Here is a 69,943-nt window from a genome sequence, read left to right as displayed (position 1 = left end):
CCCTAAAATGGAGGTAGCGATGCCTACCTCTGGGGTGCTTTGGGTAGAATTCTCACGCGTAAAGAGCTTGGCAGGTAGAGGGCGGTCAGTGAATATAAGCGGTGGGTGATGATCCAGGCGATGGCCGTGATCAATAAAACCTCTGTGCGAGGCACCAGGGCGCACTCTGAGATCAGGAGCAGGGGCTGCAGATGGGGTGCTCTGGGGACATGCGTCTCACCCTGCGGATCGCTGGGCGCAGCCACGGGTGGAGCAGAGGAGAGGGGTCTTCCCCTGTGGGATCGGGGGAGCCGTGTCTAGGCTTGCTGGGGAGACCAGCGGTGTGGGCTGATGTCGGACGGGTCGGGTGGGAGCAAACCACGGAAGGCGTCGATCCAGGTGTGCGAATCCAGGCTGTGTGCAACGAGGAGGGATTCTTCTCTTTTTAAAGGTTTTCCTTTATAAGTTTTTTAAAGGCTTCAGAATGACAGGGAAGGGCGTTCTGGGGTCAGTGTAGTAGAATTCCGGGCAGGTGTGTTGAGGAGGAAGGGTTGGGGCTAAGACAAGCGAGGTTTGCTTCCTGTGGGTTAATGTGTGCTGTGCGTGTGTGTGATATCCATGCGCACATGTGCATGTGTGAAGCCTGCCCACATGGCCCCTCGCTGGGGCCTGTCATTCCCCTCTCGGCCCAGCTAGGGACTTGCCAGAAAAAGTGGGTCCTCCATGTTCCCAGGGACGGCAGGAAGCCTTGGAAAACGTCCCACTGCGGTGTGGCTGGTTGTCCACAGCCCAGGCGAGCTCCCTGGCTGGGTTTTCTCACCGTTTCCTTCTTCACGCCGTCATACCTGCATTAATATCCGCCCAGGAAGTAAACAAGGGTGTGTTGGGCCACACCTGGCCTGAAGGTGGAGGCACCTGCAGTTCTAAACTGGGTGCTGTTTAGGCTTCTAAGACCTGGGCTATAAACACACACACAGACATACAGAACTGCGCTCTTAAAATGCCAGCTCTTTCTCCTCTTCCTCTGCCTTCTGTCTGAGCTGTGACTGGTGGAACTGTCCCTGCGGACCCCTGAAACCCCAGCCACTGCTCTTCACTCGCACTGCCCATTTGTCTGGGACACGTTTGCTGAGCCCTGCTCTGAGCTACCTCCCGAAGTGGCATCACCGAGTCCCGACTTCCTGTGGAAGCACCGGGCAGCTCCGGGCCCACCCATTCCCCAGCACTGCGTGAGGGGCTAGACATTCCAGACGCACCGCCACAAACTTTCAGAGAGCAACCTCCGAAACTCACCAGGCAGATGTTGCCGGGGAGGCAGATGCCACATGAAAATGCATGAGTTGTGTTCAGCAAATTCTAGCCAAATAAGCACAATCGGACTCCTTGTTTTTCTTTTATGCATATGTTGTCAGATTTCTAGGCAGTCTAGCTGGGTCGTGCTGGTGGATCAACTCGTGCTTACCTTGCTTACCCTGAGTGTCGGTCACCAGGCTCCTGAAGTGGGGGCCGCTGTTGGGCAGAGCTCTTCCTCCACCCTCCTTCCTGCTTCCTTCAGGTGTTGGTGGGGACAGAGCAGCAAGCCCTGAGCCACGGAGGAGCCTGAGACACATGGGGGACTGTCCGAGGCCGTGTGGAGGGCCTGTTTCTATCCCCTTGAGCCACTCGAATGCTCTGTTTGGGGGTGGGTATTGATCATCTCTGCCAGCTAAGCTGGTTTGTGGGCAGCAGGCAGGCATGGGCCATTGGAAGGCTGGAGCAGGAGGAGGGGGAGGGGAGGGGAGGGCAGGCAGCATGGGGTGCCAAGCCAGCAAGCCAGGCCATTTTTCCATTGCACCATGGCACGTGGCGATGAATCATCTGTGGAGAGAAAGGGGAGCTTCTCTCTGAAACCCCTGGGGTGGCTGTCCCTGCAGAGAACTACCTATTCCTAAAGGCCTGCTCCACCTGAATCACACACAAAAGGAAAACGTGGCCTGTGCGGCCCTCTCCCTGGGCCAGGGCGTGCAGACTGAGCGCCTTTATAACCCCCGGCTGTTACTACCCATAGCAGGGAAATCGTGCTTCTAGTGAGGACTCACAGTCTGCGCTTACTTAATGAAATCTACTACCGAGATTGAAACATATTAACTACAAGACAATGCGCAATCACTTTAATACCACTGCTAACAGTATAACTATTTATATCATAGTGCCTAGATTTATAAGAGCCTGTTCTTTGAAGCCAGCCAGACTCAGCTGAGCAAGAACTACATAGTAACTTTTCAGCAGATCACTTAACTTCTCAGTTGCTCCATCTGGAAAATGGGTGAAGAGACGTATGAAAATCGGTAAAGTGGCCCGGCCCGGTGGCTCACGCCTGTAATCCTAGCACTCTGGGAGGCCAAGGTGGGAGGATCACTTGAGCTCAGGAGTTCAAGACCAGCCTGAGCAAGAAGGAGACCCCATCTCTATTAACAATAGAAAAATTAGCCGGGCGTGGTGGTGAGCACCTGTAGTCCCAGCTGCTCAGGAGGCTGAGGCAGGAGGATCGTTTGAGCCCAGGGGTTTGAGGTTGCTGTGAGCTATGATATGATGCCACTGCACTCTTACCTGGGCAGCAGAGACTCTGTCTCAAAAAAAAAAAAATGAAAAGAACAGAAAATGGGTGAAGTGATGTATATAAAGTATTTATTTAGCATAAACCTGTACACAGTAAGTCTTCAGTTATTGGTAACAAGGATAAAGGTTGCATACTTAACCCCTAAAGGTTAAGTATGCTAATATCCCCTCGTTATAAATGAGAAGGGTATGGCTCAGAGAGGTTGAGTGCCTTGCCCAAAGTCACATAGCACATAAGGGACAGAGCCAGATGTCTGTCCCCAAGTCCTCTGTCCTTCCCTCTCCTCCATGTGACCTCTTTATTTGAATTATTACTCCGTACATGCTTCCTGGAGCCATTATTTCTGGTTCAAAGAATGCATTAAAACACTCTGGCTGCTAGAGAGGAAATCATTTCATTTTGTCATAAAGGACATTAAATCACAGGGAGAATGCCAACTTGCCCAGGGTCATTGTTGTCACAGTGAGACCACCACCATCCCAAGCTGTCTTCCAGGGCTCTGTTTCCTCCTGGGTTGTCCTTCCTGAGAGCTGTCGGGCTGACCCAACCCCTTCTGAAATCATTAGACAGCCGTGGTGGTGTCTTCATCTATGGACATCGAGGCAGTGACAGGGGCCACATGTTTCTGCAGACCCTTGGGTTGGAAGTGGGGGCGTGAAGGGGCACACGTGGCAGTGGTCCAACTGGACCCCGCCTGGGTTACGGCGCCCTAGCCTGGGCCTCGCCACTTGCATTTCAAGCATTTGTCTCCTTACAAAGGTGCCAGTCTGTTTCCTCTTCAAGGTCTTGGGGTGTCCTCCAGTTTCCCAGAATGAGGCCAGGGAGACTCAGACTGAGAACACGCCATCCTCCAACCTTAAGATGGACTTAAAGGTTAGAACCCAGAGAGGAGGATGCTGTGTGAGCCTTTCTGTCTTTAATTGCAACCAAAATGGCGCTAGAGGTGGGACTATGGTGAAGACAGTTATTGGGCAAGGCAGGGCTCTAAACCCGACCTCCCTCGACTTCCGGGGGTCCCATGGTTTGGCTTCTGGAGTCTCGAAAGTGTCGTACAAGCCTCCGTCTGTGGCTTTAATCAAAGGAGTCCATGACCCAGAATAGACGAAGCCAACGAAGGAATGGGTTTTTGCCAAGAGCAGTGAGTCCGAGATCAAGGCGCCAGCACATTCCGTGTCTGGTGAGGACCCGCTTCTGGTGCAGAGACGGCGCCTTCCCGCTGTGTCCTCACCCACTAAAAGGAGGTAAACAAGCGCCCTCGGGCCTCCTTTATGAGGGCACCTACTCCCGTTCATGAGCACCCCCTCTTCATGACCTGATCACCCCCAAAGGCCCCAGCCCCAACACCACCATCTCGGGGTTTAGGTTTCAACGTGTGAATGTCGTGGGCACACAGACATTCAGACCATAGCATGGGCCCCGGAGGGGCGAGGCCGGAGGCTGTCACCCAAGCAGGTCACCCCTGCCTCCTGGCCCGCCCGGCGTCCGCCAGCCTTCACTCTCTTTCTTCTGTTTTTTCCATGAGGTCTGAAAACTCCAAATGGCTGTGAGCTGGTGGTGGGGGGAGAGCCCCAGTGTTGGGCAGAAGGACGCTGCCTCCTCTTCGATGACTCCTTCCTGCACACCGCGTTCCACGAAGGTGAGTGGCCGCCTTCCCCACTTCTTTTGTTTTAAAGAAAAAAAATTAATAGACTTTATTTGTTAGAGCAATTTTAGGTTTTTGGAAACATTGAGCAGAAATTACTAAGTAGGCCCCTTCACATCACCCCTCAACACACACACACACACACGGTTTCCCCTCATTGCTTGCAATTGACCAGCTAGTATTGGCACATCGTTATTAGACTCTGTGGTGTACGCTGGGGTCCACACTTGGCGTCATACATTCTGTGGGTTTTGACAAATGTATGAGGACACGTATCCGCCATGACAGCATCACACGGAGTAGTTTCATTGCCCCGAAAACTCCTCTGTGCCCTGCCGAGTCATTCTTCCCTCCACCTCCTTTTATCCACCCCGCTCAGAACCCCACGAAGCCACATTCCTGACCAGAGAGGAAGAGGTCTCCTGCTCCGGGCTGAGGGACAGAATGGGTCCCTGCCCTGAAGCTCTGCCTGGGTCCTGGCTCTAGGGTGGTCTGACCCTCTCCTGTCACCCCCTCCGTCCCCCCAGGCTCAGCAGAGGACGGCCCACGGGTGGTTTTCATGGTGGATTTGTGGCATCCAAACGTCGCGGCGGCCGAACGGCAGGCCCTTGATTTCATCTTCGCCCCAGGACGATGAGAGTGTTTCCCGTGCGGGGGTCGGGAGAGGGGCCGCGGTGAGCTGGACACACTGTGGCCCCATCCAGCCTACGCCTGTGTCACAATTCCACGCTCAGAAACCTGCCTCGATGGAAAGCTCTTATTTGGGTATTTGGGATTTTTATATCCTGTCGGATCCCTCCTTCCTTTGGTTATTGTAAATGGAAACTTTTCAGCTTGTATTTCCTTAGGTTTTTTTTTTTTTTCCTTCCAATCATTTGCTTCTGAGATTTTTTTCTGGCCTATTAGCGCATTCCTTTGACTCTGTGACCAGAGACCCAGTGCCCTTGTAAGTCTGCGTCTCGTTGCTACTTGTGTTTTCGAGTGCTCTGAAATACAGTAACCGAATGGTTATTTGTCTGAATGTAATAACGTAGAACTTCTCGTGGTCATCGTAAGAGAAAAAAAACTAAAAACTGCAAACCAGAGAGCTGCAGAACTTGGCCTCTGATGTTGGCACCCAGGGGACCCTGCAGCCACTCCAGGGCAGGGGGACAGTCTGCAGCCCCCGCACCCGGCGGCTTCAGTAGCAGGTGGAGAAGCTGCCAGACATGGTCAGGGTGGTGCACGGCGTCCAGGCCCAGGGAAACTGTCACCATCGCTTACCTCGCCCCAACCCCTGTCAGGTCCCTGATGGCAACGGCATTCGGCCAGTGGGACTGGAGGCTGTCCTTGCAACCCGGCTTTCCTACAGGGCCGAAGCTGGTGTCCCCAAGAGCCAAGCTGCAGCTCGCACAGAGCAGCCACGAAATGTGTAATCCGCTTACCTCACTGCCTACAGAAGCCCTACTGCCAAACCAGGCCTGGAAAATTCCCAGTTTTCGTTGTTTTGAGTCCATGGCGACGAACATTAAGACCACCAGGTTGGCTGGTAAGAGCCGAGGTGGGATAAGACCTCCCTCATCCAGTGACGTCCTGGGAAAACCTTTCTTTGGCAAAACTGGAATCAAAGATCTGGCCAAAGTGTGTCTGTTTTGCTTTGGAGTTCTGTTGCCTATGGTTTTTTTTTTTTTTTCCCATTTATTTGTACATAAATGTTCAAACACTAGACACAGAGATAGGGGAAGAGTCGTGTGTCTTTGTCATTGCACAAAGGTATGCGTGGAGTGGCAGTGACCCAAGCCAGTGTGCGTTAGTGAGGACACAGGGAAGACCTCCAAACCCAAAGGACCCACGATCGCTGCGCTGGCTTTCCGGTCTCCCGTGAAGAACACGCAGACCTCTTCCCAAAGGAAAAGGCCAGGAAGCCAGTGTCAGGCACTCAGCCTAGAAGCAGCCTCTGCTAACTGACACGTGAAAGCGTAGCCGGCCAGCCGTACTAGAGCTGCCTTTTTTGGAATAATGTATCGTGGGCAGTGTCAGATTTACAAAGCCAGGGAGTGGTCTGCAATATACCTGGTCACAGGTTTAGGTCCAATGTTTATATCAGAATGGAGACCAGCAGCTTCTAGAAGGTACAGCTGTCTGAAGGAAACACAGTCTGAAATGCACTAGGTAGTAACTAGCAAGTGTGCAAAGAGAACATGTCTACGTTCGAGCAAAACGTCTGCACAGATACTTGTCAGTGATGAGAATGCAGGAAAAGGCAGAAATTTCAAATACAGCCGAAGGTCTTTTTACTAATTAATTATCTTGTTAGAGAATCACTGAGGTGCATGATTTCTATACATCCTGACTGCTCTACGTTTACAAAACCAACAGCCCACGCAGGTACCTGGCTACCTGTATTCATGGGACGTGGTTGGGGATCGGAAGATAAATAAAGGATCTTGCTGAAAACCAGAGGGAGGTGGTGACGTCGTCTGTTGGAAAGAAGGCGTGCCTGACTGGGGCACGCGTGTGACTCTGAGGCTCTTGTTTTGAGCTGTGTCTCAGAGACAGGCAGGACCCAAGCTGATCATGGGCAGTGATCGAGGCAACGTGTATTTCTAGAATCATGGGCATGGGCGGGGAGAGAGGAGCAGCTCTGTGGAATGTTAAGGAACTGTCGATGTCGGTCTGAGCAGAGAACAAGGACTTCGGCTTCAGGAGTCTGCTCCCTGTGGCCTCGGAAAGTCCCTCGGCCTCTCGCTGTCTCGGTCTGCCCGTCTGTAGAGACGTTACCTGGCAGATGACAACGCTGGCTCCCTTTCTGCCACAGCAGGGTGGAGGCAGGTAGAGAGGAAGGATGGTGCGAGGGAGAGACGTGGCCAGGGGAGCCAGTGGCTACTGCCAGTTGCTTCTGTCTCATCGCAGAGGAAGAAGAGTATCCCTCCAATAGCTATGTTTGTGCTTTATCCCCTCTCTTATAAGAGGGAGAGGGGACTCTTGTGGCCGGGAGCCCCAGGTGTTTGCGCCCGCAAGCCTGGTTCCAGTGGCCGTCCTGGCTGGGCTGCTGCAGCGCCTGGAAGGGAAGAGCACCACTCGCCGGGGACCACGGTGTTTCTCACCCTGCTAAAGCATGTGTTGCCAAATAGGCAATTGCTAAATTAATTTGCATGTTACAGCTCGGGATGCTCAAGGTGAGAAAGGGGAGCCGCCCGCCCAGCTGCCAACGGGAACCCTGCCTTCCAGCCCGAGGCAGCCTGCGTTCGCTTCCAGCTCCCTCCGAGCCTCCCAGGCACGGCCAGCCCAGGCACTCGACTCGCACGAGGTCACGCGCCCGGTCTGCTGACGCCAAACCCTTCCTCCCAGGCACCCGCTCATCATCCCCCAGAGTTACCTACATTTGGTGACAGTGACCAAACTCGTAACACTGAGTGCCCTACAGTGTATAGCAGGAGAGAGGAAGAGTCATCCTAAGCCGCTGGTTCTTGGCTTTGGCCGCCAATACAGTCACCTGGGGAGCTCTGGTGCCCACACCTCACCCCCAAAGCATCTCGTTTTGTTGTTCTGGGAGTGGGGCTCAGGCATGGGTATTTTCTAAAACCTGTTTCCTGTCGCGATTCTATGTGTAGCTGGGGCCGAGGGTCACTGCTCCGAGTGGCAAGAATGGTAAGGCCTTTGAAACCAGCAGCTGGAGGTTAGGGTCTGGGCTGTGCCCCTGTGTAACGTGAGGCAGGCCACCTAACCTCGGTCTCCAGGGGACAGCCAGTGTTTAACCCTCTCTTGCAAGACCACAGCATCCCCCGTGCTCAGTCCTTGGGTGTCCAGGACCCGACCCAGCTCCTGGGCTGGGGCCGTGATCCAGACCCAACCAATCAGAGCCTTCCAAACTCCTGGCCACTCACATGGGGTCAGGGCTGGGCACATGATACAAGTTCTTTTGCTGGGACCATTGAAAAAGAGAGGCCACTTCTCCTAGGGAGGGGTGAGGGAGGGGGTCTAGTGGAAAGAAAACCTGAGAGTGAAACCCACAGAGGCCCCACCCTGCGGCCATCACGAGTCCTGAATACAGCTCTGCCCGAAACCAGCTCAGCCTCTGCACTTTTCCGTTAAAGGCGCCAACAAACGCCCTTTTGATTCTTAAGCCAAGTTCGAGTTGTGGTTTCTATCCCTTGCCACCAAAAAATCCTAGTCTACTCTGTGACCTTTAAGTTAGGCTTAAATAAGATACTATTATGTCAGGTTCTGGGTAGACAGGAGGTGCCCCATACACATTTATAAAATGTAAGTACGAGCAGGCTTAGTACAAAAGGCTGATCTGAGGACCATCTTGCCTGCCGCCAGCCACCTTCCCTGACGCTCACCTCCCCGGCTGAATCTTGCTAACCAGATGTAAACACAGGGAACAGGACAGAATAAGGCCACATATTTTAGCACTGCTGACAGATGGCAGTGAAAATACTCAAGCAGATTGTAGCATTAGGAGGCAGGAGGCAGCTCACACAGGGACTGGTTCGCTTCCCGCCTCCTTCCCAGGCACGCACGTTGGTTCTGACTGCTGGTTACCTGCCCTTCCCCGAGACTCCGCACGTCCCGTGCGCCAGCCACCCCCGAGTTCAAGGTGAGGGTGCTCGCTGCTTTGAGCACAGAGACGCTGTGCACCCTGCAGGGTTCCTTCCCACACGTTTTCCTAGTCGATACTTGCGGCCACACCGGGGCAGGCACGGTCACACACACTGAACACATGAGAAAACCGAGGCTCCGAGCAGGCAGGTGACATGAACAACGTCACGTGGCTGGTTGGAGGGTGGGCTAGAATTGGAAGCCACGTACCTGGGCTCGCAGCTCAGTGCATCTTCTGAGGTCTGGACACAAGGCAGGACACTGTCCCTGGTGTGTGGAGGGACCCCTTTGGGAGGCTGGTGGCCTCAGGACACACAACACGGAGCTCTATTTTCTGAGGGCCCACGACAGGCCAAGCCCTTACATACGTTACCTTCCCCGCTCCATTTTAAAGAGGACACTAATGTTCAAAGAAATAAAGCGATTTGCTCCAATTTCTATAGCAGTTAAGTTGCAGAGCTGTGACTTGAACCTCTGACGCCAAAGCCCACGTCCTCCTGCCGCTGCCCCAGCAACCAGCTCGGCCGGCCACGGTGCCTTTGCAGCAGCACACACAGGAGACAGCTTGTCTCACGCTCCCACTCGCCGTGGGGCCTTTCTGGGTCCCAAAGCCAGGGCGCCAAGCCCTATCCTTGGTGCCCTTGGCCAGTGGACAGGAAGGCAGGAGAGAGAGGGGAGAAGGGCTGCCCCTGGGCTCGGACCCGAGCAAGCAGGAGCAATCATAAAACGCCTCTTGGCTCTGGACAGTGTTCAAAGTCGCTCCGGGTTTTATTCTCAGAAGTACAGCTGATTTCAGCTTTGGCCATTTAGATCCTGAAGCAGCAGAGGACGTGTCCTTTTTTCACTTGAAGCCCTTAGAACCTTCACCTGAAGCTTCCCAAACTCAACGAGCACGTTGAAAGAAGATCCAGGGTGTTTTATTCACAAGCTAGGACGCTGCGTGTGGGTCTTGCACCCTCCCCTCCCCCGGTCTCCTCGGACGGGGCCCAGTGGCAGCCAGAATCCAGAAGCAAAGCAGGGGACAGGTGGCTTCCCCCTCCTGCTGCCCTTTTCCCAGGAGAAGCAGCAGTTTCGGAGGTGGGGACAGGTGTCTGCGTGTGTGTTCGGAGGGCGGCGAAGGCACGCTAGGATGGCAGACGGCTTTAGAGTCCCTGCCGTGGTTTCCTCTTCACTCCCTCCGTGAGCTCCTTGAGGGATCTCCTTGCTGTCTTCTCCATCTGAAGGTGGTGCGTGTCCAAAAGCAGGCACAGCCCCTCCACCCCCCAGTGCAGTCACTTCCAGCCTCCTAGGGACGCATTCCTCAACTATGCCACTGTCCGGCCACCTCCCGCCTGGACAACCGCGGCCTTCTGATGGTTTCCACTCCACCCCGCTGTCACCCACTCAGAAGCGGAGACCGTTCGAACGAGAACCAGATCGAGTCGCTCCCCTTTGCCCCATGCCTTGGCGACCTTGCAGCGCCCTCTGTGGTCAGGCCGTGCTCTGTGGCACCGCACTGTTGAGAGAGGGAGCTTGGAATCGCAAGGACGTCGAGTTTGCAGGTGGGTGTGTCAGTTTCCTTTGGCTGCTGTAACAAACTACCACAAACTTGGTGGCTTAAAACAACAGAAATTCATTGCCTCACGGTTCTGGAGGCCAGAAGTCCACAACCAGTCTCACCAGACCTCATGTGATGTCACGCGGAGGAGTCACACTCCCCCTGGGAGCTCCAGGGCAGAATCCGCTCCTTGCCTTTTTTGGCCATCGGGTAGCTGCTGCCATTAGTTGACTCATGGCCACATCACTCTGACCTTGGCCTCCATCCTCACACGGCCTTCTCCCCCGTGTGACTGACCCCTCTGCCCGTCGCGTGCAAGCACATTCGTGATGGCACTCAGGGCCCCCTGGATGGTCCAGGACAGTCTCTCCGTCTCAAGATCCTTAACAGAGGTGCATCTGTGGAAACTTCATCATACAAGGTAACATTCACAGGTCCCGGGGATTGGGACCTGCTGTCTTTGGGGGCCACCATTCAGCCCAGAGCGCAGGGCCAGCGGCCTGCTGCCCGGAGGCTCACACGGAGAAGGGCGTGCTGCTACCCAGCTGCTCCTGGCAGGCTGGGGGTTGGGAATGAGGCAACTGGAGGGGATGCGGGGAGCATCTCGGCTCCACTGGAAAGGACCACCGAGGGGCTGAACGTGCCTGGGAGACACCAGAAAGGGCCCAGTCTCCCCTTGCTACCCCTGTCTGTAGCTGTCCCTGTGGAGGTGACAAGAGCCCATAGGCCTAGCTGCTTCCGTTCAGGGGAGGCAGTGTGATTAGGCCCCAGGGAACAGAGGTCCTTCCCCAGTGGGAACCTGACTGCCACCGTTAATCACTCGTGGGAACTTCACCCTTCACAGCTCACAGGTGGCAGATGGCTGCCAGGGACTGACCCAAAACAGCCTTTCACTTCCTCTCTCTGCTCTGCTTTCTGCTGTGACGAGTCAGTAGGGTCTGTGGCCCCGGATCATCGACAGCGGCATTCTGGGTGTCAACTGTGGACCTAGGGCCTGCAAACACCGCCTTCCCTCGGGAAACACGGCCACGGGAGGGCGCGGTGCTCACTGCAGCCGGAAGATGCTGCCCTGGCCACCTTGGCCTGTGCTCTGGGGGTGACTGGTGTGTAGAGGCTAATTTTGAGGGTATGGGCCTGGGGCTGTGGCATGAGCCATGTCCTGAGAGCTCCCCGAACCCCTGAAATACTGGAGCATTAAGACAGGGTGCTGAGCTCCTTTCCAGCAGCCTCTGGGCCACAGTCACCAAGCTTTGGAGGTGACAGCTGCAGCTGCTGGCTTCTTGGAGCTGCAGCAGCACCCGCAGCACAGAATCTGTAACGAATGTTTTCTTGGAGAATTTAGCAGAGGAGTAGGACGATATGCATTCATTCTAGCGGGAGGGAGGCTCCTCCTCCAGCTTTGGCCGGCCAGCCAGTGGCAGGAGGGACCCCAGGGAGAGACGAAGACACAGGCCTGGTATGTTGGACCAGCCACACTGAAGCTGGTGCTCACTGGAGCAGGAGGCTGCGCCCACCACCCTCCCAGGCAGACCATCCTGAAGCGCACAGTCCCTCATCCAGCTACACTGAATCCAGGGAAGGAAAGAGAGAGGTGTCCATGGAAAAAAATAAAAACATACATATACGTATATAAAATATACACACACATGTACACATATATACATATATATAAATAAAGTAGCTTAACCCTTAACTTTGCCACTAGAAATGTTACCATTTAATTACTCAGAACTCAAAAGCATTTTTGGCTATTTTATTTTTAGTCCTTAGAAATTTGTTTCAAGAAAAAGACACCATGCCATAAGCATCACTGACAAGAAATTATTAACACTTCAATTTTCATTGGAATCTCAGGTACTTCCAGTAAACATTCATTTCAGACTTTGATAAACATTTTCATCCTGTGATCTGTAGCATATTATAAAATGTCTGGCCATCACGTAACAGAACTGGGGTTCTAAGTCCCACACCAGTCCGGAAAGGCACAAATGAATGCCGTTCCCTTTCACGCAGCCACCTCTGAGCAGCACAGTTCTGCTTTTACCCAGAAACATCTTGTCGACTCCTATCTGGGGACACACACTCAATAGGAAGCAGCTGCACGGCCCACGTCTAAGCAAAGCAGCACAGCTCGGCTCTGCTGGCACTGAATTCTCGGCCCCAGGGCTTTTATAAAGTGATCCCTGAAGCCCAGACTCCATCCTGCATCGAGACTTGACCCACGTGTGGGTATTCCAACCAGGCCCCCAGATTTGCGTTTAGTCCCAGGAGAATCCAGACGAGGTGGTCTCGGAGTGCCAACGCTTGCCTGTGTTTATGTCCACACCGCCCGGGGAGCCACAGCGGAGAAAACCCACCCGAGAAGCAGCAGTGGGGTCTCCCTGCTGACAGGCCTGGCTCAGCACGTGCAGCCGCACCTCACCCTGCCCACCTGCTCACGGCGTTGAGCGAGCACTCTGGACTAGGGACAGTCAGGTTCCAGAAGAAATGCTACCCTGGAATTTTGTGGCACCAGTTTAGGCTGCGAGGGAACAGCAGTGGGAAATGCCACGTACTTTAGGCTCCATACGACAGGGAAACTGACTGTCCCTGTACCCTCTGGTATTGGGAGCTGACGCCCGTCCTGGCCCCGACACTGCCGATGTAATGAAGTTCTTTACCAAGTGCTCTATGTCTGTGAACTGAAGAACTACACCCCCTACAAATGCATCCCATCTGCAAAAGGAGTAACAAAAACTCCAATCATCATTACGTTCCTAAGAAAGGGAATGTTCCGAGAAAAATAAAACAGAGGAACCTTTTCTGTTACAAAAGGCAGAGCAGCCTTTGCTGGTACTCTTCGTTACAGTCATCTCCTGGGTGGTGAACTCCGCACAGTGGGCGCAGCTCAGAGTAAGTTCACCCCGTGCTTCAGCAGCTTCTGCTTGGCTTTGCTGGACAGGCTGAAGGCGCCGTCCTGGGGACTAGGGAAGCCGGAGCTCCGTGCCGCGGGGGGCAGTTGTTGGAAGTAGGTTTCCTGGGCGGGGTTGCAGCAGGCGTACACGGCCGTGGAGGCGTTTCTGTCGGGGGAAGAAAGAAGACAACAACCTGGTGGTGCTGGGGAAAATCTGAGACCACCCAGAGAGCTCGGTAAGGCTCTGTCACTGTGGCCCCAGAACACCAAATGTTACGCGCGCAGCTGTCAGGGCACGGGATTCTGTCTACTCGCTGGAGTTTCAGGCTTCCATGCCAATAACCATCTTTCCTTCCTTTCAACTCACTAGACGCTGGGACGGTCCGTGGCCAGACTGTCCACGGTAGCTGCGGCCACAGGGCCTGAAGTTACAGTTCTGCGTAAAGGAACTGCTGAGCGCCTGCTCTGTTGACATGACAGCAGCCATGCAACACGCTTTTCCTGCGGTCTCCGCTTTAGTCCGCTCACAAGCCTCTGTAGCGCTGGCGTGGTCCCATGTGACAGACCCGGAGGCTCAGAGAGGGAGGCGACGCTGCCCTGCCTCTGTGACCGTGCCGTGGCTGCGTCCAAGGAGAGAGTCTAATCCGCTGCCCACACTGCGGGTGGCTGGGCGGGCTGAGGGGAGCGGGGTGATCAGAGTAGGGTGTGAAATGCAGCAGTAGAGGGACGAGGGCACTGGGCGAAGGAGATCCAGCTGGGAGGGACTGACTCCAGAGCCAGGTGACCACCTGACTTCTGGATCCTGCCTGTCTCGAACTAGTGGGCCTCAGTTTCCCCAAATCTAGGAAGACAGGATGGAGTCAGGAACCACTAAGGCTCCCCTCCCCGAGATCTCTGTCCATGTAAGGAGAAGAATGTCACCCTCCCCCAGCTTCTAGACCTCAAGGGGCTTGAAGGGACACCTAGCTTAAGTGTCATCTGCCACCCGCTGGGCCAGCAGGACGAGCTCCTCTCATAGCCATGGGGGCAGCACTGCGGCCAGGTGGTTACGAGCACAGACCTGGAGTCTCATACACACCTGAGTTTTAATCCCAGCCCTACTGCTTCCTTGCTGTGTGCCCTGAGCAAAGTTACTCAACCTTGCTGAGTCCCAGCTTTCTCATCTGAACAACGGATATGACGACAGTATGTACCTTCGTTGAGGTGGTTGTTTTTTAAAAAGAGATTAAGTGAGTAGCAAAATACATACACATTAATATATATAAATTGTTTAGGACATGGTGAGTAGTTAAGAACTGGTAGCTGTTGTTCCTATTACTATTATTATATTAAAATAATCTCTCAGCAAATGCCTCGAGCTACGCATCCCAACACTAAAGCCCTCTCAGCTCCAAGGAAGGGGACACACTGTAGGGCCACAAGGTGGCCGGGAGAGCAGATGCCGACACTTCACTTGTTTCCACCTCCCACGAAACAGACACGTGCGCACACACACCCAACATAGCCAGTCCCCAAACCAGTGACTGTGGATATGAATCACATCTAGGTTGCCAGCCTGGGGCAGCTCTGAACTGAAGCCAGAGAAGACACAGTGATCACAGAAAGATATATTGAACTATTGGCTGGAGGTGGCCCCAGGCAGCAGAAAGACCTGTGTGGCAGGTGACAGCGGATTAGAAGCACCATGATCACCCGCCAAGCTCCCACGCGTGTCTGTGCCCCTCCCACCCAGCCACACTGCCCGTTACAGGGAAACGTGTGCGGAAGGACCATGCACTGAAAATTGCAGACAGATCTGGTTCAGATCCTGGCCCTGCCATGCAGTAAGAAGGTGACCCTGGGACAAGCCGCTTATCCTACTTGTGCTTCAATTTCCTCCTCTGTAAAAATGAGGGTAAAAAATACACTTGACCGGACCGTTGCGAGGACTGAATGGACTAAGACACACACAGCAGGCACCCCCTTTTCCGACCCTCCAACTTGCCTTATTTTCTGTCACCAGTTTCGTTAAGACAAGCAGGTAGAGAGAAAAAAAAACCCAGAGTTTGGTTGGTTAAATACTGTAAACTACAATTATTAATATAATTAGTAGATTTACATCTACTGCCATGGAGGTGTTTAACACGTGCAGTGATGTGAAAAAAGCAACTATAAAATAGTACATTAGTAGGATCCCATTTTCCAGAAGAATGTTAAAATAATGAACATAAAAATACCAGTAATCTATATTTTATATGCAAAAAATAAAAACCAAAACCAATAAAACCTGGAGTAATATATATTAAACTGTTACATGTGGTTATTTCTTGGGTCTGTGACGGCCACGGGCAGTTGCGGGGGGGGAAGAAGATGTTTTACTTTATAGATCTCCAAGCAGGCTGAGTGATTTTATAATCAGCGTGTTTTACTTGTTTTAATTAGAGAGACGACAATATTATTTCGACACCGTTTCTGGCAGGGGGAGAGAGCCTCCTTCCTCAGAGATGAAAGTAGCAAGGACTCTGAGGTTTCTTCACTGTTGGACCCCGAGTGTCTAAAGCAGGAAGGGACCCAGGCACCCGTGACCCATGAATGCCTGAGAGTGGACGGTGGCAGCAACAGGAGCAGACAAAGGCGGGCCTTAAACAGAGTAACTAGCACGTTTTCCATCGAGTTAGGAAGGCTGGGCCCCGGGAAGGCGGTTCCTATGAGTGGGACCGTCTGCGCGAGTGACGCGGCAAGGCTCACCTGACGGTCATTTCGTACAGCGAGGGCAGCCGGGCGAACTCCGAGTGCATCAGGCTGACGGCCTGGAGGAAGCGGCGGTCCTGCAGGGTGGCTGCCTGCGGCAGGTTGGCTTCCAGAAGAGGACACAGAAGTTGTGAAGAGCAAACCGCTCCCCTCCCAGCTCCCCAAGCTCAGAACTGAACCCCGGGACTGCGCGCGGCTCGAGGCCACAAGTGTGGGTCCCCAGGGCCGAGCAACCAAGGCTGCTGCCGCCATGCACGAGCAGCACTCGGTTTCTGCACGTGGATCTCAACGTTCTGAGGCAGACCTTATCACAGACAGTTGAACGTGTGTAAGTTTGCTCTCGAAATGTTGAGAAAATGCCAAAAAAAGACAAGTGAGCAAAGAAGCATTTGCCAAGTGAATTCTCCCCTCAGTGGGAGCATTAACCGCAGGTCTGATGACTGCAGAGCCACGTCACCATGGTGCTGGGGCCTCAGGGCCTCGGTGCCCCCTCCACTTGTCTCTAGAACCTTCCCGCCTCTGTGCCCCAGTCTGCTCCTTACCCATCAGCACGCTCTGAATGCGGTCGTAATGCGTGAAGTTGTAGGTGCTGCTCGTGGCGGCAGCCTCATCTCTGGGGAGCGTCTCTTTCAGGTGGACTTCCAGCCCGTTCAGGGACGCCAGGCTGCTGTGGTACTGCAAAGGGGCCAGGAGAGGGTCATGGGCTTGCAGGAACCTCAGCAGGCCTTCTGAGGGCTTTCTGTATGACCGTGCCCTTGGTTAAAATATAATCATCCCAAAATATCTTGGTGCCTACTTGCTTTAGCAAAATAGACTCTGACCAGCCTATTTGCCTGTTTTTAGAGAAGTGCTAACTTCCACCCTTATGCTTTATTGTTTTTTAAATTAAGAATTATATTGTAGGAAAATTTAAAAATAGAGATGAGCAAAAAATAAATTTTTAAAAGAAGAGAAAAGCAAAGGAAAATCACCCGTCTAACCATCCAGTAACAGCCACTGTTACCGCCCTGGCGTATCTCCTAACCACGCTCTCCCACCCAGGCTGCACGTTTTAACAACGGTCTGGGACCACCTGCTAGTGCTTCTCCACCGGGCCTGGGTGGAGAAGTCCCCCATGGATGTAATGGGTTGACTTCTCTCCCGTGCATCTAGAATGGTCTGGCCGTGCACCGTTCTTGGAAGGACGGAGAAGTGTCAGTCAGTTTTCTGTGCTCAGTGGTTCAGAGGAGGAATCTAGGTGAGGAAGCTGCCAGGGATGCAAGGCCCAAGCATCTGTATGTTTAAAAACCTCCCAGAAGAGGAGTAATGCATAAGTATAGTTGAAAACACTGGACTATACTGTTCTGTTGTAATCCTTTTTTTATAAAATAAAAATGAGATCGAACCATAAAAAATGAGTTACAGCTGTTTTTTAATCTAATGATGTAGCATGAACTACTTTTCTTGTCCATAAATATTCTACATCATTCTTTAACAGGGGTGAGCGCTGTTCTCCAAGCTCCACTTAGGGTTAAGTACACCAGTCCCATCCTGACAGGCTCGGTCTGCAACAGGGTCTCCTGGGCCTGCTTCAGCCACAAGAAGGCCACTGCTCTGGAGCATCAGACGGCTCCCAGGTGGCCATCTCCAGGGCTCAGCCTCTTCCTAGCCAAATGACTGGGGACAAGTAACTGAATTTCCTGTGCCTCTTTTTTTCCATCTGCAAATGGGAATACTACAGGACTCTTGAGGAAATTGAAGTGAAATAACATATACAAAAGCTCTTTGTAAACTCTAAATGCCACCCTAAGGCAGGGCATTTTTGTACAGAGTCAAGAAAATGAAAATGATCATTATTAAAGAAGGAGAGATGTTCATAATGTTAGGTTCATAAAATAAAAATTAAGAAAATTTCAAAAAGAAGTGGTGTCTCTTTAATGAGCACAGAAAAGGGTCTGTGGACTATTTTTCAACAGCCATGTAGGAAAGGTAAGTACACATAAAAAGCACAGAAATGCAAACGGTGCTTCAGAAGTGAATGGCATCAGCCTAAGCGTTATCTGTGATAGTAAATTGGGGTTATATTAGCTTTCCTACTTGAATGTCTGGTAACTGTCATTCCTCCCATCTCGAGCTGGTGCCCAGAGGAAGGGACGATGGGAACAGAGGGAGCCATGCTGAAATGTATTTCTCCTGTAGGCACTGAGCTCCACGTCCAACACCTTCTGCCTAACTTGTAGTCAAGATAAAATCACTTAACCACGAACACACAGTTAATCACAAGCTGTTATGTCCCATGACACCCAGGCAAGTTTTTACTGATAACCAAGTGCTTTCATATATACCAGGGGTCAGCAAACTATGGCCCATTGGCTAAATCCAACTTGCTGCCTGTTTTTGTACGGCCTGCGAGCTCAGAATGGTTTTTATGTTTTTACAATGATTGGGGGAAAAAGTCAAAAGAATAATACTGTGACATGTGAAAATTACCTGAAGTTCCGATGTCTACATCTAATAAATAAAGTACTATTGGAATACAACCAAGCCATTTATTGACATATTGTCTATGGCTGTTTTCCTACTACAACAGCAGAGTTGAAGAGTTGTGCAAAGTTGAAAATATTTGCTTCTGGTCCTTTGCATAAAAAAGTTTGCCAACTCCTGATATATACTATTAATACTATATAATGTGATCCTTCAAACAGCCGTAGGAGACACAGAGCAGGGGCTACTGCCTGGATGCTCTGACTGTTAGACCACACTAAGGCAAAGGGCTTGAACGTCAGCACATACGCCAACATGCAGAAGACGCAATGCATGGAACACACATTCAACTTAGAGGCTCCAGTTTCCTAGTTGCGGGGGAGGTGCTTTACGGCAACACGTTCACACTAACTTCAAGCCTCATCTACTGCACACAGACGGCTCAATGCCTTACTGTAGCGAAGAATAATTGATCTCATCACTTGTATTTGAAGGTCAGTGAGATTATCTTGGGTTTTGAGAAGGAAACCATCAGTGGCTCTATGCTGCCCCCTGGTGTACGCCTGCTCTGCTCCCTCTGAACCAATCCGAACCCAGCCCTCCCGGCTGGTCCACTCCACACCCGGCTCCCTGCACCCACCCCACCTCCTGCTCCCTCCTCCGTGGAAGTTGATCCTCTGAAAGACAAGGTGGCAAAATGACACAAGGGTGCCTTGGCAGTATGCAGCATAATCAAGGGGGTGTGCTCATTGTCTAAGCTGCACTGTCGCTGAACGTGGGGCGGTGGCGGGTGGTGGGGGGCTTTTCTAGACAGCAGCAGAGGGGCTGCAGGGAAATCAGGTCAGGTATTTTCCACGCTGGTCCAGGACAAAAAGCTAACAAAAGATCTCTCCCAATTATAAAACATACAGCCTTTGGGTCCACTTAACAAACCCACTCTTAAACCAGATGCGGATCAAAGTCGGTTATCTCCTACTGTCTTCAGAAAAGACTAGCTTTTCTTCTCCCATAAAACTGCATTCTGGCTGGGCACGGTGGCCCAAGCCTGGAACCCCAGCGCTTTTGGAGGCCAAGGTGGGAGGATTACTGGAGACCAGGAGTTCGAGAAGAGCCTGAGCAACATAGCAAGGTCTTGTCTCTACAAAAATAAAAAAAATAAAAATTAGCTGGGTGTGGTGGTGCACACCCATAGTCCCAGCTACCTGGGAGGCCAAGGCAGGAGGATGGCTTGCGATCAGGAGTTCAAGGCTGCAGTGAGCTGTGATCATGCCACTGCACTCCGTCCTGGGTGATGGAGTGAAAAGAAGGGAGGGAGGGAGGAAGGAAGGAAGAAAGGATGGATCCTGGGGCCTAGCCATCACCAAAACCCTACTTTACATTAAGCCCATGGAGGCTGTCGTCATAACAACATGGATGGGCTTTGACAAACCAAGAGCTATGTCCACAGATCAAGAGCCACAGAAGGCAGGACATTTACCTCCTTGCTTCACCTTCTCACCTACCACAGCAAGGACAGAACAGTGGAGGGAGGGACAGAGAGCTGGGGTGGGCGAACAAGAAACAAGCAAGAATTCTGGACCCATCCAGTCGCATAAGGTCTTTTTATCTCAACGAGGCTGTTTTCTTACTGGTAAAATGGGAGTTACAATGCCTACCTCCCAGAACTGTGCTAAGGCTTGGCTAAAATAACAGAAAGTATTTAGCATATAGTTAGTGCAGAACACATCTCCTCAAAGAGCAGCCTGTGCTATTTTTTCCTCTTGGGGGGAAGGTAAAAAGAAAGGTATTAAATCCACTTTACTGCATCTAAACACTGAGCCTTCACAATAACACTTCTAAGGCTTGGCACTGTGCAGACAGACCATGAAAACCAAGGCATCGTCAGGGAGATGAGATGTGCAAAGCTGCAACCACAACTCCCTAGGTTGCTATCAGAAGAAGGTGGATAAAGTCACTCACGGCTACGGTAAAAGGGGACACAGGAAGCAGACAAGCCACAGCTCAGTGACGTGGGGTCTGTGGAAAGGGGACAGACAGCCAGGCAGCTCTGGAGAGGAGCCCCAGTCTCTTGCTAGGGGCTCTGCGCAGAGGAAGCAGCTCGGCAGTCTTCCCTCCTCCTCTGTGTTCCAAGGTGACTTGCTCATTTATGGAGGGTCACGAGCCCTGCATGCTAATGAGATCAGCTTAGAATAATATAGATACAAGAATAAAAACAAGGTAAGCCCCAGGACACCATGTGCCCTGCAGCAATTTCAACCTGCTCTTCTTATGCTACCACTTGCCCTGCCTACTAAGGCAAGGCTGTTGCCGTAGCAACCGAATCTCCAGCGCAGGCCTGGGCCCCGGGAGGGTCAGTTACTGCTCTAAGCAGGGAAGGGGCTGAAATGGTTTAACAGCCTTCCAGAGCCAATTAGGATGTCAGATGGCCCAGACCTTGTAGGAAGGAGCTTGAGATCAGGAACAATGCTGGGGTACAGAGGGAAACCCGGGGTTTCTGGGGAACTCCCGGCCCAGGCTGTGACACGCTGCAGAGTACAGTTTCCAGCCCACGTGGAACCCAGAGCTGCCCAGGCTAGGAAACGAGGCCACTGGCAGGAGCAGCACACAATGGCCACGCGTGCGGGCTTTTTCTGAGTTATCTCACTGCATCTGGAACACGAGGGCCTGGCAGCACCGCTGGACGACTGACGAGGAATCAGAGGCCCAGAGGGACAAGGGCTTGTGGGCAAGACCACACAGCTAGAGAATGACAGCTAGGATTCCAGCTCAGGCCCTCCCTCCCTCCAAGGCCTGCACTTTGAGACACCGACATTTGTTGGGCGCCCGCACACCAGCCACCGTGCTTGCACCCGACTCACTCTCACTCGCCCACACAGAAGCCCATGGGGGTAGGCACAACCATCGCCCCTGCTGTACAAACAAGGAAATTTTGCCCAGGGTCACACAGCTGAAGACAGAGCCTCTGTCCCTGCCCCGTGTGTTGGTGCAGAGCGGTGGGGGAAGCACGGGAGGTCGGGAGAGGCTGCAGAAAAGCACAGAGGGTCTGAGGACACTCACCACCTCCTCTGTGGCTGCGCCGTCTCCCAGCAGTGGCTCCTCAGCCAGCAGGGACAGCACCAGCCCTTTAACACTGTGAGTGTAGAGGTTCATCCGCACGAGTCCACTGCGGGTCCCTGCCGGGGTCATCCTGGAGTCGATTCTGTCTGCAGAGGGGCCTGCACCCGGGCAGTGTGCCAAGCCTGAACTGCTCTCGGGACCAGCGGCTGAGTGGCTCTCACGGGCCCCATCAACACACTGATCCACGCCTTGTTCTCCCACGGGAAGCTCACTCCCTCCCTGCCCCGGATCTAAGTGAGGCAGTGACAAAGGCCTATTGGTCCTTCTGCGGAGGAGGTCTCCTTTGGGAACAGGGGCTTGGCTGCTGTTGCCAGGAAGGTCTTCACACAGCTCTGGGGCTCCGTTCTGGGTTGGCATCTCAGGAACGGAGGGAGAGAGCGGGCTGCTTGCAGCGGTGTCCTCTGGAGGTGAGGGTTCTGGGCTGCTTGTGCCACTGACAGAGTCCCTGTGGCAAGGACCACTGCCATCTGGGACACACGCACATGGGAAAGCAAAATGACCCGAGGATGTCCTCACTTCCTGAGCTTCTGGAATGTGGATTTCAGACAAGTCCAGTTCCGCTTGGGGAAAGCCCAGTTCCTTCACCAGGGAGCAGCTGTTGTACAGTCCTGTGTGCCCAACGCTGTCCAGATCGTGACCAGACAACTGTCCGTTCTCCCTCTTGCCACCTGGCCAAGCTTCATCAGGGGGTGTGGGCTCTGGGGTGGTTGCCGACATCCCGGCCATGGATGCCACATGCCTGGTGGCGTTTTCTTTCAGGGCAACTGTGCTCCCACCCTTTGGAGCGTGCTGGGCTGAGCCGTCCTGGACTCCGGCTGGAGATGCAGGAGAGCTAGTGAACAAGACAGACATGAGGAAGGGGCACAGAGACTGAGCGCAGGGCACGTGCCCTTCCACGCAGCGACGACAGCACGTTCCCTGAGGCCACAGAGGCTGAGATGCCACCTGGGTCAAATCACAGGAGTAGCAATGAGGCAATGTCTGGCCCTTGGAGTTTCACGTGGAGACACCAAGATCACCTACTGAAAATGGCAGAGCCCACTTGGAAGGTCTACTGTGAGTCAGGCCCCATCCCGGATGCTATACATAGACTATTTTCAATGAGTTCCCAATGAACTCATGAGGCAGATATTACCGAGTCCATTTTACAGATAAAAAAAATTGAGGCTCGGGCAGGGAATGGACTTGCCTAAGGCCACATAGCTGATAACTAAGAGATCTAGGATGTGAAACCCACTCTCATCCCACTATGCCACGCTGCCTCTTATCAACGTACTCAAGTTCCAGGTGCTCTCTTACAAGACAGGGCGCGGGGGAGATGGAATTAAGGAAGGATGAGATGTACCCGAGGTTTGTTTCAATGAACCACGTGGGGGAGTCCCTCAGCTGTGGTTTAAGGTTGGCCCCGTGAGTCCCCTTACCTAGTCATCCGTCCCGCTGGAAACTCGCGGAGACTGGTGGACTCCTCTTCGGTCACGAACACAGGGATGATCTGCACGTTCGGGGGCAACGCTGCTCCTGGAATTGCAAAGCAGCATGGATAGGGCTCTCCCCTGGGCCAGGGAAGACACAGGGGCAGTAACTGCTCTTGGGGTGACGTATCCAAGCCCCACACCAGCTCAGCACAAGCCACAAAACTGCGGCTCTAACTCCTGTGACCAGCAAGGAAGGAGCCCCTGCAGGCCACACAGGGAGATGTTTGGGGAAGAAAGTTTAGTGACACTTAAAAAACAAAAAGAAAAAGGTAGGAAAAAGCACTTCCAACTGATAAAGGGATCTGCCCCACTTAGGCTTCAAAATAAAACGAAATAACTCCCCTGGGGACACCGCCGCATCCCGCGACAGGCCCTCCTGGCAGTTGCGACCCTCTCCCGGTCACCACCCCCTGCACGTGTCTGAACAATCTCACAATACGGATCAAGGAGGATCTGAAAGCAGGGATTTGAAAGGTGTGTCTAAAATCACAAGCTTTACAGTTAGGGTTCTGGTGGGTAACTCTGTCCTAGAAGCTCTATTACATCCATTTTCCTAATCCTATGAGCAGAGGAAATAAACAAACGGGATTGCTCGGGCTTCCACGCGACTTGCGCAGGGATAGGTAGCATCAGAGACTGCCATTCTCAAGATGCGACGGCGCACCTCGCCACTCACCATGTTCCCGCGGGGCGTCCCCTCCTGGAGGCAGTCTCTGAAAACAAACACACACAGAAGTTGGCGCTGGGCACCACGTTCTCCTCTTGACCTAACCATCAGGAATTCACTGTGCCATCTGTTCATAAAACTTTGCCAGGTCCAGAAAGCTTGTCCCAACCGCATGCTAAAAGCCAAGCAGATGGAACAGAAGCTCCCCCAAGCTGCTTGTTCCCACCATGGCTGGGACGAGGCAGGGACCTGGGCCCACACGGGCTGCAAAGCAGCAGCTCCACCCAAACCCATGTCATGCTTTCTGTTCGGATTTTCTCAGCCTCTCCCCTCTGGGATTAAAAGCAAGAATCCATGTTCTTTTTTATACATTTGGGGAGCCCACATTCTAGAATACAGCCACATCTGCCACAAGCCCTGATACAGAATTCACATGAATTCCATTATAACAAAACCTGAAAATCCTGCAACCCTCTCTACAAAGGATTTGACCTAAACAGAATGCTACGCCAGATCTTTCTAGTTTATTCTGGTTTACACTCAAGGCCAGAAAGCTGGGGATTTTCTCAACGGCAAAAACAAAATCTTTCATCTCGACCTGAAGGTTCCAAAAGGACCCAGCAAAACAAAGCGAAAACCAAACAAAACCTCTCCGAGCCAAAATGACTTTCACTCTTAAGAAATGATACGGCTTGCTTTCTTTTTTGGTGATTTTTAAAAATCATGTTACAGGTTACTAAGCCATACATAAGCTTACTCGAGACAAAAATTCCTTAAAAAAAATAAATACATATAATCTCCCAAGCCCAGGCTAATACTGTTAGTTCTGGGCATTGTTTTCTTTAAGTCTATGCATTCCTTTATACTTCTGAGACATTATATAGAATTCTGTTTTTATGCTTAAACTAATAACAGGCAAGTCCTGTCAGCAAAACATCTTTGGCTATTTTAAGTGGCGAACTACAATTTTATGAATGTTAAAGTGGTATGGGTAAATGAATCATTCCCCTACCTCAGACCAGTGATTAGCAGACCTTCTCTATCAAGGACAAAATGATAAATATTTTCGGCTTTGTGAGCCATTAGGCCTCTAGCTCCAACTATGCAATTCTGTTGCTGCATTTCGAAAGTAGCCCAATAAAATTTTATTTGTAGCAGATGGCCCAGGGCCACAGTTTGCCAACTCCCACCTTAGACATTTTAGTTTCGCCTGATTTTTCACTTTCATAAAGCCTGTTGTGATAAAGTTTTGAGTATAAACCTTTTTCAGCAATTAAATTATTTCTTTAGTATAGATTCCTGGAAACTGATTTATTACGGAAAAAATAAAGAGCATCCTTAATGCTCTCGTTATCAAATTGTTTACCAGAAAGGCTGTTAGAATTGAGACCTCTACCAACAGTGGGAGCCTGAGCAGAGCCCACCAGCACTGAAAACATCTGCTGATTTAATAAGCATAAAAAAAAGAGCCTTATGACACACTGGAAACCATAGCTTCATACACAAAACAAAAGAAAAAAAGGACTGGCAGGAAATATGACAGATGCTAGCAGTGTTTATCTCTACCCAGTTTTATTCTCAATGAGTATGAATGACTTTTTTCATTAAAAAAGCAATTAAATAAACAAAAATGGAAGTATTTTTTAAAAGTTTCTGTTTTCCTAAGTCTTACTAAAGATACATCTGTCTCTGAAAAATCTAGTATCTCTTTGACACCAAGCTGTCCCTGTAGGAAGGCAAATTCTCGTCGATCCACTTGGTTTGAAGAAAAACCAGCTATCCACGCCTACCAGGCTGCAGCAAACATCTTTTCTGCCTCCCTAGTGGCTTTACTCTCGAGAAAACCACACACTGAAAGACGTGGGGTCCTGACACAAGATGAAGTGGCACAATGGCCCCATGGCTGCCGCTCCCGACCGTTCCCGCCTGGGGGTCAGTCTGGGCTGCAGCGGCAGGAGCTTTGGGGACGCGTCCCAGCCAGGCGAGTGGGCTTTACAATACCTGGGTCCGAGGTGCAGTTCGGTGAAGCAGGACCTTGGCAGTGAGGGAGGGCGGCAGCTGGGTGCTGACAATCCTAGGAGGTCACACACAGGAGCAAGAACACCGTGAGAAGAAATAACACTGAAGGACGCCTGACAGCCCGTGTTAACGGGAATCTCTACAACACGGCTGGTGGGAGTTTCAACTGGTCAAACCCTGACGGAAAGCACTCTGGCAGTTCCCACCAACATTTGTTGATAAAATGTCCAGACCCTTTGACTCAGCTTGTACCAAGATGTACGCAAGAGAATATTTATTATAGGAAAAACAGTAAAGACTTTAAAAGATGGGTAAACAATCGAAATGTCCATCAACAAGAGAGTAGTTAAATAAATCGTGGCACAGCCAGAACACCAAAAAGTGTGCAGCCTTCCTAAGAATGGGTGGGCCTGGCTCACGCCTGTAATCCTAGCTCTCTGGGAGGCCGAGGCGGGCGGATTGTTTGAGCTCAGGAGTTCGAAACCAGCCTGAGCGAGACCCCGTCTCTACTAAAATTAGAAAGAAATTAATTGGATAATTAAAAAATATATAGAAAAAATTCGGGAGGCTGAGGCAGGAGGATCGCTTGAGCCCAGGAGTTTGAGGTTGCTGTGAGCTAGGCTGACGCCACGGCACTCTAGCCCGGGCAACACAGTGAGGCTCTGTCTCAAAAAAAAAAAAGAACGGGTGGGCCGATATGGACTGGTAAAGAAATCCCTACTATACGAATTAAGTCAAAGAGCTACATGATCCTATTCACGTAGACAGTAAAAATAGACAAAATAATATATGTGCGTATACACCGGTGGGTAAAAACACACAGCGCAACGGAAGGAGGAAGGAAGCTCACCCAATCACCCAACTGCTCATGGCAAGAACGGGCTCAGAGCGAGGAAGAGAGAAGGGGGCTTTTAAATTATGCTCTGTGTTTCCCTGTTAGTTGATTTTTTTTACATTGAGAATGTGTTCATGTATTGGCTGTATAATTTAAATATATAGATAAGAAATGTAAAATAAGAAAAGTGATGGCTATGTCTCCAGAGAGCCTGCAAGGCCCACAGCTGGTTCAGAACCACCACGATGAGAACGGCGGGGAGGGACAAGGGTGAGCCGCACACCAGGGACTTCGCTCGCTCCTTCCACACCCATCACCTCATGTCATTTGCCACAGGGAATCGCTGTTTCCCAGAAGAGAAAATCGAAAGTAAGCAACTTGCCCAAGGCCACACGGCTGGCAAGAAGACAATACGGGGTTTGAAGTCCCGCTGGTCAGGCCCGAGAGCTTCTCCAGCAGTACAGTCGTCTGGTCAGCAGGAGGCTCTGGGCACAGCACTACGGCCCTGTCTGCCCTGCGCTGTGAGAGCAAACCCACCGTGAGGAGAGAGGCTTGGAAGACGTGGGGAGTGCTCTCAGGCACTCGGGCTCATGGAGAGGCCCTCCAACTACACGAAGAGGTGCAGTGAGCTCTCAGAAGTCGACCAAGACACGGACGCAGCCAAGAGGCTGGCAGGAGCCTGTGTAAAAGCCCTTGACGCTGCTTTGCAGAGCTGAGCCACAGCAGGCATGGCAGGGCCCTGGGCAGCGGGAGGAAGGCCACCGCAGGTCCCTTACATACCCCTTGACTTACAGCGCTGGCTGCTGGCAACGTTGGGGCTTTGCGCTAGCATTTTGTAGACTGACAACTCTGACAGCATGCCTCATGCGGAGAATTACACGCATCCCTTTTATATTTCTAACCCTTTTCCAAACGCAACGATTTCCAACTTCCCAGCTTTGCTTAAAGACAGGCTCATACCCTAAATCCAATTGGAACTACCCAATATCTGCCACTTGGAACTGGCCCAAGATTGAGCTCCCCGCCATGATCTGAAAGCAGCTGGTGGTCAGCTCTGCAGCAGGGGGACGGGGCTGGAGCAGAGGGGTCCGGTGTTACTCACAGTCCTTTATAGAGGATGCAGCCAGCGAGGACGTGAGGCGAGCGCTGGCAGGTCTGCAGAATGAGGGCTGCCTTCAGCAACAACAGGGGCTCCACCTGTGCAGGGCGAGAGGCAGCCCACCCATCAGCACACGCACGGTCAGCAAGGGAGAAGGGGGAGGAGCGTTTGGTAGAACAGATGGACAGGCTGGAGCTCAAAGCCTAGGAAAGGGAGAATGTGCCTCACAGTAAAATCTGTGTCATGCTTTGGGTCTATTCTACCAGTCTCCACACCCAGAACTGCTGACACCACAAATGCCAAATTCTCAGAACAAGGAAGCTTCTCCAGAAGCTGGAAGGTGCAGCGAATATGGCCTGTGGCTATTCACAGGGGACAAAGTAGACAGCCTAAGAGACCCTGTCAATGCTTAGACAAGAGGCAATAAAGAGAGAGGACACCCTTTAAATGCAGGTATACAGGTCATGCACCAGGTGAAACCCACCGGCCCCACCCTCCACCCCCACTCTGAAGCACAATCCCCATGGCAACACAGCTGCCTGGACATCTGACCAGGTCCCGTTGTTCTATTCCATAACACAGAATGAAAACATCGTGGTCTCATACTCAAGAAAATATGCCTCAGGTCCACATTCCTTGTAAGGAGTCAGTTGCCTAGAAGTCCCTAAAAATATAAAAACGTCTGGCCTTGGTCAACAATGGCCAGCAATAATCAGCAGCCTCTTCCTATTTCTACCTGCCTGCTTGGCAGCTAGAACCTGCGAGGACCCATTAGCTGTTGGAACTCAGTGTTAACAGAGCCAGGCTCTGGAGCTCCTAGCACACGAAAAAGTTGAGTTTACTCTTTCCTAAGTCTCAAGACTTCCAGACAGCCATTCTCTAAAGCTTTGGGGCCAATTCCAAAAAGTCTTCCAAATGGTACAGGGAAAACCCTTCCCCATTTCTAGTGGAGTCATCCTCTGTGTAGGCTGAGTCACAGTGCCACACCCATTAAAGGGACACTATTTACTCCAGCACTGAGATGCTAGATGCTCAGGGCTCTGGTAGTTGGTTCTTAAGGGGCCAGCCACACAAACAGCCTAGGTTTCACTGAGTGCCAGCAGCAAACAATGGCTCAGAGAGATAAAACACTTCCCAACCACTCTCTCTCAGGGACAGTAACCTTGGCCTTCAAATGTTCATGCTGGGCCTTTTTGATATTGAAAACAATTTAATCATATGATACTAATATCAAGACAGAAGGGGATCTTCAGATTACTGAGTTCAACACTTCTGAGGCATCGGTAAAATAATAATTACCTTTCTCGAGTATTTATTTGGTGTCATTTTAAGTACTGCCTCATTGTATCATCCCTACAGTTCTAGAAGGCAGGTATGATGACACCATTTTATGGATAAGGGAAGTGAGGCTCTAAGAGGCGATCTGCCTGGTCCAAGCTTGCACAGCTAGTGAGCAGAGAACGCAAGCTGAATGCCAGGCTTAACGACGACCCTGCCCGAGGAATGGTACAGTCTATCCACTGCCCCAGATATAGTTCATTTAAGGAATATTTAAGAAGCATCCAGAAGCTCTGTTCTTATATATGAAATGAATAAGGAGGATGAGAATGTTACTTTGGTTTGGTCCAAGTTCCAGAGGGAATTGAATATCTTATGCAGATCACTGGTGTTTTTCAGAATTTGTTCAATGAAGGTATCCCACTCTGTGCTCAGTTCTTCCCGAGAGCGGTTCTAGAACAGAAAGAGCCTGAGGTCAATGTTTGAGATTTTGAGGGGCAGATTCTTTGGCAAGAATCCCAACTACTACGAAAACTGTTCCTCGCATAGGAAACTGGCTAGAAGGGAGGGCCAGTTTTGACCTTCCTCCACGTGGGAACCCCCCGCCCTCCCACTCTGATGACCCACCCGTCATAGATCCAGGGCACCAGCTAGGTAAGGGTGGCAAGCAGGGCCTGGTCTTTCCAACCATCCCAGGCAAGAGGAGAGGGGACAGACACCTGGAACGACTGTGACCTATGGCGCTGGGCATGAAGGCAGCTGAGAGGGGCTCCAAGGGCCCTTGACCTTACCACTGGACATGACGTGTTTGTGTCTAACAGACCCAGAGTAAGTGCTGTGTGCTGGCAGTAAGAGGCTGGACATTATATTTAATACTAATACCTTATAAGCCAGAGAAACAGGTCCATTGTAAAAATTGAAGAACCCAATTAGCTGATCCAGAAACCGCTTGCAGCTGGCATCAGGGAGCTCCACAGCACAGCCCAGCACCTGCCAAGAGGGAACCCAGGAAGACAGGCCTTTGCCTTTTCTGCGAGTCCAAGCCCAGAATCCTGGCATCCAGGGCTCTCTATTATCAGACCTCACTGACCCGTTAAAATTGATCTTCTCCTGCCCCTGGGCCCACACCCTCCATTCCGGGCAAGCTGGTCTCCATGGAGGACAAGTACTTTCTGTACCTCTGTTCATGCTGTCCAACCCGAAATGCGCTCTTTCTTCCTGTTCACTTGCCCAGGGCTGACCCATACCCTCCAGTCCCCACCACAGATTCCAGCACCTCCACGATACCTGTTCTGGTGACACCAGCCAATGCTGACCTCTTTTCTGACCCTCGTACTATTAGGACTATTATTTGGACATTGTACATTTAATCTGGGTTTCATTACAAACACTGGACAGGACTCGAACTGTTGCACAAATGGGCGTCTTGCCTCTCCAGCTGGATGGAGTGCTTTGAGAGCAGAAACTGCCTGCATCGTCGCCGTCCTAGACCACAAAATGCTGACTGCGGTGCTGAGTTAGAAAGTAATCCAGTCATATGTTTAAAGAGCCTGAAAAACTTCATATTCTTTGACCCAGTAATTCTACCTCTAGGAATCTGGCCTAAGGGAATTATCAGAAATTTAAACTAATAAACCCAGACAGGAAACAAATGAACAACAACAAAAAATTCCCTCTGAATGTTAGCCGGCAGTCCCTAATCTTTTTGGCACCAGGGACCAGTTTTATGGAAGACAATTTGTCCACGGACGGGAATGGGGGTTGGGGGGCAGAGCTCAGGAGGTGACGCGAGGGATGGGGAGTGGCTGTAAATACAGATGAAGCTTCAATCACTTGCCCACCGCTTACCTCCTGCTGTGTGCCGTCCCACCCCCCCCACCTCCTGTTCCTAAGTTTCAAGGGGGGTGGCCGTGGAGCTCCAAGGCCCAGGGGTTGGGGACCACAGATGTAAGCAAGGATCTTTGTTTGGTTCACAGATATAATCCCAGAGTCTGGCACACAGGAAGTGCTTACTTCTTCCCCAAGTAATCTACAGAAAGAATGCAATTCCGATCATTATCCCACCAGCTTTTCCTCAGAAACTGACAGATTCTACAAAGGAAATACAAAGGATTTAAAATATCCAAAGCTATCTTGAAAAAGAATAAGGTTGGAGAATTTATACTACCTGGTTTCGATACATATTATAAAGCTATAGAAATTGGTACTCATGTAGAAGCTTCAAACAGATCAGCTGAAAAGACTAAAGAGCCCAGAAATAGACCCACACTTAAATGGTCACCTATCTGATCTTTGGCAAAGGAGCCAAAGGAATCAGTAGGAAAAGGAAAGCTTTTCCAACAGTGAGGCTAGAACAACTAGATACCCAGACTGGAAAAAACGACCCTTGACTTCTATTCACGCCATTCACAAATATTAATCCAAGACAGATTACAGACCTAAATTTAAAAGGCAAAACTACAAAACTCTTACAAAAAAAATGGAGACTACCTTCTCCAATGCAGTAGGCAGTGGTTTCTTAGACAGGATCCAGAAGGCAGTAACCATAAAAGATAAAATTGAAAAATTAGATGTCATTAAAATTAAAAACGTCTGGTCATCAAAAGACATCATTAAGAAAATTAATAGACATGCCAAAAACTGGAAGAAAATATTTTAAAAATATATATCTGGCAAAGAACTGGTATCTAGGACATAATAAAGAACTACAACTCAACAGAAAAAGGGAACTCAACTTAAAAAATGGGCCAAGCTTTGAACGGACACTTGACAAAAGAAAATACACAAATGGCCATTAAACACATGAAAAGGCCTCAATATAATTGGGAAATGCAAATTAAAACCACAATGACACACCCCTACACATCCATCAGACTGGCTAAAATTAAACAGATGGACAACATCAATGTTGATGAGGATGTAGAATAACTGGGAATGTAAAATGCTACAACCACTTCAGTAAAAGGTCTAGCAGTTTCCTATAAAATCCAAAATATACCCACTCTATGACCCAGCAATTTCATGCCAGGAGAACTGAAAATATATGTCCACAAAAAGACTCGTATAGGAATGTTCCTTGGAGCCTTATTCTTAATGCACCAAAGTGGACACAGTTCAGGTGTCCATCAAAAGGAGAATGAATAGACTTGTGATATACGTAGACAATGGAATATTGTTTGATAATAAAAAGGAATGAATACCAAGACATGCAACAACATGAATGAATGTCACAAACGTTAAGTGGTAAGACAGAAGCCTGTAAGGCGTGTACTTTAACATGTATTATTTCACTCATGGGATGTTCTAGAATAGGCAAAACTAATCTTTGGCAGGAAAAAATTAAGAACAATAATTGCCTAGGATGGTGGTGGGGTAGAAATAACTGCGGAAGGATGTGAGGGAGCTTTGTGCGCCAATAATAATATTCTGCATCTTGACAGGGATCGATGTTGTCTAGGTGTATCATTTCTCCAAATGCATCAAACGGCACACTCAAGGTCTGTATATTTCACTATATGTAAATTTACCTCCAAAGAGAAAAAGAACCACAAACCAACAGTGAACCCCAGTTAGTAACATGCATGATGAAGTATTTGGGGGTGGGGGAGGAGCACGCTAATGTGTGCAACTCTAAAAAGCATCGAAAAATCTGGACTGATGAGAGGATAAAGGGATGGATAAATAAATACATGATAAAGCAATTATAATAAAATGTTAATTGAAGAACTAAGGAGGTATATGAGTATTTGCTGTAAAATTCTTTCAACCGTACGTTCAAAGTGTGTTAGAAAATTTTTGTAATAAATGTTGGAAATAATACCTACAAAGTTGAATATACCACCCCACATTTAAGCATCATTTCACCTCAGAAAGCCTTAAAATAAACACAGGCAAGGAAAAATAGCACTTTAGATGATATGGTACTACTAGATGTAAAGGAATGGTTTTCAATCTTTTTTTTTTTAAAATAGTTTCTTGAAATCTAACATACATCTATCAATGTCTTTTCTGGGTCAATTCCCAGGAAGCATAGAGAGTATAGGGAGTATAAAAAAGAAAAAGATGGAGACAAAAACTCAATTACGTAGAATAAACAGAATTTCCACAGGCTGGCCTAAGTCTTAAAAAAAAAAAAAAAAAGAGAAACCACCACGTGCAAGGCAGGCTATGTCAGAAATGCTCTGAAGAGCACTCGATGATGACAGGCACCGACAGAGAGTGTCACAGGAAGTATGGACGATCAGACAGTCTAAATTCAAGAGCCATAGAAAGAAAGCATGACTTTCTAAGCTTTATCATCACAACGCTTCAGCACTGATTCTGCCTGTTCGACTTACCCAAAGGTAATCTCCGTCAACCTTTACGGCAAACTTAAGTTTCCGCAGACGAACGAGAGCGGGAGGAGAGCCGGAGATGTCAGAAATACAGCGGACGACTCCGGCAATCTGTCCACAGAGCAACTCTTGTTGATCGAGCAGGGTCTGTGGGGAAGGAGCACATTCCAGATAGGAAGTTGAAATTCTTGAACTCTGGCGTCATTTCTTAGAGCAAACTAAAGCCCGCAGGCCAAATCCAGTCTGTTGCCTGTTTTTACATGGCCCATGAGCTAAGAAAGGTTTTTGCATTTTTTAAGCATTATAACAACAAAAAAGAATATATGATGGAGACTGTATGTGGCTTGAAAAGCTGGAAGTATTTACTATCCAGCCCTTTACAAAGTTTTCCAACCCCTGCCAGGGACAACTGAACTGTTAGAGAACAGTTGAGGACATGATATGACTGCACAGAATGTATTTTTGCTCCTAGGATTATAGGCACACGCTTGAGCAGAAGCATGAGCCTTTCATTCCTATTCAAATCACCTGCACGGAGTGGCCAGACTGGCCCAGATTAATCCGAATTTTCCAAGTCAGCACATAAGCCCATGAGTTAATGCACAGAACCTTCCAATCAATCTCAGCCTTAACTAAACCACGGGACAGCCAGACATTACATTACGTGATACAAGAGAAAACATACCCACCACATACAAAGAATCCTTGCCTCAGAGAACTGAACTTGAACCTAATCAAGGCTCTAAATCTTACTGCTAATTTAAAGTATATATAATAGATAAAAGACATTAAACGACACCACTGTGAGGAAATAATTAGCCAAATCCAGAGGGTGGGACATTCTAACATTCTACAAATGACCTGGTTTCTTCAATAATTCAATGGCATGGGGGGATAAAAAGTGGTGGATGAAGAGTGTTATAAAAAAAAAACTTAAAATACAAAATAACCAAATAGAATACGTGAATGTTATTTGGATCCTGATTAGGAAAGAGAGAGATAGAAGGATGGAAGAATGAGTAGATGAGTGGAAGGATGGATAGAAGGAAGGAAGGACAGACTAAGTAACATTCAAGTTAACAGGAAAAATTTGGGGTTTTTTTTGTTTTTGTTTTTGTTTTCTTTCAGAGACAAGGTATGCCTCTGTTGCCCAGGCTGCAATGCAGTGGCATTATCATAGCTCACTGTAACCTGGAACTCCAGGGCTCAAGCGATCCTCCTGAGTAGCTAGGACTACAGGTACATGCCACCACACTCAACAATTTTTTATTTTCTCTAGAGACAGGGTCTAGCTATGTTGCCCAGGCTCATCTCTAACTCCTGGCCTTAAGTGATCCTCTCACCTTGGCCTCCAAAGCACTGGGATTACAGGCATGAGCCATTGCACCCAAATTTTTCAAGGAAAAACTTGAATATAGTCTAAGTATCAGATAATATTAAGGAATTATTGTTACTAATTATTATAATTTCTTTTTTTTGAGACAGGGTCTTGCTCTAATGCCTAGGCTAGAGTGCAATGGCCTCGTCATAGTTCGCTGCAAGCTTAAACTCCTGGGCTCAAGCAATCCTCCTAGCTCAGCCTCCTGAGTAGCTGGGACTACAGGCGCGCACCATAACACCTCACTAATTTTTCTATTTTTTATAGAGACAGCAGTCTCACTATGATGCTCAGGCAGGTCTCCAACTCCTGGCTTCAAGCAATCCTCCCACCTCAGCCTCCCAAAATGCTGGGATTACAGGTGTAAGCTACCATGCCTGGCCTAATTATTGTAACTTTTGCTAGGTGTGGTAATGTTTAAAATAATGTCCTTTTCAGTTACAGATGTTACTCAATACTGACAAGATGACAACATCTAGAATTTGCTCTGGGGAAGAAAAAAAAGAGAGAGGAGATTAGGATGGGTCATACAATACTGGCAAAGTGTGGCTCACTTTTGAAGCTAGATACCCTCCTCTATACTTTTGTATATGTTTGAATAAAAGCTTTTTAAAAATGAGCCGATCAAAAAATTGGGGGAAGGGGTAAACAGACAAAAAAATCATGATGGAGACAGAAAGCTGGAGATAACAGAGGTACTGAGCTGCCTAGGAATTTTAAGACCAGAACAACAAGAAATAGTGTAACTAGGAATAAGACAGTAGAAATGTTGAATGCCTAGATGAGCCAGAGAAAACTGTCCTAATCTAAACCCTACACTTTTGAAATGCTACCACTTGAAAGCAAAGGGATGGATCCCCACTAACAATAGAATGCTGTGTGGCTTACCTGGGAAGGATAAAAATAGCAAATGCCGGCTCTTGTTGGGTCTCCTTCTTCCTTTACCTTGGAACCATCATAAAGAAAAAAATAGTTCCACCTGGCAAGAGAACAGATTGGAGCCATGTTTCCTTTCATCCAGTGATCACTGTGTTTTAAAACACAGCTTCCCGTTTCCCAGCCCGAGGAGGGCTCATCACTGTGTTTGAAAGCCTACTGGTGGCCCCAGAGGAGAAAGAACCCCAGTAGCAACGAATAGATAAAAACATTTCATAAGTGCAGGAAAGTTGAACTAAAAATATGCCTCTATCCAGCTGTCAGACCATCTGCCCGAAAAGACATGAGTAGCTAGAGGAAAAATGGAGCGCCCACAATGACTGCTCTTACTTGAAACACTGAACCTTAACTGTAAAACCACATGGCCTGATAACACTGTCTTTTAAGGCTCTGATGACAAAATAAGTTAGGGGTGTGTCCCAGGCACTCCTAACAACTGCTGAGCCCAGAGATCTCTGGAAATAACCCTTCTACCAGGAATTCACGCATTCACTTAACAAACATTTACGGAGGGTCCAGAGCATGCTCTGAGTCTGCCAAGCAAACAAGCAATTTCAATGCAGGACAGTGAGTCTACAAAAGGGGAAAAACAGGGGCCTATGAGAGTTCACAGAGAAACACTCAACAACTCTGCCCGTCCAAATCTCACCGAGAATCATTCACACATGCTCGCTCATCAACTTTCCCCCCACTCCCCAGATTCCCCAGGAATCTTTCTTCAGAATTTCTGTAACCCTCCGTTCTTCCCTCAAGACTCTTATAGACCACTCTGCAGTATAATTATAATTTCTTAATGTTATCACGATTACTTCTTTAAGATCACAAAGCAAACTCCCCAAAGGCTGGGCCTCAGTTTTACTTCTGCATCTCTAAAATCACATTTATGAGGCTGTAGCGCAAGAAAGAATGGGACCACTTTGTCACCTGTGTGCTTCTCCGGATGGATGCCTTCTCCAGCCTCCCTCCCTGGCTCCCACCTCATCTTCCAGATAACAAGCACCAACTCTGTCTCTGGCATGGTCCGCGGCATGGTCCGCTTTCCCTGAGATCTAGGGGCAGATGTGCAACTGGTTGCAGGACAAGTCCAGAGCAAAAAGGCTCAGGAAAGTTTCAAAGCCAACTCAGAAACTTCACGCTGGCTCTGTCTTTCCCTTTCCCTGTGTTCTCTGAATGAAAGTCCCCCTGCTCATACAGGCACACAAAAGAAAACTTGGGTGTTTTTTGCAACTGCTCCATCTTTTTTTTACTTCCACATACATAACTGGTCATTAAATCCTGCAAATTCTAGTTAAACCATGCCTTTCCTTTTCATCTCCCTGATTAATGTTTGCTGAACCGAATGATGAAAAGGATTAATCCACTTGAGGTTGAGAAGGGAACTGAGTTTCAGGCAAGCGTTGAGTAACACCCTTCAATTGCCAGTCTGGCCAAACCTCTTCTTGCGGTGTAATTCTCAACTGTAACCATTCCTAGTCTCTCCAAAGTGAGGCTGACAACGCCCACATTATTATCGAAGCTGGCTGCATGATCCAGCTGTGGTTAGCTTCTCTATAATCTATCAGCAACGCCAGACTTGTTCAAATACTGCAAGAGGTTTTCAAGGTTAAAATAGATTCGTTTTGGAGAGAAATGGCTCACATGCTTGACTCAGCTGCTCTAAAGAAAATGGTATTTTTACTGTTTTCTTAATAAAAGCAAGATAATCTGGCTGGGGATTTGCAATTAACCCAAAAGACGCACGCAGTAGCCTAGTGAGAGCTAAACCGCAGCAGGCCTGGATACTCACCAAGAGGCTGACTTTGTCTCTGTGGAGGTGGTGGTGGCCATTTACTCAGCAGCCGTCCTCATTCTGTTTGGCTTTTTTTTTCCGGTATCACTTCTTTCTCCCCAGCTGTGGCCGTCACTCTGTCTCCCCGGTCCAGTGAATCGGGACGTGGTAGGTTTAAGTGTCGTCAGTCACAACTGCCACCTGCTTAGTTTTCATTTAGCGTGAAAGTGTCACTTCCCTTCCTTGCAGGCCCTTCAGTTTCATGAATACCTCTTCTGCCCCTCTGACAACTCAGAGAGAATATAATAAAGTAAGCGAATCCTAGCAGAAAAGTCAAGTCTATGAGTCTGGTTCCAAGAGCGTCAGCGTGGCAGGATGACCTCTTCAAGTTCCTCTCCAGGAAGGCCCAAGGGGGGACATGAATGCTGGAGGACGTATTTTGAAGAAATTTCTAGCTTGTCCACTTCAAAGCCATCCTGAAGGTTCTTTTTAAAAGTTTTGAAGCTTCCAGTTCAAACATCGGTGCCTTGACTCTGAAACAAACAAAACAGCTATTTCAGAAACTCATGAGGGAGCATGTGACCCAGCAGGGTTAAACAACTGGTATATTTCAAAGGAACTTTCTACAAGGGTGACAATGATGTTTCAAAACAAAAGAAGGGAACAAAAAAAAATTTTTTAAAAAATAAGAAGGGAGGGTAGCAGAGACTTCAGAGTAAGGGCCTTAGTTTCTCTAACAGACACATCATGAGCCTCACAAAAGATAATTTAAATAACTATTGTGAAAATGCTCAGGGTGTTAAAACAGCTATACAAATAAAACAGCTGCTGTAGTAATAAGGGAACCCTAATTAGGGAACTGTCACCTTAAGAGCCCAAAACATATCTGAACCTGCAGGATTCCAGAGCTGGGCAAGTTTCCAAAAAATAAAAAGAGAACTTTATCAAGTGGCTTTCAAATTCCCACAAGACAACTCACTATATCACGGAATTTCAGAGTCAAAAGGGACCCTGGCATCATTTAGTCTAATCCTTGTCTCTTACACTCTCCAAAAATTACCTTGATTGCCTCTGCCTTACTCCCTCCGGAGATAGATGGTTCGCAAATGTATCCTTCTACCAAACTGAAATCTGCTTCCCAGTAACCTCCACTCACTGGTCTGGATAATACTCTCCAAGAAAACAGAAAACAAAGTCTAATCCTTCCATGTGACAACCCCTGGGTCACTTCGAAACTGTATTCCTATTGTCACTTTCTCCAACCTCAAAGTCACCAGCGACAGGGTCTTGTGCTTGCTCACAATTCTGCCATCTTTGGGAACACAATGCAGTTTGCTAAGATCTCTTTGGAAGAGAGAAGTCCCTAGAGAGGACCCCCCTCAATCTTTGATGGCCTCTAAAATCTCTATTATTTCTCAGCTCTAGATATCTTGGACTGGGCCTCCATAGGATCATACTCATTGTATTCTACAGAGCATATCTGGGTGCCTGTGGAGGGGGCATTTCAGTTCCTGCAACCACGAACAGCAGCCTGAAACCCCTTATCCCTTGCTCCCAGAAAAGTGGGCCCTACACTGCCGAGGTCCACTCCCTAATCTCTGAAAGGTCCAGAAGAGGCCAGTAATGATCCTGGGGTAGGGGCAGACGTCAGGATGTGACTAGAAAAGGCTCTGATGGCCTGGGAAGTGGCAGTAACGAGGAGGGAGGGGGTGTCAAGAAGTGGCTTGCAAAGGCCTGGGAGCGGCGGTAGCGGTGGAGGAGGTGGCTGCAGTGGGGCAGAATGGCGGGGAAAGGGGCGCTAAAGGCTGCGAAGGGCCAGGAAGCTGCCGGACACAGCCCCGAAGCTGAGGAAGCGATCGGTAACCGCGTGAGGGTTCTGCGAAGTGTCCGGCCTCAGCTCCCGGGGACTGGGAAAAGGTGGGCAAAGGCCCGGGATCACGCGCAGCCAGGGCTCTCGGCGGGGTCCCGCCCCTCTGGGTCCCCGCACTTCCGAGCGCCGCCCACCCACCGGAGTAGCCGGGCAGCCTCGTGCTCGGGGTTCGGGACTCTGGCCCCGGAATGGGGGGCGGCAGCTGGGTCCCCGAGACTCCCGCCCAGTACCTGCGCGCGGGGTAGTGAACCTCTGGGTCAGGCGCCGACCCGCCTACCGCCCCCTACAGCTCCCGGCGCGAGGCGATGACGTCAGGGCCGAGTGCGTCGCGCGCCGATGAGGTAAGAGGGCGATGGCGGCCGCCGCGGCCAGCGCTGTGGATCCGTGGCAGACTGCGGCTCCGCGGAGGAGGCGCTCGGCTGCGCGGCGGCCGCGGCGAAGGGATGCGGCAGCCCGAAACCCGGAGACCGAGCTCGAGGCGGACATCGGAGCCGTGCTTCGTCGCATCCGGGAGGCTGAGTGAGTGAGGGGTCGGTGCTGGTTCGAATCCTCGCGCCCATGGGCAAGCTCTGAGCCTCAGTCTCCCCATCTGTAAAATGAGGATATACTGCAAACCCACTAAGGGGTTATTGTGAGCATTTAACGGAGGTAACACGCTCATCACAGGTCTGGATTATATTAAGTAAAGGCTGTCTTTCCTTTTATTGTAGTTAACAGCTGTCTGACCTTGGGCAACTGGTAATCCCCGTGCCTCAGTTTTCTCATCTGTGAGATGGGAATGAAAATGGTACTTACTTAGACTTGAGGATTCAGTGAAGTAGTAAACGGAAACCATTTCCTGGCACGTGGTAAACGCTGTGCCAGTGTTTGCTATTAACATGCAAATGCTGGTTATTGCTGATGATGTTAACCAGAGGGAAGCAACTCAAACACGTTATTGTTATTATCTTCATTAGTTTATCAGACAGTTGCCTTATGCTTGGCACTAGCTTAAGCATTCTGCACTCTATTGATGTTGAGCATCGCAGCCACGCTAGGATCCTGGTAGCTCCCAGAGTCACAAAGAGACATGTATAACATATGGAACCAGATTTCAAACCCAGGCCCTTATGGCCCCAAAGCCTGTGCTTCCAGCTCTCCATTATTTAGGACTCTCCCACCCCGGATGCCCCTTATTGCTTGCTCTGTACTTTAAAAAGTACATAGTGCCTAACACAGAAGAAACCCTCAATAAATGTTCCCTACTGTTGCTACTTAGTATTATTACCTTTACTTCTTTGCAGCCCTGTTAAAGCTGAATAAATAGACTTAGTTACCACTTCAGATCAGCATCTGAAGGGCCATCACAAGAAAAAGAACTTAGACTAATTTTGTGTGCTCCTCTCCCCTATAATTAAGATCAAGAGGCAGTGGTGACTCAGAGGTTACCTTTGAATGGAGAGAAGTTGCTGACCAACTGGCTGAGCCTGGAAACAAAAAAATAGCAGCAGCAATTCTTTCTAAGCTCTCAGAAGGTGCCAATCAGAGTGAGTGTGAGTGAGGTTTAGAGAATTCTTAAGGCACTTTCTGTATCCCTTGACATTGTTATTATTTCCTCAGCTGCTTCAGTACCCCCCAGGAGCTCTCTGCTTCTCCCAGCATCCTGAGCAGGGAGGGATCCAGCACTTCACATGTTGATCTATACACACACCCACCAGTTGACAACAAACTCCTGTGTACATTGTCCCTTTACCCTCTGTGAGGAACATGGGACAGCCCCTGGGCAGATATTTTTCAATTCTCTCTACTTCTCTCCGAGCCCTCTAAATACTCTCTCTGGCTTATGACTTGTCAGTTTAAATCCAGTTCATTTTAATTCACTCTTTGCTTTGTTTTGATCTAGGTTTGTGGAAACCAGTTGGCTTGAATAAAGAAAGCCCAGACACTTGGTTTTGTCTCTTCTTTTACTTTCCTCTTAGAGTTATTTATAACAGAAGCCATTTATTGAGTACCTACTATGTGCCAGGTACCGTGCTAAGAAATGTTAACCAATTTAATGCCTCCTGTAATCCTCCGAGGTAGGTATGATTCTTAGCCCCATTTTAGAGATGCAGAAACTAAAGTTCAGAAAGGCTAAATCCAAGTATTTAACAACCATTTATTGAGCTGCAACTCTATGCCAGGCTCCAATGTGGACCAAGGATACAGAACAGACCCAGACCCATCTGTGGGAATTGGGGGCCACCTCCAGAGCCCTCTTTCCTGCCCTCTCTGAGTCCCAGCAGTTTCTGCTCTGACTCTGGACGTGATCACCACGTGTCCCCCTCCTGTTGGTAAGGGTGGGCTGTGTGTCACAGAGCACTTGGTCTTCTATGCATCCAGGTCATGGTCAGGAGAGTCACTGTTGGGGCGGCCCTGAAATGGATAGGACATAATCATGCCATATTTTGTCTCGATAGGGAGGACCTGCTTATCTCTGATTTCTGGAGTTCAGCACTAGGTGGGTACCACGGTGAGTGGGAGGAGGGCCTGAATGTGGGCAAAGAAGGGAAGTAGTCCTCATTTGAGGACATTTTGCTTCAGAGTGGTGTACATGCTGGGTTCTAATTCTGCCATCTCCCCTTGCAGCCCTGTGTCTCAACATTTAACTACCTCTGACCTTCAGTTTCTTTGTCCGTGAAAAAGGATTGATAATGTACATGTCCTGTAGTTTTGAGAATTAAATGAGGCTGTTAAGTGCTTAGAGCAGTAGTCACCTGCTGCATAGAAGGCAATAAACATTAGCTATCATTATTGCTGAAATTTGTATTTATCTTGCTTTTCCTTGATATTACAATGTAGACCTTTTCCCTCATATAATTATATCTCTTCCTAAATATAATGTGGCAAAATAATATTTATGTATGAAGTGAACATTACCGTAGTTATTTTTATTCAGGGACATCTACAGTTTTCCTTTGTTTTTTAGTTATTTTTATACATAACTTTACAATGAGCAACTTTTTGCATAAAGCTTTTACCAAATTTAGGACGACCGTCTCAGGATATCGTCCAAAAGTGGAATTGTTAAGTGAAAGATGGTGACCAACTTGCTATCCATTGTCAAGTTTTTCTCCAAAAAGCTTTTACCAATTGTTTTCTCAGCAAGGACTTAAAGAGCTAGTTTTTCATGCAAACTTTCCTAGCCTGGGGGCTTATTTAAAGATATCTTTCCTAGTTTGATATGTGAAAAATTGGTATCTAATTGTTGGACTGTATGGGTTTTTGTTTTGCCTACAGATTTGTTCAACTAAATTCAATACCAGAGTAATAAAAGGAGAGACAAGAGAACCCTTCTCTATATGAAAAGATTTAAACAGAGTATTTTTCATTAGGTTCTTCAAATGTCCAGCCTACATTTTTTTCTTTGAACTTTTTACACATTAAGTATTTGTACTCCTAGCCATTTATAGTGTGATTTTGAGAGTTATGCTCCTCTATTCTTTGTTGTAATCAAAAACATAGGCATTTCAGAGCATAGTCTACATTTATTAGGAGCCTCCTGTTAAATTAGAATTAGTTCACATTAGAGTTTTAGAAGCACACTGTGCCCATGAATAAAGCCTATTTTTTGTTTGGAACAGCATCTTGGGTTTGGAGCCCTGGGAGTCCAGGGGCTGGGACAGCCTGTGGATGTCGCTGCACGTCCCAGGCATGTTTGGGAGCGAGGCCAGTGGCTTTTCTCTCTGAAAAGTTGAAGGCTTTACTGCCCTGCTCCCCTTCTCACTGGGTCTGTGGACTTCTTTTGTGGGTGATGTGGTTCACGGGGTCAGAGCACACCCTCTGACTGCATCTGGGGGTCTGCTCTTTCAGATACCGTCAACAGATGTCTCACAGAACTTCTGGAACAATTGAAGTGCCCTGTCAGGACTCTTTCAGATGCCCTTGGAAACCTGCACCTTGACTCACCAGCTGAGTCAGACGTGGCCCCTGGCTCCATCCCAGGAGAGAACCTGGTCACAAGACCCTGCCATCTGAAGTGTGTGTGTTACGGCATCGGGAACTTTGCCACCTGCGTCATAGCTAGGAACCAGCTAACATTTTTGCTTCTCTTCTTGGAAAAGTGCCAGGTAAGTTTTTAGTTTCATCTTTATTTCTCCCTCCCCTGGTCTTGCACACAGATATTCGGGTTGAAATAAATAACTCATTCTTCCATCTTAGATTCCCAGAAGTCACTGCTGGGTGTATGACCCTCTGTTTAGCCAACTTGAAATTGCCGTTCTTAACACCCTGGGTGTGACTGTTCTCAGCGAGAATGAAGTAAGTGGTTTCAGAAAGGGGGGTGGGGCAACCTGTACAAATCCTGACCCCACTGACCCCGGCCCCTGCCCGTGACCACCAGTTTCTATGCGGTGGCAGTCACTCCTCTCCTCTGCTTCCTTTCCCAGTACCTGTGACACGTGACCAGCCGATCCACTGCCCACATTTTGGTTTGTGTTGTGCCCATCAGAAAAACTTAAATTACACAAATAGCATGAATCAGAACATGTTAGGTTTGCAAAAATCTTGTGAGAATTCTTTGTCCAGAAATTATGCTAAGTTGATATTTGCTGTTGCTACTGAAAAATAACGAAGGCCAGGTGTAGTTGCTCATGCCTGTAATCCCAGCACTTTGGGACGCTGAGGTGGGAGGATCACTTGAGGCCAGGAGTTCAACACCAGCCTGGGCAACATAGCAAGACCCTGTCTCTAAAAAAAGGAAAAAAAGAAGAAAGAAAGAAATTAGCTAGGCTTGGTGGCACATGCTTATAGTCCTAGCTGCTTGGGAGGCTTGAGTCAGGAGGACTGCTTGAGCCGAGGAGTTTGAGGTTACTGTGAGCTATGATTGCATCACTATACTCCAGCCCAGGTACACAGCAAGACCCTGTATCTTAAAGATTTCACAGTCTGGGTCCCGCAAATGAGGTCTTTCTGGTTGGAATTTACCCCAGCCCAGGGGAGGTAATAAAAGGGAGTAGAAAATCTCCCCTCTTTGATGTGGTAGCCCAGTTGGACCCATAGCAGCTGGCTATAAGTTGTGGCTTAATATTCTGCCTATCCCTGCACCCCCCAACCCCCCCAGATTTGCTGGGATTTGACATTTCTGAGACCTGTGGAAAAAGAAATTCATTTCTCAAGCACAGGGCTGAAACCAGTAGGAGCAAATAACCTCTGGATTTAGTTTTGCATTGTTTGGGGGATTATAGAATAATCATTTGATTCCTGTGTCCTGAAACTGCCATCTCATTACTTATGTAATATGAAAATTAGGCACAGTTGAGAGAAGTCATTCCCTGATATTAGCAAGGTCCTGAAACACTGTCATTCAATTCAGATGATTTTTCTGGGTACCTGCTCTGTGCCAGGCAGCCAAGATAAATGGGAGCCAGTCCCTGTGAAGGAGCCCATGGTCCCAGCAGAGCATGTGGCCTATGAACAGGGAAATGATGAGGCAGTGAGGTAGAGCCTTGTGTTAGGAGCTGCGACAGGAGAGGATGTCGAAGGGATGGAGGAAGGTTTCCCGGGACTGAGCTGGGATGTGAAGGTCTAGCCAGACAGAACCAGGACTACAGCAGCTGTGCACAGCCAGCTGTGCAGGAAACCACGGCCAGTTTGCTACTTGCACAGGGAAGCTGTAAGAACAGTAGAGTGGAGAGGCCACAGAGGCAGCCAAGGGCCTTATGTTCCTTGCCAAGGAGTTTGGCCATAGAGCAGTAGTTCTCAAGAAAGCGTGGTTGTGCCCCCCCAGGGGACATCTGAAGAGGACTCAGGGTAGGGGTCTGCAGACAGTGACATGGGAAGGGTGGAAGGTCACTGAACACAGTACATGAGGGACAGTAACTATTGCCATACTTCTTGTCTTTGCTGTCATAGACCCCAGAAGCCCCTTCATCAGTCCAGAGCTTTGTGTGTTCGTGGGATACACATTTGTTAAGTAAACATGAGCCCTTTCTGGACAGCATGATTTCCTGACTTTTTAAAGTCCTGTATAATTGCATAGATTTCATGCATGCTAATGTAACTATTTCATAATCAAATTCAGCTTGTTTTTTTCCATTTGATACTTGCCTCTCAGCTCATTAGTAATCTCTGTCCTGATCTCGCTGTAAGGAATAGAATGTGGGCTGTTGACATGTGTGGTGCTGTGTCCCCAGGAAGGGAAGCGGAGCGTTTGTGGGGAGCCCACCCTCTTTTACATGCCCCACTGCGGGACGGCCTTGTACAACAACCTTTTATGGAGTAACTGGTCAGCAGATGCCCTCTCCCAGATGGTCATCATCGGGAACAGTTTCAGAGGACTCCAGGAAAGGTGAGCCTGAGAACACTGAGGCCCAACCTCAGATGGCGCCACAGGCAGGAATGGTTTCCATGATGGTTCTGTACTGGGAAGCGCCGTTCCACGGGGAGCTGGATGAAGGGCTAAAGATGGGAGATGTCAGGACCCTGAGTCAAGCTATGTAGCAGGTTAGGGAGTCTTTTTGCCAGTCTTTTTTCCTTTCCCTTACGATAGACTGAAATGTTTTCGAAAAATGGGAAAACGTGGTTTCTCTGCCCCACACCCTCCCTGTTTCACAGTGCTTAAGTATCCCTGCTCTGTCATCTGTCTCTTGATGAAATGGGCACCATTATTGGGGTATTCACATTTAACCTATTCCACAGCCTAAGCTTTTTTCCCCGAATTCTTACTCTCCTTAAATAATCTTGCCTTTCTACGTGTCTTAAGTTGAATAAAACCATTCTCATACCTCCTAATCACGGTCCCTTTTTATTTCTAGATTGTTGGCAAGAATTCTGCAGACAAATTATCCCTACGTTGCAAAGGTATCTATTTGAATAAAGGGGCTGGGATAGAAAAGGGTGTGAAATCATACTATTTCTCCTCCACTGTGAAGAATTCTATCTTCACCAAAAACTCGTAGGAGGAAACTCACAGGGGCTAACTGAAGACAGTGACATTAATACTGTGTTGTCTGTGGGCTCTCTCTGTGGGTCTGTGATCCAGAAAGCTATGACATTTTAGTGCATTTCTTAGTTTTCTCCTAATTTTCTTTATTCTTGGTATCACAGTCTATCATATCCATTGTCCTTGGGCTTCTGATTCATTGCACAAAAGCATTTAAATCAAAATATCCTTATTTTTTAAAAAGGATGATGGGGGTGACAAGTAAAGTGGAAATTTAACCCAGAGTGGAGGCTTACTGTGGCTATCAAGCTCTTACATTTCAATTTTTCTGCTCAGATTTTAAAGGGACTGGACGAGCTCGAGTTTCCTCAGACTTCTCAGTTCATGGACGTATTTAATGACACTTCCATCCACTGGTTCCCCGTACAAAAGCTAGAACAGTTCTCCCCGGATATTTGGGCATCTCGGGAAGAACCGGATTATCAGGGCTGTGAGGACGTCGAAATCATCAGGAAGGAGGACAGCTGCTGACTGGAACCTGCTGTAACACATTTGGTGTTGGCTGAGGCAGGAGCTGCCACCAGAGACTAAAGGGAAATCGCCACGAAGGGACTGCAGAACTCCTTTGCAGTGGGCCGAATTTCATAGAGCAGAACAGGACATGTGCCAACTTGGCTGTCCTGTCTCAAGGACGACACTGCATGTAAGGACTTGGCGTGAGGATTTATGTGCTTCTAAAGTAGCGTCACATTTTACATCCTGCCCTGGTGACCTGGCCTGATGCGGCGCCTCTCCTGAATCGAGAAATCACCCTGCGGAAGATGATCTAAAATACTGTTTATTCAGAACTCGTCCCTCTTGGGTGCAAGTCTCTGCCAGCTACTTGGCCATATCGATCAGGCTCTGCAGGGAGGTGGGCACCCAGGTCTTCTCGCCCTGGACGAACACCACCCCGCGGTCGATGTAGATCACGATGCGGCCGAAGGTGTACAGCTGCTTCCCTTCATGCCGCTTCCCGATGACGGGCATGAAGACGATGTTGTGTTCCTCGGCCTTGGTCTCAATGAGGTCCTTAAAGTTCATGGGCACGGAGCTGGCGGCCACGCCGATGCCCCTCTGGGCCATGTTCTCGGCCTCCCGTCGCTCCTGCATGGCCTCGTACTGGAAGTCCTTCCTCCGCTCCGTGTGCGTGAGATAGGCGATGTTCTCCCGCGCTCCTGGCTGCATGTAGGCACCTGAGAGACAGGGGGCAGGGCGGTGAGGAGCGCTGTTCCCGGAGGTGTGCAAGCTGAGACTGTGACTTGGCCGGGGTCTGGGCAGGCCAGAGAGTCCCGCGACTCACTGGAGGGCAGCTCCGCCTCACACACACACCTCTGGGGGAAATTTGGATAAACGGCCAGTATCATGAAAAACTGGTCTGGAGACTTGTGGCTAATATCTGGTAACCAGAGAGATTATTAAATATTCAACATAAAATGAAATATCTGCAAGGGATTTATCCTTTGAGACCTAGAAAGTTCGACAGTCGTTAGCCACTCACTATTCTGTCCCACCTTGCTCTGTGGTTTCCATCCCACACTGCCCACGGGGCAGCTTTTAGGACCTTTAAAAACACATGGCCCTCACTGGTCGTATTTTTTTTCTTCCCCCCACCCCCACCCAAATCACCCTCACTGGTTATATTTTAACTTACCCACACAGGCCCCCTACCCTGGAAGAATTTAAACTGTATTGGGAGCTGAAACATAGATGTCTAAAGGAAAATACAGGACCATAAATGCCAAATGCTAACTGAGGGGCACACACAGGGAATAGTTCTGGCAACGTGAGGCCAGGGGTGGCTAAGGAAGGGTTTCTAGAAAACATCGAAGTGGACATGGCCCTTGAAAGACCTGGATAAGCAGAGAAGTATATTTGCCTCATTAAACCCAGTCTATCTAATCCGTGATTTTCTGTTTCTCATGTAATAGGCTAACTAGAAAGAATTAAAGACTCAAGAAATGGAAAATTCCAGTCCCACTGCCAGTCTCCAGCTGTGCCACCCTGCACGAGCTCTTGGCCTCACTGAGCTTACGTGTAAAAACGTGGTTAGACTGGGTGATGTCCGCACAGGGTAACACGGCACTGGTTGAAATAGGCTCCCAAATACGGGACCACGAATATATTTCCCTTTACTCGTGATCTAGGCAGAATGACTTACCTAGAACTTGGGAGTGGATATTAAATGAACAGTGAACCGCCTACTTCTGACGCAACAAAGATACTCCTACTGAGTGCTGTACGCAAACAGCAACTCACTCAATCCCCCCGTAACCTATGAAGTACGTATTACTATTTTACAGGTAAAATGGGGCTAAAAGAGGTTAAGCAATTACTTAGTGTTAGACTGTCCACCTGACGCCACGCTGTAAGATGTGTACGTGAGCAGTAAGTACCCCAAGTCTGGCTGAGCAGAGGCACAGTGAACCTTAAAAGGCCACAGGGCACTGTGGTTGGGAAGGCGGGCCCTGGGGTTAGACCAGCATCGTCTGAATCCAGCTTCACAGAGCTCCTCCGTTCAGGGGCCTATGTCCCGCCAATCACAGCAAGCCTGGGCAGGGCAGCTGACCACGTAACCGAGTCACGAGGGTGACAGTCAGTGCTGTAAGTGCAAAGAGTGACCTGTGGCATAGGCTGCCTCTGGGTACCTGAAAACTCGGATTCTGTGTCATTTACATGTGTAAAAAACCTGGAAATCAAAGGGCCAGGGCGTCAAGACCGGGAACCCTCACTCACCGACACTGGAGGACACCGCCCTGTTCATGATGTCAAGTGCTTCGTTAAACTTGTCCTTGATGGACGGGTGTGCCAGCACTTGGTCTGAGAACATGGATTTCCAGCCCAGGTACCACTTGGTGATCTCCTCATAATTGGGGCTGTTACTGAGCCAGGAACACAGCACCTGCCAAAAAGAAAAAACTCGCATCCACGGTGGCAACATACGGGAGCAAAAGTTCCAAAGGGACCATTTGTTTTGCTTAATCCTGGTCCTACACGCTGGTGATGACCATTTTACCCGGATTCACAGGGGCTACACAGTCTGGCACTTAAGAGTATGGGTTCTGGAGTCAGTGTGGTGGCTAAGTGCCCTGGCGTGTAACCTCTCTGAGCCTCAGCCTCCATGTCTACACAGCAGGGATACCACAGTCCCTACCCACTAGGGTCGCTGTGATGAGCTGAGATAATGCAAGTAAAGTGCTTAGAACAGCATCAGGTATGTGACAAATTTTCAATAAGCGGTGGCCACTATTATGATACTTAATTCATTCCTGCCCTACCATGTAATTTATTTTGCATTATGTAATTGCCCTTGTGGTCAGGCCTTGGCAGAAAATTAAGAGACTTTCTCCTCCCCGCAAAAACTAAGCAAATCAAAGTGTACCTGAAGCCACTTGGGGAAGAAATGCTTTTCAAGAAGGCCCACCAGGCTGGAGACAGAGATCATCCCTTCCCAGTCGATCACCCAGTAAAAGGCATCCATGTGCTGTTGGTGGGGGTTGATGACTAGCTCACCAAGACACATGCCTGGAAGAGAAGCCCAGTCTCTAAGGTTCAGCTTTAGCACCAGCCGAACCGCAGAAGCAGAGAGCAAACTGTCACCAGACAATGTCAGTCCTTGATCTGCTTTTAAAGATGAATTTTTTAAGCTCTTGATACACAATTCTTAAAAATAATTTTTTTCTCCAGCCCAGAAATAAGCCCCTAATAATTTAGAATAAAATATCACAAAAATTTCCGACCCCCAATGGCTGTCTTGTTACCAGAAGCCAAAACCGCGCCAATCAGGAAAAGCATCAAGGCACACTGAGTGCAACTCTGTCGCTGCGGACTATTAGTCATGACTATAAATAAACAGCAGAAAGGACCCAAGATGTATTTACATTCAGCCTCTGCACAAAATGCACCTTTGTTCCAGTAAACAGTATGTGTACTGGGCATTCTCATGAACCCAGTGGCCATGTGCTAAACCATTACCGCCAGCCACAGAAGCCAGGGCCCGAAGCTGCTGGACCTGCAGTGCACCTCCCCCACCTCCTTACCCAGCTTGGGCACTATGTTCTTGACCACGAACGCTTCCCAGGAGCCAGGGGTGAACACGCCTCTCCACGGCTGCAGGATGAGCTTGGCAGAGGAGTCGCTAGGGTGCCACTTCTGCAGGGCGCTGGACAGCTTGCTGCGGATGGGCGAGTAGAGCGGCTCCAGCCGCGCCTGCATGAGGGGCAGCCAGGGGTGGATCCAAGAGTGGATGGGAACCGTGTCCGTCAGCGGGTTCCAGTTTTCCACCTGCACAGGGAGTGGGGAGAAGAGAGTCCGTGCGGGGGTGGGGAGTCGCCTAACAACCCTGCAGGGCTAAAGGCAAGTGCTGTGCTTGCGGGAGGCGGCCTTGCGCTTCCTGGCCGTGGTCCACAGTCCTTCGCACATTGCGTGCAGGACAGTCTCCACTTTAGGGAGGGAAGTGTTAGGTACTAAGGGGCAGCCAAGGTGCCTTGTAGGCATTTTACACTCCGTTTTCCCCAAACAGAGACACCGACCCAAACAAATATGCCCCTTCTATTGTATTACATCTCAGAAACAATACCATTCTAATTTTATTAAAGAAATGAAGAAAATGCATTCCCTCGAGGGCGATTTGGGGGAGACAGTGCTAAGGCTGAAACACTGTAGAACAACAATTGTGTTGGCAAAGTTCGCTGCAGCGTTTTAACAGCACTGAGATAATGAAGCGAATGCTAAACTAGTCCTCATGGCCCCCGATGGCAGCTGTTTCCCAGGACCCTCACCTACCTCCTTCTGCAGCTTGGGGAAGATGAGTTGGTCCAGTATGTTATCTAAGATCCACACGGGAATAATGTGCACCCAACTATCCAAAAAGTCCACCATTGGGTCACAGTTTCTTGGCTGCCACTGGTTGACAATATTTCGAACAAAAGGCATCCAGACTTCCCATATCAACCTATGGGGAAAAGGCAGAGGAGAGCCTGGTTACCTGCACTGCTTGGTTTCAAAGTACACCGCCGCCACCCACCTCTCCAGAATAAGAAAAATGCAACAGTGTGGAAATCCGATCACAGGAAACCTTCAGGCCAGTCCCCCTGCTGGCCAGACCTGAGCCTGCCTCTTCCTTGCTCTGACAGCTGTCCTCCACCTCTCCTTGGCCTCAGCAGTGCCTGCCTCGAAGGGATGCTGCAGGATCACCAGGGCCCTTTCCGAGTACCACGTGCTTTCCCACCTAGAGCCCTCTACCCACAGCTGACGCTCTCGCCCTGCGGGTCACAGAATGAACATTGCCACCTCTGGCAGAACTCTGCCCAAGCCCCCGCCCCCAAGTAGGTGCCCACCCTTATTATTCTGTCTCACTGCACCCCGTGTGCACCCTGCCTTTACTTGTTCACTTCCTTATTTACCACCTGCCCTTCCGCTGTACTGTAGATGGAGGTGTCTGCTCCACTCCCGGGGTAAGCCCTGCCCCTAGCACATGCGCGACACTCAACAGACGCTTGACGAGTGTCAGGTGGATTAATGAATGAATGACTCTGAATTCCTAGACCGGTGCCAACACGGAGCAGAAGCTTAATAAAGACCAGTGCTAGTGCTGCCACCTTCCCCAGGCTTTGGCAATCCTTCCAGTCGCCAGCAGACAGCAGCGGGCATGCAGGACCCATCCTGCGGTACCTGTGAAAGGCGTCTGCGGAGAGGTCCTGCCCACCGTGGGACAAGAGCTGGTCGTTCTCCAGGAGGCTTTTCCACTTGGAGATGATCTCGGTGCCGTAGGTGCAGTCCTGAGGAGGAGCGCAGAGCAGCTGAGGGCAGTGGGCCAGCCGCCCTCCTCACCCTCTGCGCAATCCCATCGAGTAAGGGCGGCCCAGCCGAGAGCGCACAGGCCGATTTCCCCACCAACTCACTTTGAGGGGATCCCACTCCTTGAAGTACTCCTTCATGAGCGGATAGACGATGGCCACGGCGAGGTCCACGCGGTCTGACATCCGGTACTCCTCGTAGTACTTGTCCTGGAGGGTTTCGAAGACGCGGGCGCACTCGTCCAGGGTGAGGGGGTTGCTGCAGCTGGGCTGCATCCGCCGCTCGCACTCCTCCACCATCTCCAGCACCTTGCTCAGGTTGGAGATGACCCGCTCCTCGTGGTCCAGGACCTCAGACATCTTTTCCAGCTCGTGGGAGAGGTTGACCACCATGTCCCGCTCGTACTGCAGCTGCCGGTCGTTCTGGATGATCTCCTGTTCTGTGAGGTCGATGAGCAGCTGCAGGTTGTGCTCCAGCTCGGGCAGCGCGAAGCCCGGGGTCTTGGCCTCCTTGCCGGGCTGTGGCGGCTGCTGGGACTGCAGCGGCAGCCCGTCGTCGGGAATGTTGTGCTTGTGGCTGATCTGGCTGTAGCTGTAGTAGACCTTCTGCTCCCGGCCCGTCATGTCTATGACCTTGGAGAAGCCAGCAGAAGGCGTGGAAGTTAACACTTACCGTTGCTGCCCTGTTAAACATACAGCTAAGCCCCGGGAAGACACACCGCTAGTGGAAGTGTGTAAAAACCACATTAATCGGCCCGGCGTGGTGGCTCACGCCTGTAATCCTAGCTCTCTGGGAGGCCGAGGCGAGTGGATCATTTGAACTCACGAGTTCGAGACCAGCCTGAGCAAGAGCGAGACCCTGTCTCTACTCTAAAAAATAGAAATTAGTTGGCTGGCTAACTATATATACATACAATTAGTTCGGCGTGGTTGTTGGTGCCTGTCTTTCGTGCTAGTTGGTCGGGTGGGTGAGGCGGATTGCTTGCGTGCGTCCATTTATTTTTGGTTTGTGTTAGGTTGGCTGCCGTGCCTTCTCTCTCGGGCAGGCGAGTGGGTGTGTGTTTGTCTGCAAGAAAAAAAAAAAAAACACATTATTCAACAGACCTGGAGAACAGCAGTGTAAGTGGGATCCACGCTGTACTAGATCAGAGGGGATTCTAGGGACATAACAATCAGATGCAGCAAGGAGTTCTAGATTGGATCCCTTTGAACAAGCCAGATGGAGAAGACTTTTAGGAAAACTGATGAAATTTCAATATGGACTGAATATTACTGGAGATGAAAATTTATTTTAATGGACAAGTAGATGCTGTACTGATCAAAGCAGGTAATAAAACAACACACACAACCAAAATACCACATTTTGGTAAAAAAAAAAATATATATATGCATAAAAGCATATAAAAAGATTTAGGATGTACATCAAGGTGTTAAGATTTGATAATCTTTTGGAGGATGGAAAATAGTATTTTTATACTTTTGCCTCTCTGTATTTCCTAAGTTTCTAAAATGCACTATACATTGCTATTGCAATAATAAAAAGTTATGTTTTCATTTAAAAACAGAAATGTACGTAAAAGTTGCACAAAAGCAACCTAGGAAATGAGCTACTTCCAATGTTTTAGGAAAACTGAGGAAACCTAAATATGGACTGTCCTGAAACAGAACTCTCTGTCATCACTTTGTAAATAAGAGCGTGATCCATGAACCACCTGCGTTAGAATCAGGAAAACAACAGAGTCCTGGGGTCCAGTGTACATCTACTGACTCAAAATCTCTGTGTGGGACCTGGACTCCCTCATCAGGTCCCCCAGATAACATGGTGTACGACACACTGCCATCTGAGAACCCCATGTAAGGCTTTGAGTTCTGTGACACACCACCTATCCTATGCCCGTCTACAAAAGGCAACTGTCACCACTGATCTTTGGCTACTTGGCAAAGTAATGGAAAAGCTAATACGCTATATGCACATAACACTGGCTGAAAATTTCATCTTAAAAAAAAAAAGAAAATACTTAATGTTGGCAAAGGTGCCCTGGGGACTCTCTCCTGCCCTCCTGGTCAGAGTTGGAATAACCTCCCCAGTATTTAAATGCCTTAAGTACTTTTGTATTCTTTAATCTGGTGATTGTATGTCTAGAAATCTATCCTTAAAACATGTCTGAAACAAAGACGAAGTTTTGATAACAGGAATGTTATTAAATTCACTGTAAGCTCCAGAAAGACAGGAGCATCTGGTTTACCACTGTAGCGCCATGAAGAGGGCTGGCACCAAGTAGGAGCTTGGTAACTACTGCTAAATACGCAGTGTAATGAATGGGAACGTGCTTCCACCAAGTGAGAAAAGTGGGATACCAAGAAAAATAAAGCCCAGAAAGAAGACTCAAAGAACCTTAGAAAAGGTTCAGGGACTAACCCTGAGGTGGGGGATTTTTTGTGTGTGTTTCCCAGCATGTCGTGGGCCAGGTGTCCAAGGGCCCTCATACCTTGACCTGAGAAAGCTCCTTCTGGGGAGCGGTGAGCTTCTTGCTAATCCTGCCCTTGGCCTTCAACTCTTCCACTGTCTTGTAAGAGTATTTGGGCTTCTTCTTGCTTCCGCTTGGGTCTTTCCTCCACTGGCTCAGCTCCTTCTGAAACTCCTAAACCAGAGGGATACAGCCAGTTACAAGGAAGAACCCCTTCTTGCAGCGCGTGGGGCCCGAGACCATGAACATTCGCCAGCCTGTGTCTGAGATTTACGTGTGAGTTCTGAGTTTAGGACTGCAGTGCATGACACTGTGTATCCAAGGACACTCCCTGACACACACTCACCCTCTTACAAGTAATGAGGTTCAGAAGGCGGGTGCACCGACTAGAGGGAGAAATAAAAATAAAGGCAAAGGAAATGTTTTCGGAGCATCAACTATGGGCAGGCGCTACACTAGTTTGAAATTTATCTCACATGAAACTTAGAAATACAACATAAAGCATTTTTTTTAAGGACAGAAAACCTTGGTTCTAATTAAAAATGAAGAGAAACAAGCAGGCCCTAAGTCTTACGGCAAAGCTGTCTTTCACAGTGAGGGTCTGCAAAACCTCCCTGCGGGGGGATCGAAAGTAAAAGATGCGACTGTCAGTCTGAGGGGAAGAGACAGAGTCCAGCCCCCAGAAGTTGGTTTTGTGGTGGTGGTTTTGTTTTTCCCACACTGGCTAAAACCTGCCATGTTTTCTCAAACAGCATCTAGACTTCTGGCCACTCTGAGCAAATCAGAAGATCAGGCAACACGGAGCCCACGTTCTCACAGGCGACAATCGCCCGGAGCCGAACGAGACTTCCCCTCTAATGTCCTCGTCCTCGCCCATGTGCCTGGGTCCCCATCACTCCCTGTTGTCCCGCACCTGGCTTGTCTTACTCCTGTCCCATGCCTGGCACCTGCCATCTGGCTTCTAAATCTGAGAACCCCTGACTCAGAGTGATCAATCCCACGTTTTCAAATGTTTCCTTCCTCATTAAAAGGAGGTCAGTGACAAGAAGAGTAACATGTTTCTTTGCAGCATCCTGCTTTTCCCTCAAAAATGCAAAGGAAAAAAGATTAATATGTCAATCAAGAGAGCTGACCCCTTCTAGCACTGGTGTAGAGACACACAGCAGCCAGCAGATGGCGGCCTGCTGCACGCGGCATGAGGACCGAGGCCCTGAAGATGGCCATGGCCGCCCTATGGCGTGGCTGGCCTCCTTTCCAAATGCGCTTCCTTCCCCTCTGCTCTGTGTGCCACTCTCCTGCCACATCGGCTTCCTTTCTGGTCTCTTAACCACCCAGCTCACAGCTGCTCAGTGTACTCTGGCTTCTCAACTCACCCTACAGTTGGCACCTTCTCTTCCACCAAGTCTCACAGTGATCCTTCCCTGAAAGGTTTCCCTGGCCACCATATTTATGAAAAGTAGGTCAACATCCCTTTCCCCCAACCTTATTTTCTGTCTAGGCACCTCCTAGCACCTACTGTCACTTCTGCCCCCACTGGAGTTGCTTGTTTACCGTCTCTATCTCTGTCCCCCAGGCTCTAAGCCCTCTCGCCATAGCACACCACGCCTCCCGCAGCAGCAGGCATACAGCAGGTGTGCGGTAAACACCTGGAAACAGAATGAATGAATGAATGAATGAATGAACAGACAGCTGTGTGGAAAGGCACAGGACACCAGCCACCCACTGGTCACCTCTTCGGCCTCTTCTTCCGAGTCGACCACAGGGAAGTCTTGCAGGGACTGAGTGGTACGCTCCGAACCGTAGGCCCCGACAGCTCCTTTGCCTTTTCTCTGTTTGGCTTCGATTGGGTTAATGATACCTGACAAATGGCAGCAAAGGAAAAAAAAGGGACTTCAGATCACCGCAATTTGTGTATGTGAATAAGTCACTCGGTGAAATCACACTTCCTTGCTCCTTACACAAAATAACACACCACTCAGGAAGGTGAGCGCTTCTCTGCCCTTGGAACGCTGTGCACGTCCTGTGTGATTCGAAACTTCTGAGCATTTATGCTACAACGGAACAGTCTGCTGACCTTAGGTTATTTATGTCCTAAATACAGATTTCCATTTCCACTTGGATTCGTTGTTTTAGTGGATGGGAAGAAAACAGAACAATTCATTTATAACTGAGAACTCCAGCGTACTATATTCTACAATTTACTCATTTGAAAGCCTCTGTCATGGAAAATGCAGTGATTCAGTTACTAGATTAATTCTGATTGAAGTGAAACTCCAATTTAACAGGAGACTCTTTGTCTATTTTACTTAGTAGTTCATAGCGCCTATGTTTAACTGTTTTTATAACAAGTTTAAGGCTGGGCACATTGGCCCACGCCTGTAATCCCAGCACTCTGGGAGGCCAAGGCAGGAGGATTACTTAAGCCCAGGAGTTCGAGACCAGCCTAGGTAACATGGTAAAACCCTGTCTCTACAAAAAAAATAATAAGTTTAAGCCCTAGAAATAAATGTTGTGTTTTTCTCATAAAAGGGTTTATAAATAGGACCACAATATTTCAATGCAGATTCCCCACCCCTCCAAATTTTCCATCCCCACCCCCTTCCACTTAGTATGGTTGAAATCGCACATAAAAACTGTCCCCTGTTCTCATTCTAGGTCATGTCACATGTCTATCTTCACTCAAGTTCATGTATTTTTTGCACACCTAATGTCTTCAACACATAACCTGGATTTCACTTTAATAATTATTTAGAGACTGGAATTCGAATTATAGAGAATACTTTTGATTATATCCAATTGGACATCACTCATACGGAGTATCTCAGGAAGAGGAAAAGTTCCTGCAGGAAGAATCAGCTGCTTGGTCTGAGTGGCTTTGGTATCACGGAGGTTAGAATGCGTGATAGGGGCTGTGCCTCAGTAGGGCTGGGCGTGCGAGGACAAGAGGAGATGGCACTACTGAGCAAAGATGGAGGTGACCAATGCAGGATTTGCTCAGCCAATTTTACAGCCACCCGGCTCTAGCTATTTAAAAAACTACACACAGGAAGGGAAGGGGGAAAAAATAACCTACACCCAATGTTTTTCTTGATATCCTTGAAGAACAAATAACCATTCTACAAAATTGAAACCCCTTCTAAGCAGGGATTACAAACTCAAATGCCTTCAGGGCCCAGAAATGTTAATGTAAATGAATAAAGTGGGTTGAGGCAGAAGACAACAGGGAGTGGTGGAGACTGCTTCCAAGAGAAGGCCATGTGCACTGTCCCAGGGGCAGCTCTGATTCAGCTAAACTAATGACTGCTAGAATTTCAGGTGAAAATGTCTGATTTTTAAATATTGGCAACGAATTCATTTTTTTAGAAACACTGGTCAGGCCAAAAAAGCAGCCTGTCTTCAGCCTGTTTTAGACTCTAACCCTCTTCCTCCCTCTGAAACAAGTATTTCATTTAACATCAGATTTGATAAAGCAAAGAGCTTAGGAGCGCAGATGTCCTATGCTGGCAAACCACGCTGCAGAGTTACAGTACTTGTAAAAGGGAAGAAGCACAGAAAACCTCTCCTCCCCTCTGCCTCGCCTCCCCCGTGCAACACGAGGGTGAGGGTGCAATACCTTGCGCGTTCTTCCCGAGCCCCCGGCCGGGGACGTAGCCCATCTTCTGAAGAAGCTTCTGTCCAATTCCTTTCGTGTGTCTTTCCCAGCTGCCAAAGTCCATGAAAGATTTGGTTCCTCCTGCAAACCCTTTCTGGCTGGGCTTAAAATTCCCACCCTGCAAAGAAGAAAAATCAAAGTTTAGTTAATGGAAAAAGAGAGACCTAAGAAAGTGTGGCCAGTGGGAACAGGCCTCCCATTTACGGAGCGGCACTATGAAAAGTGTCATAGGAACCAAAAATACAATCTGTGATGTGTGTCAGGAAAGAAAAGAGACTGCACTACACACTTCATGCCTCGCAGAAACTTGAGGCCACAAGGAGAAACCGGCACAACTGCGTTCCAGCTGAGCTTCTCCCTAGCTAGGAAATGCTTGGGCCACAATGACCCTTGAAGGATATTACTAAGGTCGCAATGCTGCAATAAAGACTACCGTTTTTAACTTCTTTGGTCCAAGATCTTTAGGGAAGTCCTCCTGCTTAACAGGTTTCTCTTCGTCATCAGAATCTTCCAGCTCTGCCTCTTCGGCCGCCCCTTTCTTGAGCCCAGCGCTGATGAAGTTGACTGGCGCAGAGTAGTCGCGGGCCCTGCAGGCAGAGACACAGACCCCACAGGGTTTTGAAAGAACTCCTCTGCAGCCACCCCTTCGTAGAAACTTTGCCCACTAGAGAATTCCTTAGAGTAGACCTCATGGGATCCATTTTAAAGGAGTAACACATTTATTTCTATGTCAAAATATCAAAAGGACCCCGGATTTGGCTTTTGGTAATCACGCTTAACATTTTTACGTGATATGTTCAATTCAAATCTCTGGTTGGAGAGTTACATCACTGTAAAGGTGATTATACATTCAAAATATCATGTGATAATCCAATTTTTAAGGTAAAATTATCTTAAAAGGCATTTGTTTTGGAAACTCAAGTATAAAAACCACAGGAGCAGACATTCTGATAGATAAAAATCATAAATAAAATCCATTAAAAGATTATATGAATGTCAAGTATATAACAATTATATTAAGGAAACTTAGAAAAAGCACATATCCATTAAGTTTATTTGAATATGAAAACTAAAGTTAAATCCCTAAGAAATTAACTGTAAAATGGACCATGTTGATTTAGACCCCGACTGCCACGAGAACGGCACTTATGTTAAGTCATTAACCTCAGTTCCCTTTTTATGAAATAAAGCTGATATATTTGTAATGTATGATTAAAGGAATATAGAGAAAAAATTCCAATGAAAACGCTGGGAATATTGCAAATAAAGTGATGCTTTATAAAATGACCAACCTAATAATTAAAGATCCCCAGGGCAGCAACAGAATTGAGAGAATTTTTTCCTAAAAGATGCAATATAAGTTGGCAATTAAGAGCCCAAACTCTAGAGTCAGATAGATCCCAATTCCAATTCTAGCTCAGCTTCTGCCTACCTGTGTGACCACTGGCCTCAGTTTCCTAATCTGTAAAATGGGGATGATAATAATGGTACCTTTCTCACAGGGAACATAAGACCAGGCTTGTGAAGTTCCCAGAACATGTAAGCCGCCAACAGATGTTAGCTGTTATTATGTTCTTATGTTTATGCAATTCTTGATCCCTGATCTACTTGTCAGCTGCTTTTAGACTTGCTTGTGGATGAGAAGAGGTTGAACTGATTCCTACACTCTTTCTCTCCCAGCCTCCTTTGGAAAAAACACAATCTCAACGGGCTAGAGCCTAGAGGCCACAGGTGTGGGCGCGGAGAGAAAAACCCAAAGCTGCCACACCCTGGTCAAATGAGTTGCAGCCGGCGCACACACAACTCGCACTAAAAGGAGACTTTCAGCCTGAATCCTCATCTCCTGCCACCATCCCAGCCCAGGCCGCCACCACCCCTGCAGGGACCACTGCCTTGGCCTCCTCACAGAGCTGCCATCCACTGTCGCTCCACGCCTACTCTGCCCTCCTGCAAAAGGGTCTTCTCAACACATAACCGCCCCACATCACAGCCTCTTCAAACTACGCTGCCTCTCCCTCTCTCTGCTCCAGCCCCCAAAACCTTTCATATCCTTGTGGATACCCTGTTGCCTCCCATCAAAGGCCTTTGCATACTCATGCCCCCCCCACCAGCCTAGTTACCTTCTACGTGCATATCAGTCTAAGGGTCACTTCTCCAGAGAAATCTTCCCTGGCCTCCCAGAAGAGGTGAAACACCCTAAAATGTGTTCTCCCTCATGTCCTAAGTCACAGTTACGAAGTTTGATCTAGTCGCTGATTAATGCCTGTCTCTATCCACTAGAGTCTGGACTCCAGGAAGGCAAGGACTGGGTCTACAGCACAGGGCCTAACACACAGTAATCACTCAACAAACACTGACACACAGTTAAATCAGTGAAAGAGCAGCACTCTAGCCTAAAGAGAAAACAGGACCTCCCTAGCTGATGTCGTAGCTAAAGGGACTTAATAAAGCCAAGAGAGAAGTACAAGTGTCAGGATATCTCCCCCACTCCCTCTCCATCACTCACACACACACACACACACACACACACACACACACACACACACTCTTCCCTAAATCACTGGGAAGCAGCCCCATGCCAGACATTACCGTTTGCCTCCAAAGCTGGGCCTCTCATCATCCGAGTCTCGCTCTGCCCACACCCCATAGGTGGCTTCTTCCTTGGTCTGCCAGTGGCGCTGCCGGTTGGGGTTGAACTCGTTCTGGAGATCCCAGTCAGTGATCTCAAAGTTTTCCCGCTCGTCGTCATCCTCATCGATGTGGCCTTCCCCGTCCCGGTACAAGTGGGACAGCGACATGGCCAGTCACTAAAGGAAGGTACAAAAAGGGCAGGGTCTGTGATCAGTACTGAGGGCAGCAGCAGGAAGATTCCCTGTGAGTTTCTATTCTTTGCAGCCTCCAGAACTTCCTCCAAATTCAAAGTCTATTAAAATCATTGTTACAATTCAATACAGCAGATATTAAAAACATATTTTAGAAAACAATCAGTACTAAAACAGGTGAACAAAAGACTACTCCCTGTAGTTTGTACGATTCTTAAAAAATATGTATTTCCTTGTCCTAGTCAATGCCGTAAATATCACATACAACCGCACACACACACGAAGCACACAAAAAATAATTAAATATGTTATTCTACATATTATTGCCTCAGAAATTTTGTGGACATTTTCTTGGATTCCAGATTTTTATAATAATTTCTTTCTATTATCGAAAAAAGAATTATATCTGGACCCTTGGTCATCCCAAGGAAGTGATTTTTTAGAATGCTTTCTGGAATATTTTACTTGATGAGACTCAAAGACTCTTGTTATAACTTAGTTTTCCTCCCAAAACACGAAGCTCTTCTGATGAGCTGGAAGGCTACAGTACTTATGAACATGATCTCAAAAGTCAGATGTCCATGGACTGGAATACAGAATCCACCTCTTGGTAGCTGGGTGGTGAGATTCAGTTGTCTCTTTCTTAAATTGGGGTTAACTACTGTACCAACCTTAGAGAATGCTTATAAGGCAGATTCAATGAGTTCACAGTAAGTTACCAAGAAACGATAGCTTCTACTGTAGTCCCATGATTAGGTTCATCATCATTACTATCATTGGACTAGGGAGTCAATCTAGCAAGGCAATAGTGAAATCAGGCACGCTAAAATCACAGCCCAAGTTCAAATTCCAACTTTACCAGATACTCAGCGTATGACCAGCCTGAGCAAGAGCAGGAGACACTGTTTCTACAAAAAACATAAAAATTAGCCAGACGTGGTGGCGCGTGCCTGTAGTCCCAGCTACATGGGAGGCTGGGGTAGGAGGATCGCTTGAGCCCAGGAGTTTGAGGTTGCAGTGAGCTATGATGATGCCACTGCACTCTATCTAGCCCGGGCGACGGAGCGAGACTCTGTCTCGAAAAGAGAAAGGGAAACGGCAAGAGAAAAGGAAAAGGGAAAAGGAAAAAGGATAGGAACGAAAAGGAAAGAAAAGAAAAAAGAAAAGGAGGCTCGGAGAAGTTAAGTGACTCGTCCTGGGTTCCACAGCAGGCGGGGCTCGAAACCAGAAAGACTTGAAGCCAGGGCTCTACCCTGCTGTCTAAGCATCTCAAGGAGGCTCAGGTTTCTAACTCGGCCCAGGCACTGCCTCCCCCGTGACCCCGAGCAATGCCGCCCCTCTCCATGCCTTGGCAGAGCTGCCTGCAAAACAGAATCCCACACCTGCCTGACCGAGACCCGCCTCCCCCGAGCCCTCGCCCCTACTCCCACTGGCGCTGACTCCCCTCGTCCCCTTCCCTCTCCCCGGCCCTGCTCACCTCTCCGAGGAGTCCAGATTACCAAAAACAACTTCCCACTCCGCGCGAAAAGAGCCTGGCTCCAGCGGCCGGAACCCGGAAGTGCCGGCGCCGGCGCTCCGGAAATGACGTTAGGCGACAGCAAATGTCGCGTTACTTGCTACGGCAGCGACGGAACGCGAGAACGGGTTTGGATCTAGAGCGGCGGGCTGAGATCCTAGAAATAGCAGGCGGATTTGCGGGCTCGGAATGGCTGGGAGAGTGATTTCCCCGCTGTGCCGGCCTCCCTGTCGCGCCTGCTTGGTACTGCGACGTCCAGGCTCCGACGACTGGTGTGGAAGTCGCTGAGCCACTTTGGCCTAAGGAGACTCTTGCCAGTCTGAGATTCTAAATCTGTAAAATGGCGATATAGGAGTAGCTCGTGGGATAGTTATGGGAAATACTGGCCTGGCCCTATGTTAAAACCTCATTCTCTAGTTTCTTTCCTGAATGCATACTATGTGTCAGGCACAGTATCTACATATCTGTGTCCTGTGTCCTGGGACACAGCATTCAAATGGGAGTAATGAAGGCCATGCCCCTGTCTGCTGTATTTTTGGCTCTCTCTAGTTGTCACCTTCGTGAGCGCATGACAGTTGTCTTATGCAGGAGTTTGAGAGAGAATAAGGGAATGAATGGGATGACTCTAGAGTCTCCCAGGTATTCTCTCCAGGAAATACTTCCATTCTCTTCCTTTCCAGCAGATTGGTAAATAAATTAATTCATTCACTGACCTAATTAAAATGCAGTCGGTGCCTCCAACCCCAGGGAGAACAATGAACAGAACAGTCATGGGCCCTCCCAGGGAAGCCCTCACCAGCCATGGGACTCTTCCTAGACAGTAAGCGCGCACAGGTTCTGGAGTTCCAATCTTGACTCCGCAATTTACCACCTGGGGACCTTGAGCATGTCATTTGACATCTAAGCGTAAGTTTTCTCTTCTGCAAAATGGTTGAGGATTCAGTAAGATAAAACTTTTAGGCTATGAAAACCGTATATGGCACACAGTAGGTGCTTAGAAAGTGTTAGCTGTTAAGTTTTGCTTGTGTTTCCTCTCTCCTCCATGTGATGAAAAGATCCAAGAGGCAAAAGTTGGGATATACAGAGCACTGGACTTGGAATCAAGAGAGCTGGGTCTGTCGTTACATGGTTATGAATTAAATAAGAACTTACACGAACCCGCTTAAATGTGGGCTTCTTAGGAATGGAGACTGTGACTTAATGGCTTCTGTGTTCCCAGCGACATGTAGATACTGTGCCTGACACATAGCATGCGTTCAGGAAAGAAACTAGAGAATGAGGTTTTAACATAGGGCCAGGCCAAGGGAGAGTGTCTAACAGACTACAACAAGGTCCATCAAGGAGCAGAGCGAGGGAAACAAGGAGAAAAGAAGTGTTTTGAGTCTGTGCCTGAAAATGTGTGTGTGTGTATATATATATCTGTTTATAGCCTGAAAGCCAAAAATACAAGCAAGCTTGGCTTTTCTGTAGCTATGTTTATGGCTTTACAGCAGACCTTAGGGAGCTGAAGCTACTTTCATCATGATGGACTGATGCTAGTGGATCTATTCCTCCAAATAGACCTCACTCTGTGACTTCTGGAGAAAGGTCCTTTGTGGACGGTTGCAGGGTGATTAAAAGGGCAAGCTCTTATCAAGTGATCACGATGTGCATTGTCAGGAATGGGACAAATTGAAGTCACATGACACTTGAGAAGATGCCCTGAGGTCACAGCATCACTCCTGTGATAGTCCTGCCAAAGATCCATAACCTGAATATAATCATGGGGACACATCCGACAAACCCCAATAAAGGAACATTCTACAAAACTATAATCTTAATGAATACCAAAGTCATGAAAGTTAAAGAATGACCCCGGAACTGTTCCAGACTGAAGAGGACTATGGACAATTAAATGCAACGCATGATTCTGAACTGGATCTTTTTGCTATGAAGGAAGTTAGTGGCACAACCGGAAAAATTTAAATGGGGTCTAGGATTCTATGGTGGTGACGTGTTCATGTTAATTTCCTGATTTTAATAGTTGTTAGTTACATCAGAGGATATCCTCATTTATTAGAAATACTAAAGTATTTGGGGGTGATATGGCATCAAGTGGGCAATGTGATCTCAAATGATTAAGGGGGAAATGTTTCTCTATGTACTTATAAGACTTTTGCAATTTTTAAAAAAAATTAAGGCTCTGGAGTAAAAACTCAAGGATCCAAATATCCATTCTACTGCTTCCTAGATGTAAGACATGGGGCAGGTTGCTTTACCTCTCTGCACTTCAGTTTTTCCATCTATAAATTGGAATGTTTTATCCCCAATTTATAAATTGGGGATAATGGCAGTGTTGCTCTAAGAGAGTTGTTTTCAGAACAACAATAACAAGGGCTAATTAATGCATGTAAATCTCCTGGCATAGTAAGAGCTTAGTAAATGGTCGCTGCTATTCTCATTTGTAAAAACTGAATGTCATTAACCCTGTATAGGAGGTCTCTCAGCCTCAAAAATCAATGAATGAGGTGTTCCTATAGTCCCAGCTACTCAGGAGGCTGAGATGGGAGGGTTCCTTGAGCTCTGGAGTTTGAGACCAGCCTGGATAACATAGTAAGACCCCCGTCTCAAGAAAAAAAAAAATCTATTCAGCAAGGCTGACAAAGCAAACAAACAAACAAAAAGATCAGTGAGTGGTTTCTCAGGATTTCTGGGCTCAAATGCCCAGCCTTTGGAAAAGCAAGAAGTTTTCCAAGACAACCAGAGGTTTAGGTTGAGGGTCTCATATCCATCCTGATCTCCCATCGCTTCCCAGAAAAACCCTCGCTTTGGGACTCAGGGATATCTAGGCTCATGTCTAGATTCCCGATGAGGTGCTCAGACATGTGGCCTTCCCAGAAGGGGTTGCCAAGCAACGAGGCTCCTGGGAAGGAGTCTGGCAGGGCCCTCTGACACTCATCAATTATACCTCTCCTTTCACAGATGAGTGGAGGAGGCCCTGGCAGAGAGGAGGTGCCAGCACCACTCAGCGAGTTTAAGAGCCAGGCTTGGAACCCAGTTCGGACTTCCAGACTTCCTTGCAACACCATGCATAGGGCCCCACATCACTTCTGTTTACTTATTTAAGCTAATACTTATAGAGTGATTCCTGTGCGTTCAGGGTCACATGGCCAAGTCCTCTATATGCATCGTCTCTCTGATTCCTCTACCTTCTGAGGTAGTTTCTGTCGCAACCCCAGATCCCACATTCCTAAGCACCCCTCATACAGCCTATGCCATACAGCAGTTTCCATATTGTCTCCAAAAGATTTGGGGGGAAAAAAATCCTTGCTCAGTTACAACTTTAAATAGGTTGGTACCATAGAAACAATCCATAAGTGGCATTTCAAAGCTGATATATTTAAAGACTAGCACATGTACTTTTTCTAGGACAGTGACATTATGCAGTTGCACATGGCTTATTCTTATTTTGAATTTTGTCACAAAAATATATATGGTGTCCTGAACTTGGCAGAATTGAAAAGCCAGATCAGCTGAGATTAGCAAATTTGATTTCCCTCTAAATGTTTCTTACAGATGGTTTCTACCCTACTTATCTTTCAAAAATTCATGAAGGTTCCGTCCTTATATAAAAAGCTGGGACGTGAGGTTCCGCAGGCCTGGGGCATTATCTGTAAATCAGGTGTCCTCAAAAGCACGCAGATAAGGGAGGATCCATAACCATCATCATTCATTCATTCATTCACTTATTAACAAATATTTAATGAGCACCTATATATAATCTAGCATGTTGAAACAACAATAAACATTATCTCACACAATTTCTTTGGGTAGGAATTCAAGAGTGGCTTAGCTGGGTGATTATGACTCAGCATCTCTCATGGCGTTGCAGACAGGCTGTCAACTGGGACTGCAGTTATCTGAAGGTTTGACCGGGGCCGGATAACCAACTTCCAAGTTATTTCTCCCACATGGCCGGCAAACTGGTGCTGGTTATTGGCAGGTCCCAGTTCCTTGCCATGTAAGCCTCTACACAGGGCTGCTGAGTGTCCTCATGCCGTAGTTGCTGGCTTCCTTCAGAATGAGTGAACCAAGAGAGAGCAAGGCAGAAGCCACAAGATCTCCTCTGACCTAGTCTTGGAAGTCACACACTGTCATTTCTGCAATATCTTATTGGTTATGCAGTCAGCCCTACTTAGGGTTGCCAGATGTAGCAAATAAAAATACAGAGTGCCTAATTCAATTTGAATTTCAGATAAAACGACAAGTGATATTTTAGTATAATATCATGTAATATTGCAAAATTCTAAAAGCATCCATGTTTTATCTGAAATTCACATTGAACCATCATCCTGTATTTAATCTGGCATCTAGCACTGTTCAGTTTACAAAGGAGCAATATGCCAAAGCGGGTATGGATACCAGGAGGCGAGGTTCACTGGGGGTGATCTTGGAAGCTGGCTACCGCACCTATAGGACATGCTTGGCATGGTAGGTTATGGAGGTAGGTGGTGAACGTTAAAAATAATGGTTTCTACATCACGGAGTTTACAACCTAGTGAGTAAGATCAACTTGCAGCAAATAAATACAAAACATTAACTATGATAAAGTACTTGAGAAATACCTGGTGCTTGGGGCAGCAACGGAGTCCTCATCAGAACAGCCACTTTTGTTTTAAAGATTTAGTGTTTACATGTGACTTGATTTGTGTAGGGTATATCAAAGGTTATGTTGCTAAAAGAAGGAAACAAAACCCTGAAATGCTTGACTTGGAACTTTATCAAAAACTATAAACGCACAAATGAATGCATGTAAAAACGGTCAAAACTGAATAAGGTCTCTAGTAGTATGTTACGAGTGTCATTTTCCTGGGTTTGCTACTGTACTCAATTGTATAAGATGTCAGCACTGGATGAAGCTGGGTGAAGGATACATGGACCTCTTTGCACCACTTTCGCAACTTCATATGAGTCTATAATCATTTTTTATTTATTTATTTATTTTTTTGAGACAGAGTTTTACTGTGCTGCCTGGGCTAGAGTGCCGTGGCTTCAGCCTAGCTCACAGTAACCTCAAACTCCTGGGCTCAAGTGATCCTCCTGCCTCAGCCTCCTGAGTAGCTGGGACTACAGCATGCACCACCATGCCCGGCTAATTTTTTCTATATATTTTTAGTCGTCCAATTAATTTCTTTCTATTTTTTTAGTAGAGACGGGGTCTCGCTCTTGCTCAGGCTGGTCTTGAACTCCTGAGCTCAAACAATCCGCCCGCCTCGGCCTCCCAGAGAGCTAGGATTACGGGCGTGAGCCACCGCGCCCGGCCTATAATCATTTTTAAAAAATTTGACGAACAACTCATTTTTCAAAAAACCCCCAAACAATAGCTGTTACCATGGCAACAGGGTTAGATCAGATTAGATCAAAATAATCCTGACTTGTGAAAGGACTTAAGCTGGAGAAGGGCCTGGTGGGCGGAGCTCAGGCTTCCATCTGAAGAAACGGAATTCTCGTTGTTAATTATCTGGGGCAGTGTTCGTTCAGAACAGAGAATGAGGCAGACTTTGAGGAGAACGGTAAGAGGGGTCCTCCCGGTTCTGGGCCCAGATGTGGGGTTTGGAAAGGCCTAGAACACCTCCACTGGTAGGAGGAGTTGTCCCTGATCCCTGGGTTTTTTGATGACCTAAGGGGCTCCGAATCTGAATCACTGTAATTTAAATAGTAAAGATGTGTCCTCATTTTGTACCCTGAAATTAAGAAAGGGAACATTCTGGTGACATCAGCATAGCCCAGAGACCTGAAAGTCACTTGATAACCTACCATCACTGATAAACTGAGGCTGATGAACTATTTTTCATGACGACTTTGGCTGATTGTATTTTTGAAAGATGGCCACAACAGTATGTCCCACGCCACACGCTCTTCTGCAATGTGACCTTGCCACTCCACCACCAGTCTATTTGTCCACTCTCTTGCTTGTGGCAGATCCCCATGATTACTTGGACAACTGAAGTGGCAGTGACACTGTGCCAATTTCAGGCATATCCCTTAACCAACTGGCAGTTCCTCTGCTTCCTGCCTCTTCAATGTTTGCTCAGGGGCAAGCCAGTACCAGGCACGAAGTTTGACCACCTTGAGACCGCCATGTTGTGAGGAAGCCCAAGCTAGCCACGTAAAGAGACTACGTGGGCAGAAATGCCCACTAAGCCTCTAGTTGCTCCAACCATCCCAGCCCAGGCATCAGACACATGAATGAAGATGCCTTCAGTTACCATCTGACCAGAGACTCACCAGCTCGCTCTAGTTAACTCCCAGAACTGAGAGATTTAACAGATTAAGTCACTCAGTTTTGGGCTGGTTGGTATGGAGCAGATGAGTGGAACAATGAATGTCTGAGACAGGACGTCCTCTGCTACCCACTGACTGGTGACCATGAGCTTCCTGAGTTCATATTTTTATCAACTGTCCATCCCTTTTTCTGAAGGAGGGGGGGATTTACCCTTTGGGCAGACACAGGTAAGAGATTTTTTTTTTAATGGAAAATTGCCAAGCCCTTTGGAGGCCCTGATGGCTCAGCCAGGTAGGCAGCTGTTAAGGAGGATGGGGATCTGTATTCGATCCATTTGGCACATGTGCAGAAGACTGTCTTACAGCCACAGGCCATGACTACAGCAGCTGCCATCAGATGGATAAACATACATTCTGATGAGAGGACATGGATTGTTCATCAGAACCCATCCCTTATTTCAGAATTGTAGTAAGAATCATTATAGCTACCACTTATTAAGCCTTCACCATGGCATATAAGCTTTCATTGCTTAGCTTCACTAAACTAGATGATGTGTTTGCTTATCTCATTGATTTCTCTTAACCATCCCAAGAGGTTGGTACAGTCCTTATCCATTTATCCCCATCCTACAGAAGAGGAAAACTGAGGCTCAGAGAGGTGGAATCACTTGCTCGTGGTTACACAGTTGGTAAGTGGCAGCGCTAGGATGTGACTTGAGTTCTGACTCCAAAGCTGATTCTGTATTAAAATAGCACCCAAGTAACATGCTGATTACAATGTCTTCACCTGTGGCAAATTCAGGAATCCAGAGATGATGCCTGCTGCTCAAACTGGACAGTGGATGGAACAGAGTACAAGGGATGGCTGACTCGCTGCTCCAAGGCGCCCCCAAGAAAGGCTCTGAAACAAGGCTCTGGTTCCACACCGAGGTCAAACTTCTGCCCAAATCAGGGTACTGTGGGTTGAATCTATCGAAAAAGTTAGTATGTATGCCTTTCACCTCAGCACTTCTACTTCTCATTTTGCAGAGACACGTACAGCTGCACCAAGAGGTGTGCACAGGAACACCCACTGCAGCTTTGCTGGTAGTGGTGAAAACTGGAAGTCGTCTAAGGACCTAGCAAAAGTAGAATGCTCAAAAAGATGGTTTGCTCGAAATACAGGGTGCTGGTAGAAGGGGTGGTCAAATCTGCATGTGTTTACATCGAAAACCCTCCAGGGCAATTTGTTAAATTACATTTTAGAATAACCCATTCAGAGTGGTATTTTTTGGGTTTTT

The 69,943-nt window shown here is 48.3% G+C and overlaps 4 protein-coding genes across 4 annotated transcripts in view; 2 read left to right on the top strand and 2 right to left on the bottom strand.

Moving 5' to 3' along the window:
• ASPHD2 (aspartate beta-hydroxylase domain containing 2) overlaps positions 1-6,658 on the top strand; it is a 9,812-nt gene extending 3,154 nt beyond the window's left edge. The window contains exons 2-3 of the mRNA XM_012644170.1: positions 4,101-4,214; positions 4,748-6,658. Coding sequence (XP_012499624.1) covers positions 4,101-4,214; positions 4,748-4,857 — 224 coding nt within the window. The 3' untranslated portion in view covers positions 4,858-6,658. The remainder of the gene's footprint in view (positions 1-4,100; positions 4,215-4,747) is intronic.
• Positions 6,659-12,223: 5,565 nt separating this feature from the next.
• On the bottom strand, positions 12,224-39,470 carry HPS4 (Hermansky-Pudlak syndrome 4). The gene is made up of 14 exons (XM_012644169.1): positions 39,434-39,470; positions 37,352-37,866; positions 35,518-35,608; positions 33,255-33,398; positions 29,800-29,907; positions 29,254-29,370; positions 27,643-27,737; positions 25,688-25,760; positions 23,696-23,732; positions 22,966-23,062; positions 21,485-22,376; positions 16,507-16,639; positions 15,962-16,070; positions 12,224-13,400 (listed from the first exon to the last, which is right to left on the bottom strand). The coding sequence occupies exons 2-14, from the start codon at positions 37,390-37,392 to the stop codon at positions 13,229-13,231; spliced, it is 2,109 nt and encodes a 702-aa protein (XP_012499623.1). The 5' UTR covers positions 37,393-37,866; positions 39,434-39,470; the 3' UTR covers positions 12,224-13,228.
• Positions 39,471-39,555: 85 nt separating this feature from the next.
• On the top strand, positions 39,556-46,843 carry SRRD (SRR1 domain containing). The gene is made up of 7 exons (XM_012644142.1): positions 39,556-39,722; positions 41,642-41,682; positions 43,035-43,291; positions 43,383-43,481; positions 45,356-45,510; positions 45,977-46,022; positions 46,441-46,843. The coding sequence occupies exons 1-7, from the start codon at positions 39,556-39,558 to the stop codon at positions 46,633-46,635; spliced, it is 960 nt and encodes a 319-aa protein (XP_012499596.1). The 3' UTR covers positions 46,636-46,843.
• Positions 46,844-46,921: 78 nt separating this feature from the next.
• TFIP11 (tuftelin interacting protein 11) lies at positions 46,922-62,468 on the bottom strand. Its single transcript, XM_012644141.1, has 13 exons — positions 62,361-62,468; positions 60,651-60,868; positions 58,495-58,648; positions 58,023-58,179; positions 56,140-56,267; positions 54,431-54,583; positions 52,047-52,574; positions 51,817-51,923; positions 50,929-51,097; positions 50,184-50,427; positions 49,526-49,668; positions 48,880-49,045; positions 46,922-47,339 (listed from the first exon to the last, which is right to left on the bottom strand). The coding sequence occupies exons 2-13, from the start codon at positions 60,857-60,859 to the stop codon at positions 46,984-46,986; spliced, it is 2,514 nt and encodes an 837-aa protein (XP_012499595.1). The 5' UTR covers positions 60,860-60,868; positions 62,361-62,468; the 3' UTR covers positions 46,922-46,983.
• Positions 62,469-69,943: the final 7,475 nt, after the last annotated feature.

This window comes from Propithecus coquereli, unplaced genomic scaffold (assembly GCF_000956105.1).
Source record: "Propithecus coquereli isolate 6110/MARCELLA unplaced genomic scaffold, Pcoq_1.0 Scaffold206, whole genome shotgun sequence".
Lineage (NCBI taxonomy): Eukaryota > Metazoa > Chordata > Mammalia > Primates > Indriidae > Propithecus > Propithecus coquereli.
The sequence above is the reverse complement of the archived record's forward strand: the minus strand, read 5'-3'. Positions and strand labels throughout refer to the sequence as shown.

Coding starts and splice junctions, on each gene's coding strand:
- HPS4 (XM_012644169.1), bottom strand. CDS start 37,392: ATGGCCACCACCACCTCCACAGAGACAAAGTCAGCCTCTTG. Junction 29,371..29,799: donor CTGTTTCTCTGGCTTATAAG/GTATTAGTATTA, acceptor TTTCTGTTCTAG/AACCGCTCTCGGGAAGAACT. Junction 25,761..27,642: donor TGCATCCTCTATAAAGGACT/GTGAGTAACACC, acceptor GTGACCTCCTAG/GATTGTCAGCACCCAGCTGC.
- SRRD (XM_012644142.1), top strand. CDS start 39,556: ATGGCGGCCGCCGCGGCCAGCGCTGTGGATCCGTGGCAGACTGCGGCT. Junction 41,683..43,034: donor TTTCTGGAGTTCAGCACTAG/GTGGGTACCACG, acceptor CTGCTCTTTCAG/ATACCGTCAACAGATGTCTC. Junction 43,292..43,382: donor TCTTCTTGGAAAAGTGCCAG/GTAAGTTTTTAG, acceptor CTTCCATCTTAG/ATTCCCAGAAGTCACTGCTG.
- TFIP11 (XM_012644141.1), bottom strand. CDS start 60,859: ATGTCGCTGTCCCACTTGTACCGGGACGGGGAAGGCCACATCGATGAG. Junction 54,584..56,139: donor CGGAAGAAGAGGCCGAAGAG/GTGACCAGTGGG, acceptor CCTCTGGTTTAG/GAGTTTCAGAAGGAGCTGAG. Junction 49,046..49,525: donor TCTTCCCCAAGTGGCTTCAG/GTACACTTTGAT, acceptor TCTTTTTGGCAG/GTGCTGTGTTCCTGGCTCAG.